At 31.6% G+C, this 72,089-nt stretch overlaps 6 protein-coding genes and 1 pseudogene across 10 annotated transcripts; 3 read left to right on the top strand and 4 right to left on the bottom strand.

Annotated features, from left to right (window-relative positions):
• Nucleotides 1-11,351: 11,351 nt before the first annotated feature.
• On the bottom strand, nucleotides 11,352-13,444 carry LOC123227685 (non-specific lipid-transfer protein C, cotyledon-specific isoform-like). Its single transcript, XM_044652784.1, has 2 exons — nucleotides 11,815-13,444; nucleotides 11,352-11,621 (listed from the first exon to the last, which is right to left on the bottom strand). Exons 1-2 carry the CDS (start codon nucleotides 12,180-12,182, stop codon nucleotides 11,612-11,614), a joined length of 378 nt encoding a protein of 125 aa, XP_044508719.1. The 5' UTR covers nucleotides 12,183-13,444; the 3' UTR covers nucleotides 11,352-11,611.
• Nucleotides 13,445-14,672: 1,228 nt separating this feature from the next.
• On the bottom strand, nucleotides 14,673-18,671 carry LOC123227683 (pentatricopeptide repeat-containing protein At4g20770-like). Of its 2 annotated transcripts, none has more exons than XM_044652782.1 (3): nucleotides 16,129-18,671; nucleotides 15,872-16,040; nucleotides 14,673-15,752 (listed from the first exon to the last, which is right to left on the bottom strand). In XM_044652782.1, exon 1 carries the CDS (start codon nucleotides 18,557-18,559, stop codon nucleotides 16,250-16,252), a length of 2,310 nt encoding a protein of 769 aa, XP_044508717.1. In that variant the 5' UTR covers nucleotides 18,560-18,671; the 3' UTR covers nucleotides 14,673-15,752; nucleotides 15,872-16,040; nucleotides 16,129-16,249. The 2 variants fall into 2 exon arrangements, with proteins under 2 accessions (XP_044508717.1, XP_044508716.1); XM_044652781.1 differs by having other exon boundaries at nucleotides 14,675-15,756.
• Nucleotides 18,672-21,134: 2,463 nt separating this feature from the next.
• Nucleotides 21,135-25,221, top strand: LOC123226782 (annotated as a pseudogene).
• A 1,059-nt stretch (nucleotides 25,222-26,280) lies between these two features.
• LOC123227684 (protein G1-like1) lies at nucleotides 26,281-27,084 on the bottom strand. The gene has a single exon (XM_044652783.1). It carries the CDS (start codon nucleotides 26,927-26,929, stop codon nucleotides 26,339-26,341), a length of 591 nt encoding a protein of 196 aa, XP_044508718.1. The 5' UTR covers nucleotides 26,930-27,084; the 3' UTR covers nucleotides 26,281-26,338.
• A 6,251-nt stretch (nucleotides 27,085-33,335) lies between these two features.
• Nucleotides 33,336-37,649, bottom strand: LOC123227681 (protein CHUP1, chloroplastic-like). Its single transcript, XM_044652780.1, has 8 exons — nucleotides 37,476-37,649; nucleotides 36,401-37,202; nucleotides 35,327-36,283; nucleotides 35,017-35,148; nucleotides 34,552-34,733; nucleotides 34,333-34,444; nucleotides 34,041-34,184; nucleotides 33,336-33,727 (listed from the first exon to the last, which is right to left on the bottom strand). The coding sequence occupies exons 2-8, from the start codon at nucleotides 37,157-37,159 to the stop codon at nucleotides 33,647-33,649; spliced, it is 2,367 nt and encodes a 788-aa protein (XP_044508715.1). The 5' UTR covers nucleotides 37,160-37,202; nucleotides 37,476-37,649; the 3' UTR covers nucleotides 33,336-33,646.
• An 18,650-nt stretch (nucleotides 37,650-56,299) lies between these two features.
• On the top strand, nucleotides 56,300-61,034 carry LOC123226783. Its single transcript, XM_044651303.1, has 4 exons — nucleotides 56,300-56,422; nucleotides 56,593-56,645; nucleotides 58,178-60,611; nucleotides 60,702-61,034. The coding sequence occupies exons 1-4, from the start codon at nucleotides 56,300-56,302 to the stop codon at nucleotides 60,792-60,794; spliced, it is 2,703 nt and encodes a 900-aa protein (XP_044507238.1). The 3' UTR covers nucleotides 60,795-61,034.
• A 2,740-nt stretch (nucleotides 61,035-63,774) lies between these two features.
• Nucleotides 63,775-68,555, top strand: LOC123228446 (probable UDP-arabinose 4-epimerase 3). Of its 4 annotated transcripts, none has more exons than XM_044653883.1 (11): nucleotides 63,775-63,908; nucleotides 64,652-64,781; nucleotides 64,924-65,048; nucleotides 65,153-65,266; nucleotides 65,353-65,460; nucleotides 65,559-65,650; nucleotides 66,242-66,383; nucleotides 66,568-66,662; nucleotides 66,932-67,061; nucleotides 67,859-68,003; nucleotides 68,112-68,555. In XM_044653883.1, exons 2-11 carry the CDS (start codon nucleotides 64,724-64,726, stop codon nucleotides 68,339-68,341), a joined length of 1,239 nt encoding a protein of 412 aa, XP_044509818.1. In that variant the 5' UTR covers nucleotides 63,775-63,908; nucleotides 64,652-64,723; the 3' UTR covers nucleotides 68,342-68,555. The 4 variants fall into 4 exon arrangements, with proteins under 4 accessions (XP_044509818.1, XP_044509820.1, XP_044509817.1 ...); XM_044653885.1 differs by having other exon boundaries at nucleotides 63,796-63,948; nucleotides 64,652-64,782; nucleotides 64,928-65,048; XM_044653882.1 differs by having other exon boundaries at nucleotides 63,796-63,948.
• Nucleotides 68,556-72,089: the final 3,534 nt, after the last annotated feature.

The raw sequence follows: 72,089 nt of genomic DNA on the forward strand, positions 1-72,089 counted from the left end.
AGGGGCTTGAGTCTCTTCAAGGATCATAACCTCTTCTGGAGGAATATTAGAGAGTGTGAATTTTTTATTTATTTTATGATCATCATGATTAATATTTGTTTGATTATTTGCCTTTCTTTTTTGAGGAACAGTATCCTTCGATCCAACTGGTCTATCACACTTCTAATGTAATTAGCAGCTGGAGTATGTGATCTTGTCATTTTTGTCGTATCTATAAATATATCAGGCATTTAGTTGGCAATAATTTGTAAACGCACTATCCTTTGTACTTCAGTTTCACTTTGGGATGTGTGAGGATCTAAATGAGACATGGTAGGTACATACCAAGTAAGTTCATGCCTAACTTCAGGAGGCATTTTATTTTCCCCTAAAGATGGAAAAGTTGTCTTATCAAAGTGACAATCTGTAAATCATGCAGTAAAAAGATCATCTGTTAATGGTTCTAGGTATCTGATAATGGATGGTGAATTATATCTAACATATATTCTCAAACAACGTTAGGGTCCCATTTTTGTGCTTTGAGGTGACGCAATGAGACATATACAACACAACTAAATATTCTCAAATGAGATACATCAGGTTGGTAACCAAGGACCAATTGTAAGGAAGAATATTGATGATAAGAAGAAGGTTGCAAGCGAATTAACACTACAACATATAATATAGCATGTCCCCACATAGAAGTAGGTAATTGACTTTTTAATAATAAAGTGCGTACAATTACCTAGAGTCGTTTAATAAGAGACTCAGTTAATCCATTCTGTGTGTGGACATCCAGGATTAGATGTTCAACCTTAATCCTTATAGATATGTAATAATCATCAAATGTTTTGAATATAAATTCACCAGTATTATCTAGTCATATTTACTTGATCGAATAATCTGCAAAATGTGCTTTTAATTTGATAATTTGTGCTAACAGTTTAGCAAATGCAACATTTCGAATAGGCAATAAACAAACATGAGACCATCGTGCAGAAGCATCAATTAAGACCATAAAATAACGAAATGCCCACTTGGTAGATAAATGAGTCCACATATATCCCCTTGAATCCTTTGCAAGAATGATGGAGATTCACCTTCAATTTTAGAAGGGGATGGTCTTATTACTAATTTGCCTTGAGAACAGGCGATGCAGAATTGTTCACTGGACAATAAAATTTTATAATTCTGTAATATATATCCATGTGAATTTTCAATAATCCTATGCATCATTATAGATCTTGGGTGGCCTAAACGATCATGTCAAAGCATAAATGCTTTTGAATCAACGAATTTCTAATTCGATACTGCATAGGTTTCAATTGTCTTTATGATTGTATAATACAATCCAGATGATAAAGCAGATAACTTTTCTAGTATAAGCCTTCTTCCAGAGGTATTATTAATTATACAGATAAATTTTGCATCATTTTCACTTATGGTTTCGAGATGATAATCATTTTTTCTTATATCTTTAAAACTCAGTAGATTTCTTCTGGATCTAATATAATGCATCATTGATGCTTAATTTAGTCCTACTGTTTAACATAATTATGGCTCTTTCGGAGCCTTCTATCAGATTAATTAATCTTGATATGGTATTTACTTTAGCTTCAATTAATGTTAAAGTTAAGAAAAATTTCTTTTCCTTGAGAATTGTGTGTGTTGTTACACTATCCACCAAACACATGTCTCCCACATCAGCTTTTGAAGTCAATGCTTCAATTTTGGAGTTCATTTCCTTTCATTTAAAAATTACGTCAGTTATAATGTACACAAAATATTGAAAAGAAGAGAATATGATACTGAAAGACAAATTAATATTTATAACTCCAAAATAAATATATATAATGGACTTATAAAAATCTTGAGCATCCTTGTCACTATTCAAGTGACCCATAATGTTATTCTTTGAAAAAAGATTTGAAACATCAAGAATCATTTATCGACAGGATCTAACTTATCAAAAAATTTAATTCTTATGGGTGTTTAATATAGATCCACCCAATGTTTATGTGTACTACAGGTACACCACCAATGACATTTATAACCACACTTATTGTTTTGTGGTTTACTCTGCATTATAATTTACTTCATCTCAGTCTTGGTCCACTTCAAGTGGTGTGACTGAGATTTTCTATTATTTCTCACATACATGATAACTATTTCTGATAGTTGCGTTCACTTTAGGGAATGATATAATATTTATGAGACGAGTTACTCATACTCATGATAACTACTTCTAGTAGTTGCGTTCACTTCAGGGAACGATGTATAACGAGAAAATATTAATTCAAAATTTTCTTTTCCAATATTGCTACTACAGGAGCATAAAATAAAATGTGAGAATATTTTGTCTTTCACATTCAGGAAAAGATTCTGAACATTGCAAAGTTATACTAAATTATAGAGTCATTGGGAATATTACTGAATCTAATGTTCACACCTATTTTTCAAATTTCTCCACAAATTTAATAGATTTATCATTATATCCATATTTCGGCTTGCAACCCTTCAGGGATATAACGCTGAAAAATAATAGCCTTTGTTTGTCCTTCTAGGACATTTTATTTAGTTAGTTTTCAAAGCTCATAAATTCTAGGTAGAGACTCATGCAAAAAACTCATTTAATATTATTCATCCAATTTTAGGAACTTCAGGCTCAATTATTGTCATATTTACAAAACTTCTAGTTTTGTAAACAATATATATGAGTTAATCTTTGAAACTTCAAGTTCAAATATTATCTCATATTTACAAAATAGCTGATTTTGTAGGAGAAATATTGGGATTAATTTTGGAAGCTTCAGGTCCATATATTATCCCATATCTACAAAACTTCTGGTTTTGTAATTAATATTCAGAATATTATAATACGTATTATGATTCTATTTTGGACTTCAAATCCATATTTTTCACACTTTATGCAAACTTCAGGTTGCAAAGGTGATATCATTATTCTAAAATAAAGACTTTGATGAAACTCGGGACTTCCGACCCATATATATGTATTCTTATGATTTTACAAACTTCAAGTTGCAAATCGTAAAACTTGGGACTTCGGGCCCATATATATATTCTCACGATTTTACAAGCTTCAGGTTATAGATCAGATATAAATAAAAATAAAGATTCAAATAAATAAATATTCAAATAAATGGAATACAATAAAAATAAGTATTTAAATAATATCAGGACTTCTAGTCCAGATTCTTGGTTTTTGTAAACTTCAGGTTACAAATGATATTTATGACTTCAGGTTTAAATTTATGATTTCGTAAACTTCGGGTTACGAATGATATTCAAGATTTCAGATCTAGATTCATGATATTCAGGACTGCAGGTCCAGATTCATAATTTTGTAAACTTCTAGTTACAAATAATGTTTAGAATTTCGGATTCAGATTTATGATATTTTAGACTTTCAGTCTAGATTTATAATTTTGTGAACTTTAGGTTACAAATAATATTCAAGACTTTGGGTCCAGATTTATGATATTCCAGACTTCAGGTCTAGATTCAAGAGTTTCAGCACTTCAGGTCTAAAATTTACAATTTTGCAAACTTCGGATTGTAAATAGGATACAATTATAGTGGAAAAATTAAACAGAAACATAATAAAAATTAAAAAATAACTGGGATATCCGTATTTATAATATATAAGCAGCATAACGATATAATGAAAAAATATAATATACCTAAGCTGATCATACTGATAACGTGTTATAATATTAATTTAAATACAAAATATAAAGAAATGAAGGAAGAATTGAAGGAAGTAAGTGAGGCAGAATTGAGAGAGTAATTTTATATAGAATTCGGATGCTTCTCAATTGTGTTTGCAAGTGATAGAAAAAGGGGGTTTATATAGCAGTTTCCCGCCATCTTTTTTACCTAATGTATTGACTAACACCCTTTTATTTTTCTTTTCCTGCGTCAGCCTTTCCAATTTCTTCCTCCATGTGCTTGCCTTAATAAATGCTTCCCCACCCCTTTTTCTTGACTTCATTTGGTGGAAAGCCACCTGGATTGTAACAGTTTCCTATTAAATGGGAGGCTCCCAATCCCCTAAAATTAAATTCTTCTGTTGGACTAGCTTTGAGAAAGCCCAATACAGCAGATGAACCCAGCCTTGAATTTGTCTCTTTCATGGTGTGTTATGTGCAGAAAAGGTTGAAGGGACAGCTGATTGTCGTTTCCTTGAATGCTTCGTTGGTTTTTTATGGTCCCAAGCTTGCAATGAAGCCAATATCCACTATGCCATTTTGAGAAGTTGTTCTTCCCTTCTGCTGAACATTTATATCTGTTTGTTGAAGTAAAGAAGGCCAAGACACTATGTGAAACTGTTTGGGTTATTCGGTGTGAATGCATTAATAGGTTTCCCTAGAATGCGATAGGAGAGGATTCTAGTGCATTGTAGGAAAAAGAATATTTTTTGCCATCACTCTAGGCCTCAGTTTCAGAAGACCTTGAAGATTATTTGTTCTTTATTAATCTCAATTATGATGGGGTTTTTGATCTAGATTTTGGACTGTTTTATATAGAGGAAAAAAAATAATAATAAATAAGGGAAATTATAAAAAATGGCCAAAATACTCTCCCACTAAGCAAAAATGCCCAAAAGCACTATTTTCAAGCAAAAATACCCAAAAGTACTATTTTCAAGCAAAAATACCCAAAATCACTATTCTCAAGTAAAAATGCCCATGACTTTTTCTAAAATACCAAAATTACCTTTCCCCTCATTTATATAAACCCTCCTCACTCATTATGAGGGGTTAAATAAAATTTTATTAAAATTAGGGGGGTATTTTGATATTAAACACCATGACTTTTTTAAAATACCAAAATTACTCTTCCCCTAATTTATATAAACTCTCCTCACTCACTATGGGGGTTAAATGAAACTTTATTAAAATTAGGGGGTATTTTGATATTAAACATTATAAGGGCATTTTGATATTTCTTTATTTCATAACTTTTTCTAAAATGTCAAAATTACCCTCCCCCTCATCTATATAAACTCTCATCACTTACTTTTATTACACACACTTCTCATATCACTCAAACACTCACTCTCACTCTCATTTTTATTCAAGATCAATTAGTAGGGATTCATTCGGACGGAAGAAGTTTGTATTTTTGAATTCGACTCGAAAAAAGACTATTCATCAAAAAAATGTATTTATACCAATCTTAACCTAAAACTTAATTTTATTTGTTAAGTCTAGTTTATATGTCATAATATAGGGGTTAAATGCAATGTTAGACAAATATGGGGGTTACATGTACTTTTAGATAAATATGGGGTTTTTTTTGATATTATACAATATATAAAGGATTTATATAACATTCTAAGAATAGATAGATATTACTTTGATACAAAACAACATATAAGGGTGTTAAATTAAAAAAAAAGATAATTGAGGGTTGAAATGAAATGTTATTAAAATTTGGGGGCATTTTGATATTAAACATTGTAGGAGCATTATAAATGAAATTTTAGGTTTTTTCGAATTTCACCGTTTTAGGATATATCGACTCGTACTTTCTGGATTTCTTAAGAATTTTTCGATTGTTGGCATTCTAGAGTATTTCAATTTTTAGAATCCGAATTTCAGTTCCATTTTTTCAAATTTCACTGTTTTAGGATATATCGACTCGTATTTTCCAGATTTTTGAAGAATTTTTCGATTCTTGCCATTCTAAGATATTTCAACTTTTAGAATTCGAATTTCAGTTTTGTTTTTTCGAATTTCACCGTTTTAGGATATATCGACTCTTATTTTTCAGAATCCGAAGAATTTTTTATTCTTGTCACTCTAGGGTATTTCAACTTTTAGAATAGAAATTTCAGTTCCGTTTTTTCAAATTTCACCGTTTTAGGATATATCGATTCTTATTTTTAAGATTCCGAAGAATTTTTCGATTCTTACCACTCTAGGGTATTTCAACTTTTAGAATAGGAATTTTAGTTCCGTTTTTCTGAATTTCACCATTTTAAGATATATCGACTAGTATTTTCTAGATTTTCGAAGAATTTTTTTATTCTTACCATTCTAGGGTATTTCAACTTTTAGAATTTGAATTTCAGTTCTGTTTTTTTGAATTTCAACGTTTTAGGATATATTGACTCGTATTTTCTAGATTTTCAAAGAATTTTTTTATTCTTGCCATTCTAAGGTATTTCAACTTTTAAAATTCGAATTTCAATTCCATTTTTTCGAATTTCATCGTTTTAGGATATATCGACTCGTATTTTTCAGATTCCGAAGAATTTTTTTATTCTTGCCATTCTAGGGTATTTCAACTTTTAGAATTCGAATTTCGGTTCTATTTTTTTGAATTTCACCATTTTAGGATATATCGACTCGTATTTTTCAGATTTCTGAAGAATTTTTCTATTCTTGCCATTCTAAGGTATTTCAACTTTTAAAATTCGAATTTCAGTTCTGTTTTTTTGAATTTCACCGTTTTATGATATATCAACTCGTATTTTCCAGATTTTTGAAGAATTTTTCGATTCTTGCCATTCTAGGGTATTTCAACTTTTAGAATTCGAATTTCAATTCCGTTTTTTCAAATTTCACCGTTTTAGGATATATCGACTCGTGTTTTCTAGATTTTGATATAAGATAACATACGAGGGTGTTATATAAATTGTTAAATAATTATATAGGGTTAAATAAAATATTAGAAAAATATGAGGAATTTTTTTAATATTAATAATGGTACGACTGTTTTACATAGTTATTACAGATTTTTTTATTATAAATGAATAATTATTTTCAAAAACTTGTCATTGCAGGATTGATAATTAAAATGGATGGTTATGCATCGGTTCGTCACCAGGGAGAATGGATTCAACGTGGCAATAACACAATGAAATATGTTGGAGGAGCCAAACAATTAATTAAAATCTCTTATGGAACAACATTCGAGAGATTTATTGAGCTTTTGAAGGAGTCTTGCAGTATTGACCCAATGAAAAACTACCTTCAACTATCAATGAAGCCAAGAAAAATTCAGCTCGACTACCCCGTACAGATCCAAAATGATGAAGATGTCCAGGGTCTTATTGATATGTCATAGTACTTACAGGAATGTATTCCTGTTTTTGTTACATGTACCCCAATTGAAGGGCAGAAGGAAGAAGATGAAGATGAAGAAGAAAGTAGTGGGGTCAAGAAAGAATACGACTTGGAAAAGTTGATTGATTTCAGTAATGACCCGTTGTACATTGCAAACTCATGGGCCCATGGAGAAAAAGATAGAGTTCCCAACTGGGGTGACTTTGATGGAAATGATATGCCTGATATTCCTTCAAAAGATGTAGACCTGAGTATATGGCATCAGTTATCGAGGGTATGGATAGTTTGCAGCTTGAAGATCCTATTTTAGGTGGTGGGAATTATTCTGGGCCATTTTTTGACAATGTCCCCACTGATCCACTTAGGTGGCTTCTTGATTTTCCTCCACAGCCATCAGCATCATCAGGTGGTTCCAGATCGATCCGAGAGGAGAATGGTGTAAAGGTTGGTGATATTTTCTATAATAAAGTCCAATTGAAAGATGTTGTGAAGCAATTCACCTTACTTAAAGGATTTCAATTTGATGTAAAAAAGTCTGACAATAAGCGGTGGGAAATTAAGTGCAAGGCTGAAAATTGTAACTGGTATATACATGCAACCAAGTCCACAGTCGGTGAAGTCTGGGGGATCAACTCTATGAATCCTACCCACACATGTTCAGTTGATCAAATCATGCCACATTACAGACAAGCTGGGGCCCGAGCCTTAAGTCAATTAATGAGATCAAAGTTTGTGATGATTGATCGAATTTATCGGCCTAAGGAAATAATTGTTGACATCGCCGAACGACATAAAATTGATATTTCATACTCACAGGCTTGGCGGGCAAGAAATTGGGCTATAAATTCATTGAAGGGTTCACCAGAGGAATCATTTATGCTTTTATCAGATTATTGCTACAATCTTTAGCGTACTAATCCGGGCACCGTTACTGCTATTGAAACAGATGATGACCATCGATTTCAAAATTTTTTCATGTCATTAGGATGTTCCATTCGTGCATTCAGCCAATATCTCCGCCCGGTTATTTGCATTGACACTACATTCCTTAAAGGTCGATATCTGAGGCATTTATTCATTGCGGTGGCTCTTGATAGTAATGACCAGATATATCTAATCGGTTTCGATGTCGGTAAAAAGGAAGATCATGACACGTGGTGTTGGTTTCTTCCGAGGATTAAAGAATGTATCCATGACCTATCTGAGTTGGCAATAATCTTATATCGACATCATGCTATATATTCGGCAATGGCTGAAGTCTTTCCAGATGTCCACTATGGATGTTGTTGTCATCATCTTCTGTGTAACATGCGGGCAAAGTATAAACGAGACTCAAAGGTATAGTGTTTTAAACAAGTAATTAACATTGTAACAGTTTATCTTTTTCATACATTTTGATTATACTCAGTTTTTCTTATTTTTTACCAACTTATAGGTTGCAGGTGTATATTGGAAAGCGGCAAAATCATACACAGAATCAGACTTTGGGGTGATGATGCAATCTCTTGACTCGATGAACCCTCAAGCTGGAGCTTATCTACGGGATGTCGGATTTGAGCATTGGTGTAGAGCTTACTTTCCGGGACATCGATACAACACCATGACTACTAATATTGCTGAGTCATTTAATGCCCTTGTCAAACATGCACGGGGCCTACCTATAACAATACTCTTAGAGTTTATTCGTGGTACCATGCAGCGCTAGTTTTACTAGTTTATTCGTGGTACCATGAAATTTGAAAATTACATATGAAAAAACCCTAAAACAGAAAAAACGGATATAAAATTCGAAAACTACGCGATCAGAAACCCTAGATAAGAAAATTCTCAATTTACCCCCTCATGAAAATTCCTTAATTGAAAAGGTCCACTGTTATATGACAAATTTCAGAAAAACCCACTGTGTTCTAACGAATCTCCTTCGGCTCTCCAATATTTTAAAAAAGCCACTTTACCTCCCTAACCCACAGTCAATGTCTGCTGACCGTGGGATAAATCGTTTGACCATGGGAAACACTGTTCCCACGGTCGGACTGTCGATCCTTTCGGCAGCCATTTCGACCAAATTTTGGTTGTTTCGGCCTCCGATTTTCACATAAATCAAATCTACATGTTGTATAACACAAAACCCCTCAATCAATTCAACGAAAACAACCAAGAATCAAAACATTTTAAGCATTGTTCAAACCATAAACCCTAAAATTTCAAACCGAAAAATCTCAATCAAATCTCAATAATATGAGCAATAACTTGATCCAAACAAGATTACGGGAGATATACTAACATTCTTTGCCATTTGCGGTTGCCGGAAAGCAAGAAAATCTGTGAAAATGAGGTTCACCATGGGAGAGTAGGAAGCTTTGGAATTTTCTTTGAATTGCACAATGAAAATTGCAAATATTACTGTGGGAAGAAATGAAATTTTGTTGTGTTTATAGAGAGGGGTAGTTTTGTAATTTTTCCAAACCCACAATCACATGGGAAATTTCAAAAAAACTCGATGTGGGCTAAGGACTCTTCCCGACACCCCAATATTTTAAAAAAGCCACTTTACCCCCCTAACCCACAGTCAATGTCTGCTGACCGTGAGATAAATTGTTTGACCGTGGGAAACACTTTTCCCACAGTCGGACTGCCGATCCTTTCGGCAGCTATTTTCGACCAAATTTTGGTCGTTTCAGCCTCCGATTTCCACATAAATCAAATATACACATTGTATAACACAAAACCCCTCAATCAATTCAACGAAAACAACCAAGAATCAAAACATTTTAAACATTGTTCAAACCGTAAACCCTAAAATTTCAAACCGAAAAATCTCAATCAAATCTCAATAATATGAGCAATAAATTGATCCAAACAAGATTACGGGAGATATACTAACCTTCTTTGCCATTTGCGATTGCCAGAAAGCAAGAAAATCAGCGAAAATGAGGTTCGACCGTGGGATGACCGTGGGAAAGGGGAAAGTCTGAATTTTCTTTGAATTTGCACAATAAAATGACCGTGGGAAGTGATGAAATTTGCTGTGTTTATATATGGGGGCAGTTTCGTCATTTCACAAAACCTGGGCATTTTTGCTTAAACCTGAATTTTTTGGGCAATTTCGCTTAGACCCCCTTAATTTTGCCTATTTTTTATAATTTCCCAATAAATAAAGGCATTTGCATTTTAATATTCCTTTGTTGCTGACATGCAAAGGCGACGGTTATTTCACTATTGAAGAATCTATGTATCTAAATTTCGAACCAAATGAAAATTTTACTTCATTATTCTTATTAATTTGTGTGGCAAAACCCATCAATTGGTATCAGAGCGTCATTCTGGGGGATGACTGAAGGGCACGAGGACTCAAGAACTCCAGCGAGAGATGGTTCAGCTGGTACAGGAAGCTGAGCTGCATCAACAACGATTACTCAAAGAATCCATCGACCTCAAGAGCCTGATCTTCATGTAACAGAAGCTAGTTGATCTGACTAAAGAGGGAGTCACGGTGGGAGTAAACCAGAGGTCTTCCTAGGGTCATTCCACGAAGGTGGAGTGTCCAAAGTATAGTGGAGAGGATCTCGACAATTGGTTTATCCGGGCAGAATACTTCTTTCAAGTCTCCTGTGGCGGCATGGCCCTTGAATGGACCTTCCATGCAACCCCGGTGCCTGAACTTGAAAGCAATAACTGGAGGCCCACTGAAAGCCTGGAAAACCTCTAGAGCAAACCCTCTTGGAAAGTTGCGGTGAAAGCAGTGTAAGATGAAATTGAAGTTTCTTCTTCAGGATCGTACACTCTCCTCTCAACTCCTTTGGTAAAGAAGTCTGGAAATGCGGATTGTATGCTCTACCAAGCTATCCGATTTCTTGCATATTTATTGCTTTCCATCCTGTAGAGTAATTGAATCAGGATCAACACTCAATTATATTATAGCCACTGGCCGAGTTTATTCGGTGTTACCATTCAGGCTAAAAGTATGGTTCTTTGCATGGACTGTTTTAAAATCTTTGATGTCCTTCTTGCATCGAAGGCTGAGTTTTGCAGCGCAGAAGCTTTTAAGCATCATTGACAATGGCAAGTTTCTTTGCCTGGGATGGTCAACAAATTCCCTGGTAGTTATTGCAATTTTTCCTGGAGGAAGTAGGAAGCTCTTAACAAATTGCAATGAACAATTGCCAAATAAAGGTGCATTTTACTATAATGTTCTTGAAATAAGCCTCTCTTGATTTGAGCTTTACACCTGAATCATAGATGTGTCGAGCTACAATGTTTTTAGACTTGGACCGAACATTAACTCAGTGAAAGGCCGATCATAATCAACCAGTGGTCAAATTGGTGTAGTTGGATTGATTACTATATAGATCAACAACAAAAATAATATTTGAAACATTTTTCTCTATTTAATCATTATATATAAAATCTGAATTTTATTTATTTAATTAAAGTCTGCTGGTCGCTGCCTCAACCCCTTAGCATTTTTCTCAAAAATCATCTCTAATATTCTTTATGATGTCTTTCTCAAGAGATCCCTGCCTCAACTCCTTAGCGATTCAGTGAATGCTGCAAAATCAGACAAACCAAGATCAATATAGTTCAAACCAATTTAATATTATATTTCACTGATTAGTCGTCTACATGCATCTAGCTGATCCTTGGATTCGATTTGGGCCAACCTGATTCAATCCACCCCTCAATGCATGCCCTCTTATACATATCAATAAAATTAAAATTGTCAAGGAAAGCAAGTACTCACGTTTCACAGTTGGTTTTTGAGGAGACAGGGAAACCAACATCAATGTGGCAACGGGAAGGAAGCTGGCTCAACAACCAATCGTTTATCGGCACTGGCCCGGCACCTTTCTTTAAGCAGCGGCAAATATCTTTCTTGTCGTCAACGCTTTTCACGGATTGAGCAAGCTGTTGCAGCCCAATGCAGCAGGTAATGCCAGGGTCTTTTGCCTTGCCAGTGACATAGTCCACACATCCAGCTGCTTTATAAACCAGAGAGCTACATTTAACTGTCGCCTCACCGTCATTGGCAAGGAAGAAAAGGACTGAGAGGAGAAGCAGCATGGAGAAATAGAGGTTCTTCATGGCTAAATATGGTAATGTAACAGTCATAATAAGATCACCCTGGTACTATGATGATGAGCTTGTTTTCTTGATGGGAAAATGAAGTGGGGACGAGGGGTTTATATAGTGAAGCTAAGGGTAGCCAAGTCCGGTTTGAAAACTTCTACAAACTAAAAAAATTTTAAATCAAACCAAACCCTAGTGATCATGCTCTGTTGAACAAAAGTGGAAATAATTAAATAATAATTTTATTAATATTGAACAATTTTACGAAACCACACCCAGACACCTACTTCTCACAACACTCACTCAAACGCAAACTCACAGCACTCAATCCACTTAACTGACTCTTTATTTTACAGCAACTCTTAACTCACGGCACACACTCTTTTTCTTTGCAGCTCAGAGCTCACACTTCCTATTTTGCACACACAAATGGCTGGACTTCAGGCCTATTTATGCTTGTTAAAGTCGGTTAAATAGCCGACTTGAATTCGTCTTCATGCTTTCTCAAGTGGCGGCCTGTTGCTAGTTGGTTTCAAGGAAAAATCTAGACATGCAGTGCACATGCTTCTTGATTTTTAGAGAGGCAGCAGCTACTTGCAATGAAACCCCACCCGTATTGGTTGGACAGGTAAACTAGGAGCACAATAATCAGAACCAAATAAGTCAAAGTTAAAAAAACGTGACCTAAATTTTTTCTCGAACCCAAATTTTTTTCTATAAATTCTAATATTTTACTGATTTTGTTAACTCATAGGGTCAGGCAGCAGCAACTTGCAACTATCGGAGGCCATGCTTTCTCTTGTGTGATAAAGAAAATTCTGGAGAGAGAGAGGCGATGCTTATATTTAACAGCTTCCAAAGTCTAAATGATATTTCAAATGAAATAAAACTATATATGAATGGCATCTTTGAATTGTGATCGATTACAAGGAATTAAAAAAAAAACAAAATTAAATGAAACCGGGTAGAATTTGTCCAAACCAGCTGTAGAATTTACTTAAGATTGAAAGACTTGTTCAGCTTCATCTTCTGATTTTGAGTTTCAAACAGATTCTGATATATATACCTAATTAATGTTGTTTGTTTTGCTCTTCAAAGAGACCACTCCTCTCGGGTCACCAAATTCACCCTTGATAACCATAAGTAGAAACTAATCCCATGGTTTTAAAAACCAGCATCGATAACCACAAGTGGGAAATTAATCTCATAGTCTTAAAATTCGGATGGGACTAGTTGGATCGTCATCCAGCAGTAAGAACAGTTTTGATTCACCTAAAAACTATTTTTTTGAGTTAAACCAAATTGAAAATAATAGTTCAACCGGTTAGATTGAATGAAACCCACATTTAACATTATAAAAAATCAAAATTAAAAAAATCAGTATTAGGATTTGGACCTAAAATCTCATTTATCAATTTTAAACAAGTGTATTATCAATCAAATTTTATTTTTGTTTTAAAATAATTCTGAATTAGACCATTTGGACCAAGTAGTTCAACCAATTGAATTGGGTAAAAACCGGGTTTGACCTGGTCAGCGGAACAAACAATATTTTAAAAACAAGATTTTTAAATTATTCAAGAATAAATTATTGTACATGTTTAATATCTCATCTCTTTTAAGTACTCTCTTAAATAAATTAGTATTTGTTCGAATGATTAATTTAGTTCTAATTAAAGATAAAAAAAAATTAGAAAGATGGCATAAAACAAGTATTTTTGTTACATTTGTTTGTTGTAAATAATTTATTGAAAAGAGTTTATATGAAAAGATATTGTATATTAATTTATACTATTGAAAATGAATTTATAAGTATCGTACACACGTTGATTTATCTTTATATGATATAGTAATTTTAAATTAAAAATAAGCTATCAATAAAATACATAATGACACGTCAATTTTTATATTCATATTTATGTAACTATAACAAGGTTAAACTTACAAATATAAAACTTTTATACGATATTGATAGAAAAAATGATGCATCCATTGGAAATGAAAACAATAGCTTCTTTTGGAACAGATTTCATTGGAGAATAGTGACACTAACTAAGTTTAGTCAAATCGATCCATTATCTATGATCCATCTATCTATCAACTGTAATGAAATTTTCATATCTCATTCAATTTATATTCAATTTCTAATCATTTTCAATGAATAAAACCAATATTTTCATAATGACCTAGTGGAGAGGACACTCTTGTTAAACTGACAATCACACTATTTGACTTATGGTTAGATTAATTAACTATCTAAAAATAATATTTAAAATAATTTTATATAATTTATCATTAAATATATAATTTGAGTTATTTTATCATCAAAATAAATTTAGTTTTATGATATATGTGTTCAAAATTGATAAATGAGATCTTAAGTTAAAGTTGGAATAATGATTTTTTAATATTGATTTTCTCATGGTAGTCGGGTCGAACTCGATTTTTTCTCAATCTAACCATTCGAGCTACCCAATTCAATTCAGTGTAATTCCAAAAATGATTTCCAAATAAACTAAAACTATTTTTACTGGCAAGTGAGGGTTTAATCGGTCAGACCAACTAATCCGATCCAATTTTTAAAACCATGAAAAAAACTACAATTACACAATAAAGTTATCTATCTCTTAGATTTGCTATGCTTTGTCTTCATTTTTCTTTTCTTCTTCCATTGACATATGAGTAAGATCAAGACAATAGTAATTGTATTTTGTTTGAAGATCTTCGTGGCATAAACAACATACTATACTTGATGCGGATTCAAGGCCAAAATCATCTACAAATCTTTATTCGACCCAAAAAAGATAAAAGATATTACTGTAAACACTAATTCAACATATATTCTTCAATGCATGCGAGACAAAGCCAATTAACTCTAATTGGGTCTTATCCATCCAACTCAAGTCTTGGGTAACTCCAATAGCCCAAATCCAACTTTGGGTTATATCATGCTCAAACAGGACAAAGTTATGTTATTTGGAAAAAAAACATATGAGGAACTTTCCTAGTCCACTATTTGTTCACTCATTTGATGATAATTTATTTAAATTTAGTTTGAAATCAATTTTGGGGAAAGACAAGGTTGACTTTCCTAATCGACTACTTATTCACTCTCTTCGTAATAAAATATTTGAATTTGAATTGAGATCCATCTTTTGTACTAGTTCTAACGTTTGCTATTTAGATTATGGATTTGTTCTAGTGGTCAAAGATTGTATTATGGATTGCACCACTTTGTATTTGGCCTATATAAATGGTCTTATTATCGCTTCTAATCTTTAAACTTAAAGTTTATTTGGATGGAAATTTCTAGATTGCCCTTGAGAGAGTTTTCTTAAATAATCAATTTCCACAGTTCAGGTCTTGTAGCTTGTATTTGTCAATATCAGGATGGCATATTAAAGTTTACGAGGTATTCAAATATTCCCTAATTGAACATGTATAAAAGCATCTTATCTACCCTAAAACTTTATTTGTACTGCATAATTTAAAGAGAGAAGAAGAAAGAGGGTAACCGAATTGTAACTCAATGAGAGCTCACAGTGATATCCACCCGAGATGAGCAAAACAACTCTCCAGGATTGCATGAATTTTATTTTGCGGCAATCTCTTCTTCCTTATACAGAAGAAAATGAAAAATATTCAGCATAATTGAATTGTCATTCTAATTAGCATTAACCTTGGCACCCATCAACATAATTGAATTGTCATTCTAGTTTCCACAAGTATACCTCATCAACATTACAATCTGCTTTTCCCAAGTCAGCACAAGGGCAGATCACCATCCAATGTGGCTCTGGAATGTACTGAAATTTATAATGCAGTAAAGACAACAAGAAACCAGCTCCAGACGCACACCTAGATTTCATCACATCAATCTCACCATCTCACCTTGAAAATCTGTGTCACAAATAGAGTCCAAGTAAATAACATATATTGAGAAGATATAGAATTTACAAGGTGTTACAGGTCAAAGAGAGAGATTCACCAGATGTAACCAGTAAAAAGTGCAGTGCCAAGTCTTGTTCAGTTAATAATGTGATTTCTGATTTGATCGCCCTTAGTCCTCTGGTCATGACCACAGTAAAGACTTACATCACATTCTTATATTAAATCCAACTATATCCTGGATCCTTAACAACATCATTTTCATTCATTAGCTGTCTCACAGCCCTCAAGTCCTCCCATCTTCCTAGAGAAGAATAGATGTTAACAAGAAGTGAATAAGTAGCAGAATTTTTTGGGTCTAAGCGAAAGAGTTCTTCTGCTGCCCTTTTTGCTAAGCTTATATTAGAGTGCACTCGACAAGAACTTAAAAGAACCTCCCATATAACTGGATCATCTTTATATGGCATCTCATCTATAAGCATTTCTGCTTCATGGAAACGACCAGCCCTACCTAGACAGTCCACCATGCATGTATAGTGATCTAACTTCGGCTCCAGATGATGTTCTTGCTTCATGGAATTGAAGATTTCAACCCCTGCATCAACCAGTCCCGAGTGGCTGCAAGCAGTCAAAACAGCAACAAAGGTTATATCATCAGGTTTCTCACCTGAAGCAATCATGTTCTTGTAGAGACATATAGCCTCATCTCCATATCCATTCTGAGCATATCCATGTATCATCTCATTCCAAGTGACAGAATTTTTGCCATGCATCATATCAAAAAACTTCCTAGCTCCATCTACATCACCACATTTGCAATACATATCAATAAGTGCACTCCCAACAAAGACATCATTAACACATCCATCTTTCTCAATTTGAGCGTGAACCTGTCTGCCCTGAAACGAGTAAGATAACTTTGCACAACAACTCAACACAGTCGCAAAAGAGAATTGAGTAGGAAACATCTCGTTTTTTCGCATTTGCTTAAAGAAAATCAAAGCTTCTCTATCTTGAGAATTGAGCGTATAACCTGCAATCATAGAGTTCCAACAGACGATATCCAGTTCAGGCATTTTAGAGAATATGAGTTCTGCCAATTCTATCTTCTGACACTTTGAATAAACACCTATTAGTCCACTGGCAACAAAATTGTCAATATGAAAGTCATCTTTCTGTGAGACAGCATGGATTTGTTTCCCAGCCTCCAAAAACCCCATTGCTGAACAAGAACTGAGGATAATAGCCAAAGTAGTCCGATCAGGTTGCAACCCTCGAAACTGCATTTCCCTGAACAGCTTTATAGCTTCCTTGTGATTCTCATTTTGGGAATAGCCAGAGATCATAGCGTTCCATGAACTCACACTAGGAATCAACATGCTATCAAACATTTCTCGTCCGGTTTCAATATCCCCAGACTTGACACATGCTGCAAGCATATTAATATAAGTGACTTCGTCAGGTTCAAAGCCACCAACTTGCATTCTTTTCAAACATTCAACAGCTTTCTTGCTTTCATATCTCTGGCCATACCCAGCTATCATAACATTCCAAGAAACAACACTGACTTCAGAGAGATTAGCAAACACCACTTCAGCACTGTCCATGTCCCCATTCTTTGCATACATATCAAGTAACGAATTACTCAAATGAAGATCTCCTTTAAACCCAAGTTTAATTGTAAGACAGTGCACTTGTTTCCCATGCACATTACTGAAAAACCCATCATCATTCTCAACAAAACCATCAGAATCCCCTCTGCTTCCTCCTCTAGCACAAACACCCAAAACACTAGACAGCGACACAGAATCAATACAAACACCTTTCCTACACATCAACCTAAACATCTCCAGAGCCTCACCAACTCTATCTGTCAGCGCTAACCCACCCATCATTGTGGTAAAACTAACTTCATTAGGCTCATCCATCTCCCCAAAAACTCGAACGGCACATTTTGTCCACCCACACTTAGCATACACACACAACAAAGCATTACCCACATAAATATTCTTATCAAGACCAATCTTAACCGCCAGGCCATGACACCTCCTCCCTTGCACAACATCCAACACAGCAGCACACGCACTCAAAACACTCGCCAATGTGAAATTGGTAGGCAAATAACCTTCCTCAGTCATCCGACTATAAATCCTCAATGCCTTTTCTTCAAACCCTTTTCGTACCAGTGCGGTAATCACATTATTCCATGAGACAACATTTCTTTCCGGCATTTCATCGAACAACTTAGACGCGAGTTCTAAATTTTGGGCCCTACATTGGGCGCTCAAGATTGCGTTCCAAGAAAAGATGTCTCTGCGCGGCATTTGATCGAACAGGTGTTGTGCAGATTTTGGGTTGTTGCATTTAGAATAAAATTCAATGAGCCGATTGGAGAGGAAGGTGTCATTGAAAAGGCCATTGCGAAGAACGTAAGCGTGAATAAGCTTGCCTGATAAATGGGCTTTCTTGTCTATGCAAGACTGCAAGAGATTTGCCACGTGCAGGAAGATGGTCGTTTTTTTCGGTTGCATATTTGTTTGCGCGGGTAAATTATTATTTGAATGGTTTAATTTGTAGGATAAAAAAAATAGGTGGGACCGTGGGAACCTTTCATGGTTAATTATAATTTTACCCTTCAAGGATCCTCACCCAGAGCTAGGTGCGGCAATAACCCACTCGTGTGTTATTAGTAAATAACAATTAAATTACATAATAATATGCCAATTTTTACATCTCTATTCACACTTTGATAGGGTAGTCGAAAGATAAATGATCATATTACTTTTAATTATTTTATTTTTTATAATATTACTAAATTACCTCTAATCATGGTCATCAACGATCTAATCAAATCAAGTTGACGAAATTATAATTAAAAAAATGGGTAACTCTGGCTAATCACACTAAGCAACGTGTGATATGCTAAATTTGGCAAGCTCATACTTGGAAAGCTGCTAAGCAATGGTTGGATCGCACTTAAGATATGATTCAATGGGTAAAACTAGATAGGTGCAATTAGGGGGTCAAAATATACACCATGCAGGTGTACACTTATTTGGTGTAATTCCAATCAAATTGCAGGTTTTTCAATTCAATTTGATAATTTATACTAGAATACGTTTTTTCAAAATTTTGAAAAGAAAAATGATTTTTATTCTTTTCTAAAATTAGATTTTTACTAAAGGCTGAAAGACTTATTCCCACCTAAGGTTTAATCTATTCTCAAATACACATTTACAAGGTTTTAAAAACTCACATACTTATTTATTAGTTAATTTCTGTTAGAATTTTTAGTAAGGGTTAAGGATAAAACTGTTATTTTACCAATAACATTAAAAAATATATAATTTTATTCATTCCCCCCCACCCCCCCAAGGTTTTGAAAATGGGCATTTCACCCTAGACCTCAACTTTGAAAAGTGACTTTTTTCCTCTACATCCCTAGGATTTTCTTCTCTCTAGCGACAGGCACCATGTCCTTCCTCCCTTCTCCTGCTACCACTATCAACGACTCCGATGACAAACGAAGAAGCTTTGACCAACGACAGATCATAAACGAATCGAATCGAAGATGAAAAATCAGATTCATCGTGTTTTTATCAAATCGGCTCTAAATCTATCACATTTTCGTCGATTGCAACTGACAAAGCCAAATCGTTGGCTCTTCATTGATTCCAAAAATGATTGTCAATTGCAGCCAACAAAGTTAAGTCAATGACCTTATCAATTTGTCTTTGTCCAAACGAAGACTCGTCTTCACACGAGTCCACAAGAAGGGAGAGAGATTATCGGATAGTGCCAGTTGTCAAAGAGGGTGAAGTTTTGTAGGAAAATTAAAATCCTAGAAAGAAAAGTGAATTTTTTAAAATTTAATTATAAGAAAAAAAATTATTATTATTTTAAATATAAAAAAAAATGAGATAAAATTATATATTTTTTAATATTACTGATAAGATAATAGTTTTATTTTTAGTTTTAATTAAAAATTTGATTAAAAATTAATTTATCAATAAATATTTAAATTTTTAAAACTTTGTAAATGTGTATCGAGAATTATACTACAACTTGGACAGAAATAAGTCATTTGGCGTTTTCTAAAATAGATGTTTTATCTCCTACGACAAGACCTGAACAAACCCACGGGTAGTAACTTTTCGAAATGACCCACCGATACAGATAAGAATTGTTCCAGCTTGTAGCTCGCAAAAGAAGCCTCAAATACAACATGATCACTTCTAAAACCACACAACAGAATTCATTAAATAGCTATTTCGGAGTCACTCCACTCCGTTTGACAATTACATACAATTACTCTTCTACCGTACTGGTGGCACGAAAGCATCTATCAAGCCACCATCTCCTGCATTATCAAAGACAAATGTATATGGAACCCTTAACTTCCACGGCTATAATTTCATACCCGGTTGTTTTCAGAAAGCTAATAAACAACTGCATGCCCAGTTCATTGTTAATAAAATCAACTCCAATGCTTCATTGGGTGCAAAGATTTTGGGTTTTTATGTTCTTTATTGGAATTTTATGGGCGCCAGACTTGCTCTTCTGTAATTATGGCTTGTAGAGCTCTGTAGATGTTAGATTAGGGAAGATGGTTCACGAGACGATTTGTGAACTGGGGTGAGTTTGATGTGTTTGTGGGGAATTCTTTGACTCAGTTTAATGCAGAGAAAGGTTGACTTGCTGATGAGCGCGTTGTTTGTTCGATGAAATGTCTGAGAGAGATTCTGTTTTGTTGAATGTGATGTTTAATGGGCATGTAAAATGTGGGGAAGCAGATAATGCAATAGAGAGATGTTTAAAGAACCGAGAAGAAGTGAGATGAAACCGAATTCTGTGACATTAGCTTGTGTTTTGTTTGTGCTGCTGAAGGAATGATTGAATTTGGTATGCAACTTCTTGGCTTAGCAGTAAGTTCTGGTTTGGAGTTTGACTAGCACTGTTGGCTACGTATTCAAAGCGTGAGCTGTTGTGTGATGCACAGAAATTGTTCGAATTGATGCCTCGGATTGATTTGGTGACATGGAAAGGGATGATTGATGGACAAGTACAAAATGGTTTTTGGAAGAGGCTTTAGATTTGTTTCATAAGATGACATCTTCTTGCGCTAAACCAGACCCAATCACCTTTTCAAGTTTTCTTCCTTCAGCTGCTGTATTAGCATGTCTTAAACAAGGTAAGGAAATTCATGGTTATATGATACGAAATGGTGTGCCTTTGTATGCATTGTTGAAGAGTGCACTTACTGACTTATACTTCGAGTGCAGGGATCTGGAAATGGCATGCAAGACTGTTAACCTGAGCACCACTAGTGATGTTGCAATGTGCACAGCAATGATTTCTGGCTTTGTACTTAAATGGGATGAACGACAATGCTTCAAAGAAATTTAGTTTTTAATTCAAGAGAAAATGAGTCCAAATGCTGTAACCCTAGCAAGTATATTACCAGCAATTGCTGGTTTGGCTGCTCTGGAATTGGGGAAGGAATTATATGGCAACATCCTAGAGAACAGGCTTGATAGGAAATGTGTAGGAAGTTCAATGGTTAAAATGTATGCAAAGTATGGAAGGCTGAATCTTGCTCGTAAAATTTTTTTAGAATGTTTGGAAAAGATGCTATTTGTTGGAATTCAATGATCAGAAGTTGTACCTATAATGGGAGACCACAGGAGGCATTAATCTTTTTCATCAAATGGCGTTGGGAGGATTGAAATATGACCGTGTGAGCATATCAGCTGCTCTTTCTGCTTGTGCAAATTTACCTGTGCTGCATTTTGGGAAAGAGATTGATGGTTTCATGATCAAAGGTACTTGCAGCTTTGATCTTTTTTGCTGAGGGTGCTCTGATAACATGTATGCTAAATGTGGAATATTGTATTTGTGTTTGACATAATGCATGGGAAGAATGAAATGGCGGGGAATAGCATCATTGCTGCTTATGGAAGCCATGGTTACCTTGAGGACTCTCTTACTCTTCAATGAAATGCTGGAAAATAAAATTCAGCCTAATCATGTCACCTTTCCTGTAATAATCTATGCTTGTGCTCACACTGGCCAAGTTGATGATGGAATTCACTACTTCTGTTGTATGACCCAAGAATATGGGATCCCAGCTCATCAGGATCATTTATGCATGAGTGGTAGATCTGTTTGGTCATTTGGATAAATACGGTGCCATTTTCATCTGATGCAGCTGTTTGGGGAACACTGGTTGGAGTGTGCCAAGTCCATGGCAATGTTGAGTAAGCCGAAGTAGCTACAAGTTCTTTTTTTTTTTAAAATGAAAGAAAGAGGAGTTGAAAAGGTTCCTGGGTATAGCTGGATTTTGGTTAACAAAACAACCCATATTTTTGTTGCTGCGGATGAAAGTCACCCAGAGTCTGCTCAGATCTGTACATTGCTGAAGAATCTTCTACGTTAGTTGACCATATCTGCCACTGCATCCACACCACAAACCTTGAAGATGTGATTACCGAAGAATGACCACTTCTTCATCTCCTCACCCTATCATCAAAGGAATGTTCTTCAAACAAAGGTATTGCTCATCCATCTACAAGAACCATATTTTTTTTATGTATAAACTTGCATATTCTACAAGGTAGAATCAATACATGACAGTGACAAACTGACAATAGAAAATGAATTAAAAATTATTAGACTTGTAAAAATGTAGTTTAATAGATTCTACTGTAATTTTATCTAATAGACGGGCTTACCAATAACGAAAAGTTGCCACTGCAGCATCAAAATTCTTAATTTGTTTAGGGAATTATTAGTTTTTCTGTTGAGCTACATATAAGAAAATACATTAGCTTTGATGATTTTTTAGTCTAAAAACATATGTTGAATGACACAAACCAAAAGAACAAAGGAGTTCGGCGAACATGAGGATCTGGTCCTGTTCATAGAAAGTTAACCTCTAGGAGCATGAGAAGAACTACCAAAAATGGTAACAATTTAGATCACATTTAATTGGATTTTTCTAGCTGGGTAAGATAATAGATTAAACAGATTCTACAATCCATAAGACTGTTATGTCTATAAAAGAATTAGATGCTCAAGAAATATTTTCTAGAAGGATACGCTTGACTCAAACAAATCTCAAGGAAATTAAAGAATTAGATGCTCAAGATATATTTTCTAGAAGGATACGCTTGACTCGAACAAATCTCAAGGAAATTAGAAGTGACTTAGAAAACTAAGTTTATTGGTCAATTTCCACTTATTTTGGTAAAGCTGATTAGATTCCTTAAAGGATTAGAGGAAACATTCATGCACCTAACTCTTACATCTTTAACTTAATCTAATGCTATAGGGAATAGAATTTATTGAAGTCAAAAAGAGAAACAATTAATATTGCCAATTGAATTATTAATTACTTTCTTGGCTGCTGGATTAAAATAGAAGAAAGCTAAGTGTCAGTAACACGTTTTGGATCTAATACCTCAGGAATTTTTATTCATATTTCTTGAATTTCATTAGCAGCATAGGAAATAATTGTGGATTGGCATTATTTCTGCATCTTCTTTTTGTTAACAGATCTTGAGCTGTACTTGTTTGTGATTCTATTTGTATGCTTGAGTAATTTGAGGACATAACTGCGTATTCCTAGGCACTGTGCTCAAACTTTTACATATCTCATTTCCATATCAGAAATTCTAAAGATTTGTAGGGAAAGTCTGCTTTTGAATATGGTGTGTAGGGTAGAGATGTTAAATGAGTCAAGCTGACTTACCATGATGTGTCACAATCTAACAAATATTTTCTGGAAGTACAATGACACACGATTCACTAGTCTCAGTTTCACCCCACACCACTTAGGCCATGTTGGCATATAAATCTTGATTTTTCTCAACGTTCTTGCATTATTTCATGTAACACCTTTTGATCTTGTTGTACCGCATCAAGCCTAATTTAGAAAGAAAATCCCCAACAACAGGAAAACGCTTAAAAATCCAAAGTACACCCACGAATCACAGCTTAAACGACACAAACACAAATCTGATTTGAACCTTGGAACAACAAAAACTCTCCAGGATATGTAAAAGGATGAAAATTTTCTTTCACTAGTCCATACAAAAGAAGCAAGTTGTGCGTGAATTGAAGGAAGTTTTGTCCTCATCAAAGCTCAAAGTCTTTCTCTTCAACTACTTTATTGAGAAAAATGTTGAAAATGAAGATGATAATGGCCCATAAGTAGACTTGGTCTTGGTATAATTAAAGCCAAATTGTGGTTGTAAACAGATGTCCCTAAAGCAAGAAACACCTTTTTGGAAAAAATTTGGCTTTATCGCGAAATGGGATTTTCATCATGTAATCAACCATTAAAATGGAAGTAATAATTGATAATTATATCAAAATCCTGTTCTTTGATAAAGATTTTTTTGTTCTAACAAGATATCTAGGATTTTTTGTTTTGTCATGGTTTTGGTGAGTGTTGACACAACTATAATTGCAATTGTTAGGTTAGGCTCTTTGAAATTCATTGATTTGGTGGTTGGACTTGGTCAAATGGGATTCCTTATCACAAAAAAATATATTAAAAAATACTTAGACCAAGGTAACTGATAAGTTATTGATCTAATGCTTGAAAAAAATATTAATTGATTGAAGAGCAATAGTATGTAGACACACTTTTGAGTACATCATTAGGTATATAAATGATATATTATCATATGATTTGATATTATTTAAAATCACCCGGATACATAGTTTTTATTATTGATAAGATCACCAATATCACAATATAAATGAACTTTCACTTTAAAACCATCAAAATTTGAATCCCATTTTAGAATTCATAATGTTTTCACCCAAACCCATATTCACATTCATTATAGGAATCAAAACTGAACCAAGTTTGAGTTGGTTTTGATCGAATCATAAGTTAAATTATTTTCAAATTTCAATTCATCAAACTCGAATTAATTTTTTTATATTTAAATCAATTTCAAATTTAGCATATTGAAACCAAATTGATGTGGCTGAAAAAGTGTCTTTAAAGTAACATCCACTAGAAAAAATGGGCCTTTGCCTGAATTGGATTGTGCATCATTTGACAGTGTATGGAAGCAATAATTGAATTAACAAATTAAAATTTTATTTAATTTTTTTATTGGGATTTCTCTTAACCACTTAGATAGCTTAATATATATATGTATATATTTTTTTAAGATCATGGTTTTGATGGTGACCTCAATGCTTTTGCACTATCAATTTCTTGAAATTTTAAATAGGAGAATTTGATAATTTATTATTTGTTTGGTATCAAGTTCTTCTTTGTTTTTTCAAATAAGCCTCGCAATGCAAATTGCCTACATTTGTTAAAAGAAATATTTTATGAGTTTTTACCTTTGAAATTCGATGAAATAATTAAAAAAAATTAGAGTTTTATAAAGTTGGATTCGATTCAAATCGGGTCTAAATAAGACTAATTTAAAATCAAATCAAGATTGAAAAATTAAAACTTAAATTTGGATTGAAAATAATTAAATATTTTTTTAAATAAAAATTTTTCCAAAAGCTTTTTATTATAATTTTAGCTTTAAATCACATTCAGATCAGAACACAGCTGGGCTTCTTCACTTTTTTGTTTTTCAATTTTCTCCGCTTTTGAGCTTTAGTTTGGTATTGAAAGCGTCTTAAAACCAATCAATCAATGAATTGGCCTGATTGGTTAATATTTAATTGAAATTATATGTATTCAATTTTAAGTATTTACATAATATATTATTATAATAATTTTTAAATTAAAAATAAAATAATATATAATTATATAATTTTAAATATATAAAATTAGCCGGATATATTTTGGTGGATTTTTCAACTGTTTTCAAGTCAGAAATTTCAAAATTTAGGTTGGCAATGGCAACACAACAAAAAATGTATTTGTGTCAATAATATCATATCAGAAAAATTCCCCACAATCATTATAACATATTGAAAAATGGATTATTCATATGCACACATTTAATCTAAATTTGAATTAATTTGCTCAAATTTACAATTAAATTCGAATAAATTAATTTTAAAGTAAAGTTTTAATTTGATAATTTAATATAAAATCGATTTATTTATCTATTTAATAATTTTTTTTATTTTTTTAATAATAATATTCACTTCACCGATGAATTTATTATGCAATAATTTAAGTTGTGTATCATAATTTCAATCGAAACTCAAATTAGTTTTAGATTCATCTCGGTTGGGATCAAATCTACTCTCCACATGCACCATATCCATTTATTATATTTTTTATTTTATTATTATTATAATAATAATAATAATAGCAGTAATTATCCAAAATTAGGTTGTTCAACATTTTGTGCCTTCTTTCTCTTCTTTTTTTCATAAGCAATCCCTCTAGCTTTGCTCTGTTCATCTCTAATTTCCTTAAGGTAAAGCCTCACAGCAGGGACGCCAAAAGGGTTATTCTCCGGCCGGCCTCCGTTCTCCTCAAAGGCTGCCCGGAGTCTCCCTATAATCGCGTCGAGGCTCCCCCACGCCTGGCGGAGTGGGCAGGGACAAGGAGCCGGCGTCTGAGAGAACCCAAAAAAGGGACAATTCTGAGCATGCACCTTGGTTTTGCCAAACTGATCGAGATACTTCAAAAACTCAAGCACATGAGCTCCGCTACAACGCGACAGAGCCAGCGGCGGGCGGTGCTGGCTGAGATACTGCAGAAACGTGTTCCAGTCTCGCCTTTTCTGCGTCTCGTATCGACTGAATAAAGGTAACACCAGCGGCGGAGAAGGAGAAAAGACTGAAAGTGAAGATAAAACTGAATGGTTTTGGTGTTGGCGGTTGCGGTTGTTCTCAGTGCGAGAAGTGTTGGTAGTAGAGGAGTAGCAAGCGGAGGCAGCGGCTGCAGCTATGGCGGCTGACATGGTTGAGTTGAAATTATTGTGGTGGCCCTCTGGGACAACGATGGAATTCCGAAAAGGCTTAAAAGAAATGGAAGAAGAGGAGTTTGAAGGCTATCTGATAGGAAAGATGCAAGATGGAGATGGAGAATCAGTGGTATATATAAAGAAGGAGAGGGCAGCTGGAGCCGAAGAAGCTGGTGACGACAGAATAAGAAATGGAGGAGACAAGAGATGGCCCATGTAGAGAAAAATCCACGTCAAGAAATAGTGTGATTGATTTGGATTATTTATTGCCACTTTTAAACGTCATTTGCCACCCCCAACACAAATATTTTCCATCAAATTTTTGGAATTATTAGATAAATTAGAAAGTGATACCCACTTATTTAAAATTATTTTAATATTTTTTTAATAATAAATTAAGAATAAAATAATACTTATTCGTAAAATACAATATAAGTATTTAAGCACACTATAAAAATTTTCTATTATGAAATTTTTATCATAGACATAAGACAGTTTCATAATATTTTTATAAATCAAGCATACAAATTTTGTACACATTAACGTTTTTTGAAATATTTGTATTACCCTAAGAATGTTGGAGTAGAAGTTCAAACGAATGATTGTTAGTGGTCAAGCTTCATCAAGAAGGTTTTTCGTTTAAAAAAAATCGTATCTATTATAAAGGGATGGTCAAACTCGATCAAAAGAAGATTTTTATCACTTAAAATACACTTAAGAGGTAACGAATGATTGTTATGTTCCACCCCAAATAAATGGTCAAGCTTCATCAAGAAGGTTTTTCGTAAAAAAAAATCATATTTATTATAAAGGGATAGTCAGACTCGATCAAAAGGAGATTCTCATCACTTAAAATGCAATTAAGAGGTAACGAATGATTGTTAAGCTCTACCCCCAAAGAAGTGGTCAAGCTTCATAAAAAAGGTTTTTCGTAGAAAAAAAGTCATATTTATTATAAAGGGATGGTCAGACTTGACCAAAAGGAGATTCTTATCATTGAAAATACACTTAAGAGGTATTTGGTTCGAGTATTTAAAGATTACTCTAATAATTTTTCTTTTATTACTAATATTATTTGTACTTAAAATATAAAAAAATTACCAAACTAATTATGCTTTTATTATAATTTTATTTTTATTTATTAAATTTTTAAAGTAAAATACTTTTATTTTCAATTAATATAAGAAGTAACATAAATAATATTTTTAAATAGTTATAGTCAATGATATTTAAAAAAATAATATTTTTTTATTTTTTTATTACGTATAACCAAATACAATAATAATTAATACCTACAAGTTATTATCAAATATTGTAATAATTTATAACTAATAATCTTCTAAATAATATATTTATATGGAAATATTTTATATTTGATAATAAAAAATTATCCGAACTAAACGTATCATTATTGATTACATCTTATATTACCATATGGTAGTAAAAACTTTTGTAGGTATTTAAAAGGAGATATTGTCGGTCTCTCTAGCTCTTATTGTAGAGATTTTGGTTTACCTTAGTTTGTGTCTTGGGTTGTCCTCTTCATCGAGAAGGATGAGTGTTAATTGTTCTCGTATCCATCTATTAAAAAACTCATTATTTTTATTAATATATACTTTTACTTACCAAAAAAAAAATCTTATTTCATATATCTCATGGGATATATATTATACATGATTCAATAAGAAAGAAGGTCGAGCGAACACCATTTTTCTAAAGGAATTGATACATCGATACGATAAACTATAAATTTTTTTCAACTAAAAGGTGTTTAATCTCAAATTTAAATTTGAATTGAACAAATTAAATTTCAGTCTTAATTTATCGATCTCAAGCAAGAATCAAACTCGTTTTTAGAAATCGAGTTAAGTTTTAACTTGTTCAAATTATATTTAAAATTAAATTATTTTTTAAATCAAATTCAAATTTTAATTCATCAATCTTAAATAAAGCTCGAATCTAACTCTTTTGAATTCAAATAAAGTTTGATTTGACTTTAACTCAAAGCGAATCCTACACTACAAGTCATGAACACTTTAGCATATAATATTTATTTACTTTATAAATAGGATCAATTCTGTCAATAATTAAGGAAAAATTGGAATAATTATAGAAAAAGTACTTGATATAAATATGATGAAACAGATAGCGCAGGAGGAGGAATATTTCTATACCTCCTGCTTCCACCTCCTGAAAATATTAAATAAATAATACAGTGGAAAAATCTCATGCTTAATCATTTTCATTAATGGATACCCAACTTTGTTGATTACAGCTTGATAAGTTGCCTCAACTGGCTTCCAATCAATACACGGTATCGTCTCCTACACGGCTACGCTATGTATTCTCAATAGTAGGAGGATTGCTGGCTCCCCATTGTCCTTGTCCATGCTTGAATTTGTCCATGATCAGCCTCAAAAACTTGTGTGAGATTAGAGAGTATAAATGAAAGTTCATATTTTTCTTTTTTATATGAGATTCAAGGATTATATTTTACGTTCTTTTTAAAATGAGATTCAAGTCTTTAAATTTTTTATATCATTACACTTTTTTTTATGTGTATGATGTTCATTATTAGCTTTTCAATTTCAAAGTGAATTGTCTAGAAAGGTGAAGAGATTTGGTTTGTTTCTTTTGATAGATGATAGTTGAATTACGTTATAATACTATTCACCCACTCAACCTTGGGTTAATTTGATTTAACGACCAAAATAAGTTTTTGTCATACGTTAGATTAGAGTTGACATCGATTTCTAGTTTAATTGTCTATTCTAAGTTTTAAATCAGTATTTTACAAAAAGAATTAGGGAAAGTTTCTAAATTATTGGAAAAACATTTTACAACATAAAAAGAAAATGTAATACTATATATACTCATTTTGAGGGTATAAAAATATAAATACTTATATATATTATCATATGATTAAGTGTTTTTTTTATTATTAATTTAAAATATCTAATCATATGACAATACATATTAAATATGTATTTATTTATATATTTAAATAGGTACGTATAATTTTATTAAAAAGGAAAAAGAAAAAACAAGTCAGTTAGTGAACTTTGTTTTGTAATTTCTGAATCGCAAGACAAATTATCAATTTAAATAACGTGAACAAAAAGAAGTTGATTAATATTTTTAAACCTGGATTGGGTGTTGACGCAATCAAATGATTGGTCTACAGGTTGATCGGTCTAATCATATGACATCAATATGATTATCAAACTAATTTGATTTAACAATTGAACTGTAATTTGATACTATTCACCTAGTTTAATCCCATATCGATCTCATCCAATGCTAAAACGGGTTTCAGCCAAAAACCTTGACTGAATTTGACACTAATTTACAATTGACAAGTTGGGGTTGGGGTTTTGAATATACAACTCCACAATAATTATTAAGTGGATCAAATTGTATATCTTTATTTTTCCAACCAAACATATTACATCATATCACAAATTTTATGGTCACCAATACTTTGTTATAGTGTTAAGTTGACCTATAATTAGTAAAATGACAAAAATAACCACGAGTCGGAATCTATATTTCTAAGTTTATAGTTTAAATTTATTATTTATTTACAAACTCACCAAACAATAAATAATGAAGTAAAAAGTTACAAGAATAACTAAGTTTTTTTTTTGAAACCATCTTTTTGTAATCACGGTGAAAACTTTATCAAAACGCTTTTTTCACAAGTTAGATAACATAATTATAAATATAAATTTTTAAATAATCGATCAAATTATATTTAAAATCTCTTATATTTTATGATTTTCTCTCATTCCTATGTAATAAATCATACATAATTACTAATTTTATTGATCATTGTTATATCTTATCTACTGCAAAACTCGAAAAAAAAAACATCAAATATATATGATTTTTGTTATATAAAATAAAAAACACAAAAATATTTTTTTTATTTAAATACTCTGTCACACAAAAACATATTTATTTATGTGAAAATTTTCGTTAAATATATTCAAATTGAAAACATATTATATAAATGTTAATTTTATTTTTTTTTTATAATCGGGACCGTTTATATTGGTGTATGAATGTTAATCGTTAATTATATAACCTATAAATTATACATAAATTTAAAATTGAAAAGGAAAAAAACAGAAAACAGAAAATAAATGCCAATGGGAACCTTTCATTTTCAATAAATTATACAAACAACTACACAAAAAAAATATGTATTGACAAAGAAAATGAATTTCAGCCACAAGTCTAAGGAGCCATTGAAAAAATTGGCAATACCAAAAGTGAGAAATGACAATATAAAAAGTAAATAAAATAATTAATGATTAGAAAAGTAGTATTATATATACAAATAAAATATATAATTTTATGTATAAATAATAATATGTTAACATATGATTAAATAATTTTAAATGAGAGATCAGCCAACATTCAACATATGATAACACGTCATTATGTATATAGTTTTGTTATTATTAGATAAGATTAGAACAAAAGTATATTTAAGTAAAGTGACTCTGATGTGACCTATCATGTATAGGGGTTGGGTCATATCAAATGTCGTGCAGATCTTTCTCTAAAGCTTCTGACACCGTTCACAATTCTATAATAAAGTGTGCCAAAAATAAGAGGTTTATCCAATCGACCTATCACGTCTAAATCAGGTATAAGATTTTTTAATGATTAAAAATGAAAATGAAAATATTGGTCCACTTTCTTTATTCCTCATCCATGCACTTTCAAGTTAGTGGGAGCATAAAATCGTTTTTTTTTTTTTTTTAAGTGCATTAATAATAGATATAAATACGAAAATAAATATTAATGTATTATTATATAATTAGATATTATTTTATTTTTAATTTAAAATTATCTAATCATAGGATGACATATTAGTATTTATACTTATATTTGTCTCATTATTAGTATATAAAATATTATTTTAAAACTTTTATTAAGCCTATCGAAATTACACTCTTTTGAAATTAAAATTAAAAATTAGAAAATTCCATCCCCATGCATGTACATTTTCATTTTTAATTGGAGTGGATGTTTGGGTTTGATAATACTATATAGAAATAATTAAGTATTAACGAGTATTAATAAATTGATCAGTCATTATATAATTAAATAATTTTATATTTAAAATAACAAAAATAATTAGATCATTCATTAACATAATGATACAATCAATTTATTTGAAATTGTCAATACCAATCATTTATATATGTAATATCATATTGCGTTTACTTTGTATAAGAGTAACAAAATTATTTGGGCAAACCCTATAAGCTTGACATTTTAAAATTAGATTTTTGGGGTAATTAAGGAGTAATTTGTGTGAACTTACCAGGGTTAGAGTAGAGGAACCTCACTCTTTTCAATGAGGTCTCTTATTTTGATTAAGTTTAAATTTAACTGATCAAATTCAAACAAAGTTTAATTTAAAATTGATTCAAATATAAAAGAACTAATTTAAGATCGATAAGCCAAAATTCAATGTTAGTTAAAAAAATAATCTAATATTAATTTTGATTCAAACCAACTTGGACTCATACCCTTATTTTTCATCCCAATAAACTTGTCCATGTGTTTTGCTTTTTATATATATATATTATCCCAATAAACCAGGGAAAAGAGATGCAAACAAGAACCCTAATTAAAAGGGTTTTTTTTTTTTTAATTTGATTTTTTTTATTTGAACAAGTATACACAATTTATGGTCCAAACAGGCCCAAAAAAGGCACCGCTTTTGGGCTTTCAAGACTGCAAAAGAAAAATATGCAAACTTTATTTTTAGGCCCTTTAGTTTGTATTTTTCAAAAAATGCTTTACAAAATCAACATTATTAAGGAAAAATATTTTGAATTACGTGGTATAGGTTATATTAGGGTTAAATTTAATTTGGGTCAAGCCTGAATATGACTAAACTTGAGATCAACTTGAATTTAAAAAAATCAATTCAAAATCGATAAGCTAAAGTCCAAACTCGAATCAACTTTAACTTGGTATTTAAATTGGTATAATTTTAGCACGTTTTAAGAAAGCAAATATAATCTTTAATTCAAACTCAATTTGTTAAATTCAAACACAAATTAAACTCAAATAACTAAGATCGAATTCAACCCTAGTTTGCATAATATATACAATTTTCAAACAAACGATTAACTAAAAACAAGTGTGATTAAATCAAAGGACTAAAGTACTAGTAATTGACATAATTGTCCTTGACGTCTCTCCATTAGGAGACTTCAGGAGTGAAATCAAATAAGAGTTCAAAACATTGTAGCTTTAAAAATATATATATATATATATATATATATATAGAGAGAGAGAGAGTTATTTATTTATTTATTTATATGAAGGACTAAAAGTTAGTAATCAAAACAATTGTCCTTTATGGATACAATCAAAATTGCACGGACAAAAATGTATTTCTTCAATAAGCATACAGGCATAAAGCCCAAATCTTGAACAAAATTCTTCCTCTCCCACACCGAAAGTAACAAAAGTAGATTGCAGTCTTTCAATCCTATTTACAACTCTTGATTACGCTTGAAAATCATTGCATCATAAGAATGTCACACTTAAAACATTTACAAATCAAACTAACCTTTGTATCGATATCAGACACAGCCTTGCATTGCAGCCAAACTGGTATTATAGATGCTAAGCTCACTGAGATCGTTAGCCAAAATATTTTTCATCCTCCATCTCAATCTCTATTTACTTTTTGTTAAAATGGTGAGCGATATTGCGAAGTTCCTCGAATGCATGCATTGTTTCTGCATCAAATCCTCCTGCAAACTGCATCAAACATAAAAAAGATCAGTCATTATTCTTTACGTCTAACTCTCTCCCTTCATATAACCCTCTGAATCAAGTGACTTATAAGTTCGTTCAAGAAAATTACACTACACATGCATTTATATATAAATGAACATATGATTGATAATTTATACTTTGTCAAACCTAAGAGTGTTCGATTCTATAAATTTCTCCTACCTTTTATTATATCCATGCTTTTATCTATAGTTGAAAGTGTCGAGTCTTTAATTTGGTACTTATAATATCTAAGTACAAATAAATAAAACACAAAAAAGTTATTGATGCAGCAAACCTGATGAATTCTGAAAGCAAATCTCACTCCTTGTAGAAGCATATAGTCCATTGCAGGATCCTTTTCCATTCCAGTCTTTGACTGAAGTTCCATAGCAACCCTCTTCATATATTTCTTAGCCAACTTGACTGAGCCAAACTTTATCTGCAACATTAATTGATTTAAAATGTTAGGCTTGTGAATTCAGGAAGTGCTCAATTATAGATGGACGAAATTCTTCTGAATCACAACTAAAAATTATCTCAAGCCTTCACTGGCTGTCCCAAAATTTCATTAAGATTTCAAGTTGTACCTTGCTGGTTATTCCATTGTCAAGCATCCAATCTGTAGGAATTTGGAACTCCTTGCAATTGCGCATAAGGGATTCCCTGGTTCGGAGAAGGTTGTAAACAGTTCGTTCCATCCTGACAGTTGAAAGAAGAAACAATTATGAACAAGCGACACTATATTAATAGAGTAGGAAATTTCTTAAGAGTCTATCCATTTGGGCAGAGAATAATAAGGTTCTTACTTCTCAGACAAGGCAACCATTTTCTTTAGTGCCATATCACAAGGCACTCTGGGATCATCCTTGTAATATGACACCTCAGTCTCCAACTTCTTGAGATCTCTATACCCAAATGCTGCTTCGCGCAATGTATCAGCTTTCTTCTCTGGCCAATCAAAGTGCTTTAGAACTGCCCTTTCATCCACCTGTTGGCAAAATGCAAACATAATTATCAGGGACAGTAAAGATTTGGCTGTGCTATGCAAACATGATTATCAGTGACAGTAAAGATTTGGCTGTGCTATTACTTAAACTTTATGTGTAAACCATTGAACTTTCATTTCATTACACATTTTCAATACATTTCGTGTTAAAGTTGATCCTAATGAGAAGGAAATCTCTACAACATTTTGTTTATACAAATCAAGACAACTTGCTAACAAGTTCTATAAAATGAAGTTATTATAGTTAGTAGTACAATCAACTTACAAGAAAGCAAAGTTCATCATCAAGCCACTTCACAAATGCCACAACATCTTCAATGCTCTGATAAACTGCATTATTCACCTCCTTTATCAATGAATTCACAAATTCTCCTTGTGTAGCAACATCAGCCTTTATCTACACATAACATTGACAATAAAAATATAAATAAGAGGCTTCAGATGTCCAAATATACTTTCCCTTTTTACCTTTTCTGCAATCAGACTACCTATAGACTTAAGAAGATCAAAAACTTTTTGCAAATAAAGTTTTATGATATATTTATGTTGTCATAGTAACAATGAGTAAAACTTACAGCGAGCAAATGAGAGGACCGGTTCTCAATCTCACCAATCATGCTGCTTCGAACATTTGCAACATCTGGGGCCTCAGAGATGGCTCCATTTGAAGAATCTTTTCTAGAATCCCTCTTCATAAGTGAATGGTAAAACTCAACTACTTGTGGGGCTCTCTGCACCAGCCCAGCAGTACTCCTCACTGAGTACTTTGGAGGAGGAGGAGGAGGAGGAGGCAAAAGCAGAGGTGGTGGAGGTAGTGGAATTTGAGCTGAGCCTTCCTCTTTAGGCCCACTGGATACAGAACAAGACGGCCTTGGAGGGGGATTTGGTATGCGCAAAGCTCTTTTTTCAACATCAAAAGTGCCTGTAGTTTTATTAATATTATTCACTTTCAGGCAGTTTTCAGAAATTTGCTTAGATCTTTGAAATATACCAAAATCATAATTTTGAGAAGCCAGTGGCTCTTCTTCCTTTTCCATATCTTTTGTACACATGAATCCATCAGATTGCCTTCTCTTACGTAAAGTCAACTCCTCGACACTGCATTTTAATCCACTTATAGAGTGTCTTCTTCGAGGACTCCTCTCTTCCTCCAATTCAACCCAAGCTTTATCTATAAGATTATCAGGGCATTCTAAGCTTGGTACATCCTCACCAGAATTAGGCCATTTCTTTAACTTTTTAATCAAACTTAGCCTCTTGCCAACAGTAAATTCCAGACATTCATTGTTCTGTGAAGGCTGAAAACCAACAATTTCACACACACTCTCAGCTGAATCAAAGCTTGACTCTTTCTCTGTTGAACCCGAATTTTGCAACTCATCCCTTAAACATGAATTGACCCACCTAAGGTATGCAAGCTCTTCAACCTCATTTAACCTACTAATTTGTAGACCTTCAACCTGTTTACACAAATCTTCATTTGTGTGTCTCAGCAGAGATGCTTCTGCCTTGATCTTTGCAACAATGTCACTCTAAATAAGCAACAGATAACCAAAAACCAAGACAATGAAACAAATATTAATGATTTCAGTAATTAAGATAATACAACAAGAAATTCAACAAACAATTATTTAATCACATTCACATACCTCAGAAGCTTTAGCAAGAGAAGTCAATTGAGACTCCATAGAGGAGAGTTTACAAGCAAGATCCCTCTTCTGCATCTGCAACTCTTTATTCAATCTCCTCAACTCAACCACTTCCATCTCCAAATTCTTTGAACATGATCCCACCATCAAACTCTCACCCTTATTTTTCTCTATAATCAAACTCAATTGCTCGGCCAAACTTGTCTTCTCTTCTTCCAACAACCTAACTCTTCTAAGCAGCTCGTCAGCCTCACTTTTCTTCACTTCAAGCTCTCTCTCAATCTCCAATATCTGTGGACTCCTTTTCAACTCCGACAACTCAGCTTGCAACTTAAACTCCCTCTCTTTAGACTCTTGAAGCAAGCTCCTCAAACTATCCAACTCAAGAAACAAATCCCGCGACCCTGAAGATTGCCTCCTGTGAGTTTGATATGAATGCGGGTGAATTTGAGCTGGGTTCACAGAGCAAGATAAGTCCCCAATTAAGGATCTTTTTACCCGCGAATGTGAAGAGACAATCGAGCCGTTTTGGCTGGCAACATCTGAGTTTGATAAAGGAAGCTTCTTGCTCATAACAACAGTGTTTTGCAATTTGTTTCTTTTATCAGCTGTGAAGCCTTTGACAATGTTTGACCCCCATGAAGACCGAGGTTTTGAATTATTAACACCTCCATTTTTTCCACTCTGAGGCTTGTTTGGAGCTTGATTTTGATCAGCAAACTTCACTGCTTTGGTTTGATCTTGATTTTCCTCTCTCATTGTGAAGAAAGCTCAAAAATTTCAAACCCGAAATTGCCTAAAACTGCAAGAACAATGCAAAAAAATAACTCGCCTGAAACAAAAAACCTAGAAACAAAAACGGAGTTTCAGTCTAAAGCAGAGACTCAAACTATAGAAGCTTGAAGTTAAGTGCCGAAATCACATAGATTTCAAAACTTAAAACTATCTATAAACTGCAAGAACAATCAATACAAACTCGATTGAAACAAAAAAAAAAAAAACCCAGAAACGAGAAAGGGATTTTTCAACAATCTAAAACAGAAACACAAGCTATAAAAGCTCGAGACTGGAGTACCTTGATTGAACCCGTAAAATTAAAAACATAGGCTCCGAAACAGTAACTCAAAGTGTAAGAAGTTGCCTTCGTATGGAGAAAAGGGAGAGAACCCATCAAGCAATTTGCATTTGAAATTTGAAGTAGAATGTGTACAACGTGGCGTGGAGTAATGAGAGCTCAAATTTTGAGAAGAGGAGAGAGTGAGGGATTTGCCAAAAAAAGTGAGAAGCAGCTTTTTCTTTATAACTTTTTCTTTTGGTAGATTTTGAATTTTTGAATTTGAACGGGGAGCCAGAGGCCAATGCAACGGTCGGGCTCTCCATTACTTTGGTAAGATAAAATTGCATTGGGTTCGGTAATTCTCTCATGGCCGAAGGAGTTATTTCCACTCAAAGTGCTCTATTCTCAAGTTATCACCTATAATTTTGAAAAAAAATAATAATAATAAAATTATTATTTTATTTATAATATTGAAAATAAATTAAAATTTTATCTTTTTTCTCTAAATCTTTAAAAAAGCAATTTTCCTTATGTCAAAGTTTAAAAAACAATATTTTCCCCTAAAGTTTATTTTTCAATTTTCAGCCGCTCCTCTGATGTCATTTCTGATGGCCTCTCTCTTCGAACGTGTTTTCTCCTTAAGATAAGATGATAAAATATTTCCATTTCAATTACGAAGGTTAATATGACTACTAATATAGAGTAATTTGATTCTCACATTCATTCATATATATTATAAGATTATTAAAGTAATTTTAATTTTGTTTCAAATCATCATTATGAGTTACACATTATCTTTAATACCCAAATTGATATTATTAATCTGATTACCGCAATATCACTTTTATATTAGGCATTAAAAAGAATACCGATGAATCTTAATTATGTTACACTCATATGGTAATGCATTTTCATTTATATTCAAATTGATCTAATTATAAGTGTATATAATATCACTCAATTTTGGCCAAAGGACTAATTCCCATCCAAAGTTTACTGATTTTCCAAGTTTTCACCTTTTAACTATGAAAATCTCATTTATCCACATATAGATTATTAAAGTTAACGAAACTCTAACTCCTTGAAATTTTATCTCATTTCACCACTTATACCCTAAAAAATAATCATTTTTCTCTAAATCAAATTTTTAAAAAACAATATTTTTCCCTGTAGGATTTAGTTTTCAATTTTTGATGACATCTCTGTTGTCATTGTCGATACCAAATCACTCTAGAAAACTTAATCTCATAACAATAGGCATAAGTTTTCGAATAATACATCGAATGACTTTAAAAATCTCATTTTGTTAATTACTCTTTTTGTGTATAATTATATCTCTTAATCAATGTATTTTTCGTTAGTGAAATTTTTACCATCATCATTGACTATTTGGGATGTCAGCAAAGTCACCAATTTTATGTCAATCTAGTTTTATTCATTTATATTAAGATTATATTCAGTAGTTTACTATTGAAATATTATAATCTATAGTTTAAAATATTGATCTATACTTTGCATCATTATAATAATAAAATTATATGTATAATTTTATATAAAAATAATTATGTTGCTTTGTAATTAGATATTAATTTATTTTTAATTTTTAATTGTTTAATTACATAATAACACATTATTATTTATATACATATTATTACTTTTATTTTTCGTAAATCGATGGAAATCGTTTCGCCCATGGAACGACTGTGGAATGACCGTGGGACCAGTGAAAATTTTCGATTTTGTACAGTGAAACTATGGGAAAATTATGTAGAAAATAAGTAAAATCCTTTGTTTATATATAAGGGTAGTTTAGTCATTTCGTAACTTAGGGCATTTTTGCTTAAACTTGATTATTTTGGATCATTTTCTTAGACCCTTTAATTTTGGTCATTGAATATAATTTCCCTTTCTACTAATATATGAGTTTGATTAGTTAATAATACAATCAAATTGTTATTGCATATGATTTTCCTTTTTTGTAAGTTATTGCATAGGGAAATTATTAAAAATAGGCAAAATTAAAGGGGTCTAAGCGAAATTGCCCAAAAAATTCAGGTTTAAGCAAAAATGCCCAGGTTTTGTGAAATAACGAAACTACCCCCATATATAAACATAGCAAATTTTCACTGTGCAATTCAAAGAAAACCCCACCTCCCACGGCAATCCCACGGCGAACATCATTTCGGCCGATTTTCTTGCTTTCCGGTAACCGAAAATGGAAAAGAAGGTTAGTATATCTCCTGTGATCTTGTTTGGATCAAGTTATTGCTCATATTATTGAGATTTGATTGAGATTTTTGGGTTTGAAATTTTAGGGTTTATGATTTGAATAATACTTAAAATGTTTTGATTCTTGGTTGTTTTCGTTGAATTGATTGAGGGTTTTTGTGTTATACAACGTGTAGATTTGATTTTCGTAAAAATCAGAGGCCGAAACGACCAAAATGTGGCCGAAAATGGCTGCCGAAGAGATCGGTAGTCCGACGTGGGAACAGTGTTTCCCACGTCAAGCAGGTGCATCCCACGTTCAGAAGACTTTGACCTTTTTTTGGGGGGTAAATTAGTTTTTTTAAAATATTGGGGCGTCATGGGAGATCCTTATCCCACGTCGGGTTTTTTTGCAATTTATCACGTCAACGTGAGTTTGGCGAAATAACAAAAATGCCCCTTATATAAACTGACTTATTTCCCACGGTACATTTCGCGATTTTACTGTGCATTTCAAAGAAAAATCAAAGCTTTTCACGGCGCCACGTTCATCTCACGGCCGAACAGATTTTCGTCGATTTTCTTGCTTTCCGGCATCCGAAAATGACAAATAAGGTTAGTATATCTCTCGTAATCTTATTTGAATCAAGTTATTGTTTATATTATTGAGATTTGATTGAAATTTTGCGCCTTGAAATTTTAGGGTTTCGATGTTGAACAATGCTTAAAATGTTTCGATTCTTGGTTGTTTTGGTTGAATTGATTAAGGGGTTTTATGTTATACAACGTGTAGATTTGTTTTATGTGAAAATAGGAGGCAAAAACAACCAAATTTTGGCCGAAAATGGCTGCCGAAGAGTGCGGCAGTCCGACGTGGGAACAGTATTTCCCACGTCAAGTGCGTTCATCCCACGTTCAGCAATGATTGGCCTTTTTTTAGGGGTGTAAATTGGCTTTTTTAAAATATTGGGACGTCGTGAGATTCCTGAAAACAAAGCGGGTTTTTCTGATATTTGTCATATAACAGTGGATCTGTTTAGAATAGGAGTTTTCATGAGGGGGTAAATTGAGAATTTTCTTATCTAGGGTTTCTAATCATGTAGTTTTTAAATTTTATATCCGTTTTTTCTGTTTTAGGGTTTTTCAAGTTTTAGAATTCAAATTTCAGTTCCGTCTTTTCGAATTTCACCGTTTTACGAGATTTTGACTCATATTTTTCAAATTTCCGAAGGATTTTTCGATTGTTCCCATTCTAGGGTTTTTCAACTTTTAGAATTCGATTTTCAGTTTTCTTTTTCAAATTTTATCGTTTTACGAGATTTCGATTCGTATTTTTTAGATTTTCGAAGGAATTTTCGATTATTGTCATTCTAGGGTTTTTCAACTTTTAGAATTCGATTTTCAGTTTCCTTTTCGAATTTTACGGTTTTACGATATTTCGACTCGTATTTTTTAAATTTTCGAAGGATTTTTCGATTATTGTCATTCTAGGGTTTTTCAACTTTTAGAATTCGAATTTCATTTCCGTTTTTTCGAATTTTATCGTTTTACGAGATTTCGACTCATATATTATAGCTTTTCGAAGGATTTTTCGATTGTTACCGTTCTAGGATTTTTCAATTTTTAGAATTCGAATTTCAGTTCCGTTTTTTCGAATTTCACCGTTTTACGAGATTTTGACTAGTATTTTTCAAATTTTTGAAGTATTTTTCAATTGTTGTCATTCTAGAGTTTTTCAACTTTTAGAATTTGATTTTCAGTTTCTTTTTTCGAATTTTACCGTTTTACGAGATTTCGACTCGTATTTTTTAGATTTTTGAAGGAATTTTTGATTGTTGCTATTCTAGGGTTTTTCAAATTTTAGAATTCGAATTTCAGTTTCGTTTTTTCGAATTTCACTATTTTATGAGATTTCGACTCGTATTTTTCAGATTTTTGAAGGATTTTTTTATTGTTGTTATTTTAGGGTTTTTCAACTTTTAGAATTCGAATTCCATTTTCATTTTTTCGAATTTCACCGTTTTACGAGATTTTGACTCGTATTTTTCAGATTTTCGAAGGATTTTTCGATTGTTCCCATTCTAGGGTTTTTCAACTTTTAGAATTCGAATTTCAATTCTATTTTTTCAAATTTCATCGTTTTACGAGATATGAACTCATATTTTTCAGATTTTCGAATAATTTTTCGATTATTGTCATTCTAGGGTATTTCAATTTTTAGAATTCGAATTTCATTTCCATTTTTTTGAATTTAACCATTTTATGAGATATGGACTCGTATTTCTCAGATTTCTGAAAGATTTTTCGATTGTTGCCATTCTAGAGTTTCTCAACTTTTAGAATTTGAATTTCAATTCCGTTTTTTCAAATTTAACCGTTTTACGAGAATGGACTCGTATTTCTCAGATTTCTGAAGAATTTTTTGATTGTTGTCATTCTAGGGTTTTTCAACTTTTCAAATTCGAATTTCAGTTTCGTTTTTTCAGATTTCACCGTTTTTAGATATATTGACTCGTATTTTCACATTTTTGAAGGATTTTTCGATTGTTCCCATTCTAGGGTTTTTCATCTTTTTATGTTTTTTTCACGTTTACATTTGTTTACATATTTGTTTTTACTCATGTCTAACAAATTTTTTACATTGTCTCAGGATATTTCTTGCAAAAGAAGACGGGTTGACAGCGAGCTGCGAATCCTCGACGAGACCAGACACTTTCGGGCAGAGACGATATGTCGTGCACAGCGTGCCGCATTATCTCGAATTACTGCTACATTGACCCCAGATCAGCTACGACTATTTGGGAGGACATGTTTCAGGTATCTCCTTCGTTTACCCGAAACCAAATTCTCTGGGATGTTGGTTCATGCGTTTCTACTCCGACAGTTACATCAACCCTCTGCCAGAAATGAGTTTTGATTCAGGGTTAGTGGGGTTGATATGAGATTTAGTCCGTTCGAGTTTACACTAGTGGCAGGTCTATCATTTAGTCGACAGATTGATGTCTCTTCATATATGCCTCGCTCTTCCGGACATAGGATCAAAGATACTTACTTTTGAGGATTTTCGACGGTGCAGTATCACGACTAAGAGCGTATTTTCTTGTCGAGGTCATGGGGGGATGACGATATTGACGCTGTCAAGATGGCCTTGTTGTATATTCTTCACATTGTTTTGTTGGGGAATGATCGACGAAAGAATTTATTTATCCCCCTATAATTATTTGACAATTTATATAACAATTTATATAACACTTTTGTATGTTATTTTACCCCTCAAAATGCATCTATCTGTTTGTAACGTTCCATTTAAAACGTTTTTATAATATCTATACTTTGAAATAGATATTCAAATTCTATACTTTGAAATGCTTTAATATGTCAATAATAAAAAATTTCTTCAGAAATCTAGAAAATACTAGTGGATATATCTTAAAACGATAAAATTCAAAAAAACAAAACTGAAATTCAAATTCTAAAAGTTGAAATACCCTAGAATGGTAATAATCAAACAATTCTTCGAAAATCTGAAAAATACAAGTTGATATATCCTAAAACAGTGAAATTCAAAAAAACAGAATTTAAATTTGAATTCTAAAAGTTGAAATACCTTAGAATAACATCAATCAAAAAATTCTTCAGAAATCTTAAAAATACGAATCGATATCTCCTAAAGAGATGAAATTCGAAAAAACGGAACTGAAATTCGGAATCTAAAAGTTGAAATACCCTAGTATGGCAACAATCGAAAAATTCTGTAAAAATCTAGAAAATGTGAATTGATATATCCTAAAGGAGTGAAACTCGAAAAAACCTATAATTTCAATTATAATGCGTCTACCATGTTTAATATGAAAGTGCGCCCTAATTTTAATACCATTTCATTTGACATTTTAGAAAAAGTAATTAAATAAATAAATATCAAAATGCCTTTATAATATCAAATATCTAAACCCCCCCCCATATTTATCTTAAATTACATTTAACCCCTATACTTGTGAAACATTGCATTTAAACCCCATATTATGGCATAAAAACTAAATTTAACAAATGAAATTAAGTTTTAGACTAAGATTAACATAAATACATTTTTTTGATGAATAGTATTTTTCGAGTTGAATACAGAAATACGAACTTTTTTCGTCCGAACGAATCCCTACTAATTGATGTTGAAAAAAAATGAAAGTGAGAGTGAGTGTTTAAGTGATATGAGAAGTGTGTGTAAATAAAGAGAGTGAGGAGGGTTTATATAGATGAGAGGAAGGGTAATTTTGACATTTTAGAAAAAGTAATTAAATAAATAAATATTAAAATGACTTTATAATGTAAAATATCTTAAAACCCCCCATATTTATCCTAAATTACATTTAACCCCCTATACTTGTGAAACATTACATTTAAACCCCATATTATGGCATAAAAACTAAATTTAACAAATGAAATTAAGTTTTAGACTAAGATTGACATAAATACCTTTTTTGATGAATAGTATTTTTTCGAGTTGAATACAGAAATACGAACTTCTTCTGTCCGAACGAATCCCCACTAATTGATGTTGAAAAAAAATGAAAGTGAGAGTGAGTGTTTGAGTGATATGAGAAGTGGGAGTGAGGAGGGTTTATATAGATGAGAGGAAGGGTAATTTTGATATTTTAGAAAAAGTAATTAAATAAATAAATATTAAAATGACTTTATAATGTAAAATATCTAAAAAAAACCCCATATTCATCCTAAATTACATTTAACCCCCTATACTTGTGAAGCATTTCATTTAACCCTCATATTATGACATAAAAACTAAACTTAACAAATGAAATTAAGTTTTAAACTAAGATTGACATAAATACTTTTTTTTGATGAATAGTGTTTTTTTGAGTCGAATACAGAAATACAAACTTCTTCCGTCCGAACGAATCCCTACTAATTAATGTTGAAAAAAAATGAAAGTGAGAGTGAGTGTTTGAGTGATATGAGAAGTGTGTGTAAATAAAATAAGTGATGAGAGTTTATATAGATGAGGGGAAGGGTAATTTTGATATTTTAGAAAAAGTTTGAAATAAATAAATAAATATGAAAATGCCTTTACAATGTAAAATATCTAAAAACCCCTCATATTTATCTAAAATTATTTTAACCCCCATAATGAGTGAGGGGAGTTATATAAATGAAGGGAAGGGTAATTTTAATATTTTAGAAAAAGTTTGAAATAAATAAATAAATATCAAAATGCCTTTATAATATAAAATATCCAAAAACCCCTCATAGTTATCTAAAATTACATTAAAAACCCCATAGTAAGTGGGAGAGTTATATAAATATGAGGGGAAGGGTAGTTTTGGTATTAAAAAAAGTCATAAGCATTTTTTTTGGAACAGTGATTTTGGGTATTTTGGCTTGAAAATAGTGATTTTGGGTATTTTTACTTAATGAGAGGGCATTTTGGCCATTTTTTAAAATTTCCCTATTGCATATGATATCTTGATTTAGAATCGCATCAAAACATACAATTTGAACATGCCCTGAATTATGAACATGTTGACACAATATGACTTTAAATGCCTTGATCAAGAAATGAGTCATGTCGTGTCAAAATATAACTTGTTCTATTCATTTGATTTGCTAACCTATTTTGATTCAAAACAACACATTTTACGTACATGTGGACACGAAACAAGTTGAGCTCAAACACCCTTTTGCTCAAATTTAGCTTGAATAAAAAATAATTTAATTTAAGTTTGTCGAACCAACATTAAGAGTAGTGTAAGTTCGATTCGAATAAAAATGATTTGATTTGAATTTATAATTTAAATCTATAACTCAAACATGTGACTTAGATTTATGGTTTGAATTCATGATTTAATAACAAAACGACATTATTTAACAAACACTTAACATAATTCGAATTGAGCTATTTACCCAAATTGTAAGTCAAACTCTCTTTAACTTAAGTTCAATTCGATTTTTAAAACAAGTTAAACCTTCTAACTCAAACTTAATTCAAATTCGAACTAAACAAAGTTAAATTAAGTCCAGATAACTTTCGAACCCAAATAAACTTAGTTCAGATCTAACCTTAATTTTGCATGTTTTCCACTTATACATATATTGAATTGACCTTATTTGACTAATTTTGAGTTTTTTGACAAAACATGACATAACCCAAATACAACAATTATACATGGGTCGTGTGTTGGTTATGGAGAGTCAACATAAACACAACTTGATTTGCAAACAAATTGTCTCAAATACAACCCAAATAGTGTTCTATATAATTAACGAAGAAAGAACTCAAACGAAAATAGTATAATAATAAGTTTCTCGCAATCAAATAGTGTTTGTTTGGTTGGTGAGAAAAAAAAAAAAAGCGTTAGAAAGGACAGCCAAAATTCTCATTTAATTCCAAATTTTATTGGGAAGCAAGTAGCCGAATTTTTCCGGTTTGGATTGAATGATATCATTATGAAGGTAATTACATTTTTCTATAAATAAATGTCATTAATTATATAAATAACGTGAACAATTGGATTTAAATTAATATTTCCAAAATTATATAATAATAAATTTAGATGATGTTAATAGAAATGAAATGACAGCAGCTGTGTCGGATTGAATTTGACACGGCCTATAGTATCAAAATCCACCATTTGACGGACTTTGACTAATCATGGGCCTTGTCGTGTTTGTGAGTTGGCTCGTTTGCCTTTACAGTCGACTCACTATTTTTTATTTTTTATTTTAAAGGGTAAGGATTTTTTTTTAAGTTTTAAATCAATTTTAAAAATATATCCATAATAATTTAAAATTTTAAATATATATTTTAATGTGTATTATACAGTTTTTTTATTTTATCAAATTTAAGATTTTCGATTTTTATGATTTTGATTTTGTTTGTGATAGACTATATTTTTTATATATAGTTTTCAAATTTGATATTCATCTCTTTAGTTTTGTACTATTTTAGATACGTTTTACGATGTAATTATAAAATTTCAAATCGATTTTTCGGTTTTCTCATTCCTAAGCTATTTGAACATGTAATTTTCAAAATTCAAATTTATTTTTTTATATTTTCAAGTGATTTTTTATTGTTAACATTTTAGGGTATTTCAATATATCTATTTATTCTTAACATATTATTTAAATCTTTTATATATTGTGTAATATCAAAATACCTACATATTTTTAACATTTATTTAACCCCTAAATTATTATCAAATATCTAAATACCCATTTACATTATATACAAACTAGATTTAATAAATAAAATTAAGTTTTGAGTTAAAATTCATATAAATACTTTTTTTCACAAATTGATTTTTTTCGATTTAAATTCATAAATACGAACTTTTTTCTTTTAAATAAACTTGTAATAATTGATATTAAATAAAAATAAGAGTGAGAGTAAGTGTTTAAATGATATAAGAAATATATATAATGAGAGTGAGATGGTTTATATAGATGTGGTGAAGGGTAATTTTGATATTTTAAAAAAACTATGATTTTTTTACTTAAGAATAAAAAAATAAATATTTTTATTTAAAAATAAGAGAAATAGGTATTTTTAAAATAGGTATTTAATATAATATCCCTTAAAACAAAAGAGAAAGAGAGACTTGAGCCGAGCTGAGGTGTCTAGAGGTGGGCATTATGCCGACGGGTTGTATTTATATAAATAAATAAAATCCTGGTTGGTGTTTTATAATTAATACAATATTAAATTCCTAGGATTTAATTCTGTAATATTATATGCCAAGTGGCAGTCAATTATTGGAAAGGTCAAAAGCCGTTTTCCTTTTAATATTATTAGATAATAAATTCAAATGCAAATTGAATTTAATGCAAGGCCGAAAGTCTATTTTCCACTCAAAGTTTGCTGCAAGGACAATTTCTCGCTTTAAGTTTCAAAAAATTATAGTTTCATCCATCATTTACTTTTACTAGTTAATTTCATTCAATGAAAAGATAAACAAATTATTTTACATAGGTTTTTTATTTTTTCCTCTCTATTTTCTCTTTATTTTTTATTTTTCTTTTCTTCCTTTTATTTAGTTATTTTTTTGATTTCCTTTTACAACATTTTAGGGCGAACCCACAAATTTTAAAATTTATGAGGTATTAATGAAATTTTTAAGTTTTTTGAAAATTCAGAAAAAATTTAGAGGTATTTTCGAAAATTTTAAAATTTCAATATATTACTTAAACAAAATATAATATTTTAAAGTTAATTAAAACTTTAACATTTTTTAAAAGTCTAAATGAAGATTTTTTAAGTTGGTTAGAATATTTTAGTAATTTAACATTTATACTAAGTATTAATGACAGTTTTGTAATAGTCATTTTAGGAAAACTTAACAAATTTACTACCAGAAATTGATGATGTGTGACGATTTAACTTTTTGAAACTTAAAGGGTGGGAATTGTCATTTCATAAAACCTTGGATGAGACATAGTCATTTGGCATGATTATACAACCTAAATTACAAGTAATATTATACGTATTTATTTTTAATACATAAATAAATACATATTTATGTATATCATCATGTGATTGGATATTATATTATCTTTAATTTAAAATTATCTAATCACATGATAACACATATTAAGTATATATCTATTTATGTATACAAAGTGGGTACACATAATTTTATTGATAAATTATTTAGTGTATTTTTATCAATTTCAAATTTATAATTAGAAAATCTTGAAATTATATATATATGGTTTATTAATGGAGTAATACTACATATACAAATAGATAAGTATTTGAATATTAATATCTTATGTATCATCATATGATTGAATAATCTTATTATTTATTTTATTTTTAATTTAAAATTATTTAATAATATAATGACATATCTATCATTAGTACTCATTATACACATTTATCAATACATAAAAAATTTCCCTCATTGCCATGTAGGGGCTCTACACGTTGTAAGCATGTCGATAGGTTGAGCTATTGAACACCGATGCACATATGCGAGTCTTCTCCTAATTATCACCTTAAAGACAATCTATTTCTTAGTACAAAAAAAAAGTCATAAATTTTGAATTTTATGGGAAATCATTATTGAAAATCTTCTGTTTAAAATGTTTTTAATAAAGTTATATAAATTAAATCTTGAAATGTACAATACAATTATAGGGAGTAGGGTTGGATACTCAAACTCAATCCAAGCGACTTAAACTCAAATTCAAATTGGATTAAATGAGTTACATTCAAGCCGTCATATATTGAATCCAAAGTAATAATATTTTTAAGCTGAGTTTGAGTTTTTACATATCAATTTTGAACTGATTTTTTTGAACTAAAATTGATCTTAAACTGAATTTCATCTATACTCAATCTAAAATAAATTCGAACCGAAAAAGCAGAAATAAAAAAGTAGTTAAACTTTGTGTGAGTATTACTCTAATATTACAAAAATAAATTGATATCTTCGAAACTTTGGTAATTTATTTATTTATTATTTTTATTAAAGATCAAGTGTTAAGTGTAAAAGCTAAGAAAAGTGTTTCTCACCCAAGGACCAAGGCATGTTGAAACAACAAAACTTCTAAGCTTTCAAAAGTCGTATTCTTATTTGCCATCAATTTTTGTAAGTGAATTTCATTGAGTGAAATATAATTTTTGAAAATATATGAAAATTCAAGGGGTTCAAAAAATTTGAAAAAAAGCTTGAGGGTGTTTTGAAATTTGTTTTAATTTTATACACCTTTGATAATTAAAAAAATGACAATTACATTTTAAAATCTAAATAAAATAAAATATTTTAAAATTTATTATAATTTTAATAATATTTAAAGATTTGAGTGATAAATTTTTTAATTAGTAAGAAAATATTAATAATTTTATATTTATAATAAGTGCTAATAACAATTTTATAATTTCACTAAAAAGGTAAAACAACCATTTTCCCAAAACTAAATAAAATGTGCTAAGGAAAGTAAATAAGAAACCTAAGGTATAGTGAAATCTCGAATTTTCACCTTTCAACTTTTGAAAACTCAAACATCTATCCATAATTTTTTTTCATGTTTAAAAATTTTATAATTTTTTTCCAACCCAAAATTTGAAAAGTAAAAAAACCCCTCTAAGATTTGTTCTCTTTCCTCCCGCGCCAATTTCTCCTTCTCTGGTTGTGCTCCCTTATTTCTACCTATGGTCTCTCTCTCTTGCCTTTCCCGTTATTTTTGACCGAAGATTAAGAGGAACGATCTTTCTATGGGAATTTGACTGAATGAAAGTAAATTAGAGAGTGAGAATTTGACTTATTGACATTTGATGACTGACCTGGGTTGGTAAATGGACAATTGGCCTAAGTGTAAATGAAGGGAGGTGAGATAGACAGTGAGGCTGCGCTGGGAAGTCAACACCAAATTAGGTGGACCAAATATGCAAATTGAAGAAGTGACTTAGCAAATCAATCATCTATGAATTATTTGATTTATTCCATCAGCCCTTATCATCAATTCAATGTTACACCTTACCTTATAATTATTTACAAATTATTTATTATTATTACAAAATCATGTTAGAGCAGGTAGCCAATAACATCACAACTCACTGAACCCAACAACCCCACCCCCCCACCCAAAAAAAAAAAAATTAAATATTTAATTTTATTTGGTTATTATTTGATAACGAAATGAACCCTATTTAGTCCAAATTAGGCTTAAATGTTGAATTTCTGTGTATTATATTATATTTTTTTATTATTATATTAAGTGGATTATATTTTCTCTTGATAATTATTGGATTAAGGTGATTTAATATTTCAAATAATTTTTGTACATTTTCAATATATGCCATTGCTATTTTATCATAACCAATATTTTAGTTTTAGATTGGGACAGAACATTGATCCGGTCAAGGTGTCAGTCCAATTGATATTTAAACTAATGATTAATTAAATAAATATTAGGATAACATTAAATAAGTTAGAATTGCAAATTTAATAGTATGTGATGCCTATTTCTTATTTAATAAATTTTGTTCGAGTCTCAATAATTAAAAAATTTTCACATTTGGATAGATCCGATTTAATGACTAATTAAAATTTAAACACCAACTAATTTTGGATTGATCATACTATACAATTATATATAATAACTTTATTATTAACTACTTAATTTATTAAATAATTTTTATAATTAATATATATATATATATATTTAATAATACTATATGTACCATTTTTGTATATAATTTTATGTATAAATAACGATATGTTATATATAATTGAGTGTTATTTTATTTTTAATTTTTAACTATCTAATCATATGATAACACATTATTATTTATACATAAAATTACGTACAAAAATTCTATATATCACACTACTCATATATATTTATATAATAAGGGGATAAATTTGTAATTATATTTCTTGTATATTGGCAAAACAATATATATTAAATATAATCTATTATACATACATAAATACATATATATATATATATATATATATATATATATATATATATATAAAATAATGAAAATTATATATTTAAAATCACTTTAATTTTAATTATAAAATAAGCTTATATAAAAATATAAAAATAATATAATATGTATATACAGTTTTTTATATATTATTAAATATTTAAATAATCTATAATCACTTTATTCGAAAAATTTAAATATGATAATATATTATTTATGTATTAATTATATATTTACTATATATAATTTTATTAATTATATAGTACAAAATTAATGTTTAGGAAAAGAAGAATTTGATTCAAATTTAAGGTAAGGATTAATTAATAATAATAGCCCTAAAGATTATTTTCACCGAAAAGTTAATTTTTGTTAAAAATCGTAGTTAAGGTTAGCAATAAAAACTATCATTTAATAAAAAATTTAAATTTTATTATATTCTCTCCCTAAGTTAAAAAACTCATAATTTTCTCTCAATCTAAAGTTTAAAAAATGACAAATACCCCATAGAATTTGTTCCTCTCCTTTCTGACGCCTTGAAAACCATTTGTCTTCGGTTGAATACTATGAGAGAGTAAGAGAGAGACCGAAGGGATAGATAAAACGAGAGGAAGGATGACTGATGGCTGGAGACCATCAATCGACACTGAAGATGAGAAGAACAAATTTTAAAAGAGTATTTATCACTTTTCAAACTTTGGATTGAGAGAATATATAAGATTTTTAAATCTAGAGAGAAAAATATAATAAATGTAAAATTTTTATTAAATGATAGTTTTATCTATAATTTTAACTAAAATTTTTAATAAAAATTTATTTATAAATAAATATTTGAAATTTTAAAAGTTAAAAGATATAAATTAAGAAAAATTTCATGGTACCTTGGGTGGACCTGTTGTTTGGCCATAACAATAATACAAATAATAAATACAAGTTTGAGGCAGGCAGCCTAGTGACATGCCAACCCACTAAAAACCAAAATAAATCAAATAAAATAAATAAAATTTAAGAATTAAATATTGAATTTTCATTTGTTTATTATTTGATAATGAATTAAGACCCCATTTATGTTGGAATTTTTATAACATTTCAACCAACTCGATCCAAATCAGACTTGAAGGTTGAATTTTACATATTTTATTATTTTTAACAATTTTTTGTTTTGAATATTCATTTTTCAAAATAATTTTAAGATTTTAAATAAAATAATCAAATTATGTTATACAAAATTAGTGTTTTAGTTCGGATAAATTCAATTGAAACTTCTTAAGTTTGAATCAAATATGTTAACTTCAAATTAATAATTAAATTAATTTTATAAATAAATTAATTTAAATATTTAAATTTAAATTAAATATAATTAAATATAAAATTGAATTATTTTTTGTCACATCCAATCCGAGTCCTATTTGATCGAACCTTTTATGTTTTGGGTATTATTTTTAAAATATGAATTTTCATATTTTAAAAGCTTAAAAATAAGAAAACACATGTTTATCAAGTTCTTTGCAAAATTTGTGCTTAGAAAATGGCAATTTTTTTCCCTATTTTTTTGTGATTAAAAAAAAAAAGGCGTTTTAATTATTTTCTGTAAGAATTATACGATATAAAGTCAGAGAAAAAAATAATTCATCTAAATTGATGTGACATTAATTGCCACGTCATATATTTCAACCCATGATTCATTTTTCAATAAATTAAAATATTTTCATCATTTTATTTCTAATAAAATTATATGTACAATTTATACATAAATAATAATATATCACTGTATAATTATGTATTATTTTATCTTTAATTTTTAATTATCAAATCACATTATAACACGTCGATGTTTATGTATAAAGTTGTGCATATAGCACTAGTCTTTTACTTTTTTTTCAAATATAATCAAACTAAGTGTATATATTTTTAATACATAAATATGTCATTATATTATTATATGATTTTGAATTAATAATAAAACAATAAAACTATACGTACATACTTTTGGTATATAATTTATGTACACAGATGATGTGTAATGATTTTGAATAAATGATAAAATAAAACCTAATTATATGGTGACATATTATCTGTGTGTTTAAACTGTGTATCAAGAGTATATAAACTTATCATTGCTTATAATAAAATAATACTCAGTTATATAATAATACATCGATATGTATACATATTTATATATTAAAATATATACACATAATATTACTATTTTAAATATTAGTTCTATTATTTGGTTTTATGGTGTTTGTGTAGTTGTTTGACATTAATCCTAGTATTCTCAAATTTTCATCGTTGCTATTGTAACACGTGAATATTAATTAATAAGAGAAATTGCATCAACACATTATTTTCATTTTAAGAATATTACTTGAAAATTTTGTTTTCTCCTTTTGTAGCTGATAATTTGCAATATGATCCGTTAATATAACACAAAAAACGGTTACTACTGAATTTTTTCTACACAAAATTTAGTTCAAATTAACCTAACAAAACTTAAAATTAAACTGGGTCGTGATTAGCTTGATACGAAAATTTTTCAAACTAACTCAAATGTTTCAAAAAATATTACCCTAGTATAATTTGTTAATGACATATTGAAAAAAATGTTTAAGGACAAGTATTAATAGTAGTAGAAAATTATTGTAAATAGTTGTACTTTTGTATATGTGTAATTATTTTGATTATTCTTGATTTTTATTTAAAAATTTTATTTTATTTTTTGATAGTGAGAAATATATTTGGTTACTATGATCATTCCTGTGTTTCAAAAAGTCTTAATCTATAATTTTTTAGATTATTTATAAATAAGACAAAATATTATATTGTGTTTTTTTGTTAGTAGTAAGTTAAAGTAATTATGGAAAGAAATTAAAATACTAAAAACACCTAAGAGAGAAAAAATAATAAACAATCTAGATCAATTGTGTTAGTTTTGACTGGTTTTGGATTAAGAAATTTAAGTATGATTCTAACTCAAATTTGATTTAAGTTGAAAGTTTCTAATAAGAAACCTGAAATAATATGATAAGAATATGATCTGATAACATGAACTGATATGTCTATTTTTTGGGACATTATTGTGTAACGTTGGTCTGAATCATTGTTTTAAAGGCCAAAAGACTACTTCCTAACCAAGGTTTAGTGAAAAGACAAATTTTCATCTGTTAACTTTTAAAAACTCAAATATTTATCTATTTATTAAAATTCACTTATAAAGTTAAGGGTAAAATTGTTATTTAACTAAAAATATTAAAAAACTAAAAAATTATCATATTTCACCCGTTTGGTTTAAAAATCTAACAATTATTCCCTACTTAAGGTTTAAAAATTCATCATTCCCCCCTAAGGTTCGAAATTTTTTTTCTGGTTTCTTCTAACAAGCAGAGCCAACCTTCCCCATTCATCTTCCATTGGCGCCCAAAGAAGAAGGCTGACGGAGCTCAACCACAAGTCTAAGTGTCTCCTCTGTATCGTCGTCATGTGATTCATCTCCTCGGTGTCTTTTTCATCGCACGATTTGTCTCCTCAACATCATCATTAGGCAATTCATCTCCCTAGCATCTCTTTTGTTGCCTATTTGGTCTCTCCAATGTTGTCTGTCATTGATTGTCACAGAGTTGAAACTCACTCATGGGTTGTTAATGGTCAACGGTGGAAATTGGCAAGGTTTGGAAGGAGAGGGAGCACCGGTGAGAAAGAGAGTGCTAGGAGGAAGAGATTGATGGAGACAAAGACGACAACGGAGAAACTCACTAGAAGAAACTAGAAAAAAATTCTAAACCTTGGGAGAATGACAAATTTTCAAACCTTTGATGAGGAAAAAATTTTAGATTTTTAAACCTAGGGAGTGAAATGTGATCATTTTTTAGTTTTTTAGCTAAATAACAATTTAGCCCTTACCCTAAGGGTGAATCTTAATAAATGAGTGAGTATTTAAGTTTTTAAAAATTAATAAATAAGAAATCCTTTCACTAAACTTTGGGTGGGACATAGTCCTTTGGCCTTTTTGAAATTTTTTTTTTTTTGAGAAAATCAATATGTATTTTCTATTTTTCTTATTAAATTATTTGTGCTCGATCTCCTCGGCGAAAAGTCTTGAACACATGCAATGTATTTCATGTGCGCGGGCGTAGCAATTCCATGGATTTTTGGCATGGCACTGGCGTCCATTTCGTACATGTCTGCGTAGATTCATTCATGTCTCTAAGTTGTTGTACCTTTTCGGACGTGGACCCCGGGACCTACTCAACTTTCAATATTAAAACAAGGCCAAACGACTATTTCCCACCCAAGGTTTGACGTTTTCTCAAATACCCACCCGTTAACTATGAAAACACCAAAAGCCCACCCATCAGTGGTTAACTTTGACAGTTTCCGTCAGAAAAAAGGGTAATATGGTAAATCTGGCTCTCCATTTTAAAATCAATATAAGCGTTTTTAAAAAAAAAAATTCCTGCAACATTTAATGCTGCACGGGACGCGTGCACACGCAACGCACGGATAGCTGACGCGTGGCGTTGTCATCTGAAAAGCAGAACGATTTTTCGACGATTTTTGGCGATTCAGGGTTTGCAAATCTTTGGTGGTTGACGTGGCAGTACGAAAAGAAGACACCTGGCAAAAAAGCAAATAATCGGGCGCACAAAATTTGAATCAGCCGCCGAATACTGTGCGCTCGAAGGACGTGCCGCAGTCTGTATTAAATGCAGAATGATTATATTGAAATCAACGGTGGCAATTTTTGGGGCACAAATCGACGACTAGGGATTAGTCTAGGGAAAGTGAGCGAATGAACATGCGACACGTGAGGGGTCTTTGTGTCATTTCACACCAATTTGAAAAATGATTTTTCTCTTTCACCAATGAACGAGCGACACTTGTCCAGCCGACGTCAGATTTCAAATTTGAACAAAACCTTTGGCCTTCATTCTTTCGTTCAACATTCCATTCGCGTTAAGTCTTTCGTTTACCTTGTTTCATTGTGCTCCAGTGTGATCAACGATGAACCTTTAACGGCGACGACAAAGACGACCACGACAAGACATCGTTCGACGTTACCAAGGGTGGACGAAGTAGTTTAGTACCAAAGAAGACGAGAAAGTACAACCTGTTTGCTGTTTTCGGCTACTGTGATCACCAACAGTTCCGACGACAAGTGTAGTGGCTTTTCGTGGTGAGTTAAACTGCAATGACGACGAAGTCTGCTCCAACTGAGGCCTTCAGAAAATATTTCCTGCCATCCAGGTTTATTCTTTCGGATACCTTGTTTATCCTTATTGTCGAGTACTGTAATAGTCTGTGTAATGTTAGGGTTAGCCTTATATGTATATTTTGGGTACTATTATAGTCTGTGTTATATTAGGGTTAGCATTATATGTATATTTTAGGGCAAGGCAAAAAAAAAAAATTAACGTGGGGATTTTGCATGTCCACTGTTGACGTAAGTTTCTGTGTATGACTTCTATTTTCGTGAGTTTTCAGTTCTATGTGAGTATTAGGAAGTTGAAGTTTGAAACAGGTTTTGGTTTTTCAGGGTATTGGGGTGCTGTAATGGTCTTTGTAATGTTAGGGTTATGCATTATACGTATATTTGAGTGGAAAAAAAAATTAACGTAGGGGTTTTGCATGTGTACTGTTAACATATTATTTAGGGTTGGGTTATATTTTGGTGAGCATTCAGTTATGTGTATGAGTATTAACTGCTTTTGTTGGGCTTGTGTATGAGCACTTTCGGTGGCGTTGAGTTCTGTGTATGGGTTATATGTTCAGTTTCTGTGTGTGAGTTAGGGGATGATCAGTTTCTATGAGGGAGTTAGGGCATGATCAGTTTCTGTTTTAAGTATTATGTATCAGTTTCTGTTTCATAATGATTAAACAATAAGGTAGGATACTTTCTGTCAAGTGCACACCCATTTGCATGCTGTTTTGAGTGATTCTGCATGAGTGATAGTCTTCTGTTTCTTTGCATACATGCTGATCAACAACAATGTTGCATACTGCCTTGTTTCTGTGCATGAGGAGTGTTGTTGTTGTGTCATTGGGTAAGTTGCATCATTGTTACATACGCTGGGAAACCCGAGAGTGCAGTGCTACTGGCGCGAAAGAGAAGGTTGCAAAAAACCTTAATTCTCTCTGGTCTAACAAGGCTGTGTAACAGTGTTGCAAGTTGCAACAATGATTAAACAATAAGGTAGGAAACTTTCTGTCAAGTGCACACCCATTTGCATGCTGTTTTGAGTGATTCTGCATGAGTCATAGTCTTCTGTTTCTTTGCATACATGCTGATCAACAACAATGTTGCATACTGCCTTGTTTCTGTGCATGAGGAGTGTTGTTGTTGTGTCATTGGGTAAGTTGCATCATTGTTACATACGCTGGGAAACCCGAGAGTGCAGTGCTACTGGCGCGAAAGAGAAGGTTGCAAAAAACCTTAATTCTCTCTGGTCTAACAAGGCTGTGTAACAGTGTTGCAAGTTGCAACAATGATTAAACAATAAGGTAGGATACTTTCTGTCAAGTGCACACCCATTTGCATGTTGTTTTGAGTGATTCTGCATGAGTCATAGTCTTCTGTTTCTTTGCATACATGCTGATCAACAACAATGTTGCATACTGCCTTGTTTCTGTGCATGAGGAGTGTTGTTGTTGTGTCATTGGGTAAGTTGCATCATTGTTACATACGCTGGGAAACCCGAGAGTGCAGTGCTACTGGCGCGAAAGAGAAGGTTGCAAAAAACCTTAATTCTCTCTGGTCTAACAAGGCTGTGTAACAGTGTTGCAAGTTGCAACAATGATTAAACAATAAGGTAGGATACTTTCTGTCAAGTGCACACCCATTTGCATGCTGTTTTGAGTGATTCTGCATGAGTCATAGTCTTCTGTTTCTTTGCATACATGCTGACCAACAACAATGTTGCATACTGCCTTGTTTCTGTGCATGAGGAGTGTTGTTGTTGTGTCATTGGGTAAGTTGCATCATTGTTACATACGCTGGGATACTGTGTTTTTCTGTGCCTTCAGTCTCAAATTAATTGTTATTCTTTTAACTAATTCTGTGTTTTGTTAGGATGAGTTCTACAAAGTTATTCACTATTAAATTTGAAGCTTGTGGCATACCATCTGAAATAAGAAATATTGATCCAGAAGAGTATAGCTTAATTGTGTTCATCAAGGATGTTAAGCAATGTATTGCAAATGAAAATGAGGAGGTGCAACTTTATCCAGGTGAGCAGATAAAAGTTGAAGCAAGATCAGCTAATGGAGAGGGTAATTACATCATTGCCAGTGATGAGGACATGATGTTTGTCTTTGAAGAGTATAGAAAAGTAGGTCAGCAAATTATTCAGATGTATGTTGAATTTATTCCAGTACAGAGCAGATCTCCTCGGCCTCTACTACCTTCACACAGTCAACCCAACACCGAACCAACAGAACGTAACTCACCCAACACCCAACCAACAGAGCCTAACTCACCCAACACCCAACCAATAGAAAGTTCTGATGAGGGAGAAGAATTTACCCAGCATGATGATGACTTTCATTGGAGTGATGCATCACATGAAGATGAGACTATTAGTCATGCCGAAGTTGAAATCAGGTCTGAATCTGTTGAGGATGATGATGAGACACGAGGACTTAATTATAAATCTGACAATAGTGATGGGGAAAGTGATGAGGGAGAAGATGATGGTGCTACCAGATTAGCTAGACATATGAAGGGAAAGGCTTTTAAGAAAGGTGCAGATGGGAAGATTTATTTTGAGGTTGGACATGTTTTTGACAGTGTTGAACATTTCAGGGGTGTGCTGAAAGATTACACGGTTGATCGTGGGTTTGCTACAAAAAAGATATACAATGAGAAGAGAAGAATAAAGGTTGTGTGTAGATCAGAAGGCTGCCCATTCCATCTCTATGCAGCTCTGATGGTAGATGGTCAATCCTACCAAATACGTCAGTACGAGCATATGCACACATGCCTCAGGGTTAATGATAACCCAGCTGCGAGTGCATTATGGGTAGCTGAGAAATTTGGCAGGTTTATAAGGTCACAAGAAGGCAGTAGCATTAAGCCTCTAGCTTCTCAGTTGGAGCAGGAGCATTTTTTAAAGATAAATCATAGAAAATTGTATAGGGCTAAGAAAATTGCCACTGGTTTGACAGCAAAGGAGCATGCAGAGTCGTATAACTGGCTGTTTAAATATTGTCATATTGTGTTGATGACCAATACAGGATCAAAAGCTGCCCTAAAGGTAATTAGGGATGAAATTCCCTCGACACCGCGTTTTCATCGCTTTTTTCTAAGTTTTGCTGCACAGAAGAAAGGCTTTTTAGAGGGTTGTCGTCGTTTTATAGGGGTTGATGGATGCCATCTGAAGGGGCATTTTGGGGGAGTCCTGCTGTCTGCTGTAGCGATTGATGCGAACAGTGGGATATTCCCATTGGCAATCTGTGTTTGTGAAGTAGAAAACAATGATAGTTGGGGTTACTTTCTGGGGATGTTGAAAGAATTCATGGGTGATGTCTTGCCTATCACTTTCATGAGTGATAGGCAAAAGGGAATAATACATGCCTTGCAAACTCAGTGGCCTAATGCAAAGAGTAGATTTTGTGCAAGACATGTATATGCGAATTTCAGGAAAACTTTCCCTGGGGTACATCTTCGAAATCTGTTTTGGGCTATTTCTAGAGCATCAAATAAAGTGGATTTTCATGAGGCATTAAATAAAATGAAGGCAGTGGATGAAACTGCTTACAAGTGGGTAATTGACAATGAGCCAGATCAATGGTCTAGATTTGGCTTTGACACTGAAGCCAAATCTGACCATATCACAAATAATATGTCTGAAACATTTAATAGTTGGCTTGGAGAAGGTCGGGAGCTGCCTATTCTCAGTTTGTTGGAGTTGTATCGAAGAAGAATAATGAAGAGACTTTATAGTAGGCTGAAGGCAGGGACTGAATGGGTCACTCCATTGCCCCCACTTGTTGTTAAAAAATTGAACAAAAGTATTGAGACAGCTCGAAATGTCTCTATTTCATATGCTGGACTGCAAGAGTTCGAGGTGATTGATATGAATGGTATTCCAAGCAGAACATACACCTTGAATTTGGACAAAAGAATCTGTGATTGTGGGATGTGGCAGCTGTCTGGGATTCCCTGCCAACATGCAATCTGCTCAATATTGCACATGAACTTCCCTACCATTGATAAGTTTGTAGATGACAGGTTGCAAATTTCAGCATATATGAGAACATATGCTGAAATTATTCATCCTATTCCAGACAAGAGAACCTGGCCAGAGGAATGTGAAGATAAGCTGCAGCCACCTGTTAGGCATGGCAAAGCTGGCAGGCCCAGAAAGGCTAGGAGGAAAGACCCCACTGAAGAGAGAAAGAGAAAACCTGTGTCTACACTTAGGTGTAGTCACTGCCATGAATTGGGGCACAACAAAAGGTCCTGCCAATACAATCCAAACAATGCAGGAAGACCCAAAAAAAAGGTATTGCTTCTGTTTATATGTTAGCATTCTGTTTGCTACTGTTTTTTCTGTTTTATTAAACCTACTCATTTTTTTTTCCCCTTATATCAGAGAAGAACAATCCCAACCATGGAAAGCCAGTCAGCTAAAAGTCAGTTTGGTTCATCTTCTTCCTCACAGCATCCAGAGTCACAGATACAATGAAACTGGGGATTTCCCTTATGTAAATTTTTTGGATAATTGCTCAATTGCTCAGTTATAAATTTTTTGGATAATTTTTTGGTTCATCTTCTTCCTCACAGCATGTAAATTTTTTCTATAGCTCAGTGAAATGTTCTCTGCATGTAAATTCTTTGGATAGCTCAGTGAAATGTTCACTGTAAGTATTCTGTGTATTCTGTGTTAATTTATAAATTAGTGCATATGAGGAGTATTCTGTGTGTGTGTTGACAGTGTTGAGAGTGTTAATTTATGAATTAGTGCTTATGAGGAGTGTTCTGTGTGTTGACAGTGTTGATATGAGGAGTGTGTTTACAGTGTTGATATGAGGAGTGTGTTTACAGTGTTGATATGAGGAGTATTCTGGGTTGACAGTGTTGATTTATGAATCAAAATGGTCTGTTATTGCATGCATTCCAGTACACAGCTATTTGCATTTCTAGGTTTCCAAGCAGGCCAGTATTAAGCAATGTATTACACAACTCTTTGAAGTATATTTATGAATCAAAATGGTTTGCATTTTCAGGTTTCCAAGCAGGCCAGTATTAAGCAATGTATTACACAACTCTTTGCATTTCATCACTTTCATAATCAAAGGCAGTTCCAACCGAAAATCTGTAATTCAAACTGAAATGATGCATTGTTTTCAGGCCATGGAAGTTGCTGGTTAAATTATGGAATATGAAAAATTGGTTAATTAATTGAGAGGGCATTTTGGTCTTTTTATTTAAGGGTTTTTAGGTCATTTTAGTGAAAAGGGTAATTACGTCATTTGGCATGCAGGACATTTTTGTCATTTCAATTGAAAAGGGTAAAACAGTCATTTACCCTTTTTTCTGACGGAAACTGTCAAAGTTAACCACTGATGGGTGGGCTTTTGGTGTTTTCATAGTTAACTGGTGGGTATTTGAGAAAACGTCAAACCTTGGGTGGGAAATAGTTGTTTGGCCTTAAAACAAGGCCAAACGACTTACTTTCACCCAAGGTTAGATTCTTTTTCTAAGCTTTTATTATTTTTATTTTTAAAATCTAAATACTTATTATTATTATTATGTTAAATTTTATTATTATTATTAAAGATAAAATTGTTATTTTAATATTTTATTTAAAAAAATAATTTATCTTAATTTCTCATCTTATTTTTTAAAATTAATAATTTTTTCATAACTTAATTTAAAAAAAATATTTTTTCACTTCTATCATTTAGGATCATGAGAATTTTAATATTTTAGTGTTTACAGCTCACCTGCACATATTTTTGCCCCTCACAATTGCCATCCCATATTTTTGCAACCATCCATAGTTACCTCTTCTCCATAGACTGTCATCCTCCGTCTTCGGCCAGCATTTTAGTTCTCTTCTTCAATAGTCAAGCTTGTGTTTGGTGAAGTCGTGCACCTTAGCAATTCTTCTTCTTTGATTTTACAAACACTCTTCTTCTTCAATTTAAACAAATGAAGCTCTTCGTTGGACACGAATGAACAAAGGTCATCATTCAAATTAAAGAGATTTGGATCAAACATGAACAAATGGAGGTTATTAGCACTTGTTCTTCTTTCTTCTATTTGAACAAAAGAAGCCCTTGGCCAAATATGAACAAACAAAGAAGAACAAATGATGATGCATGCGACTTTGCTAGAGAAGAAAACTAGGATGTTGGCTATTGAAAAGAGATCAACAGTCTATGGAGAAGAGGCTGATGCTAGCCACCGAAAAGAGATCGACAGTCTATGGAGAAGAGGCAACTATGGAAGGTTGCAAAAATTTGTGTGGCTGCTAGGAGGGGAAAAAATATGTGAGGGTGAGTTGTGTTTAAGATTTTAAAAAATAATAGGTAAAAACTTGAGAAATGAGTAAACCGTAAATGACAATAAGTTCTTTGGCTACAAAATAAATTAAAATTTAACAAAATACTAGAACATTACATTTGATCCAAATTAAGTTGGAGTACGGTTTCATAAGAAATTAATTTAATCTAAAAAAAAGGTTAAAAATAAGTTTGAGATCGACAAATTGAAGATTAATTTCAATTAAAAATAACTTAACTTTAATCAATCACTAAGATATAATTATTGATTTTTTCTATATAATATATAGAGAAAAACAATATAATTTTTTTTATTAACCCTTTTAAATTTTATTATTTTTTGTATTTTTAATGTTATTTTTTTATTTAATATTACCTATCAATATTATTTCTAAATCCGAGCTTATTTAAGCTTACTCTCTGAAATTTTCACTGCCCTTTTTCATTGTTTTTACTGGGGTTCATGATTGGCCCAGCAGGACCAATCATATTAATTTCATTAATTTATTTTTTTAAGTAAATATGACCTGAATTTAATCAAGAATTTTAATTATTATTTTTTCCATAAAAAGTAAATAAGAATTTAAGAAAAATTATTAAATAAGGTATTATATTAAAACCAAAATAAATATTTAAAATTTTTAAATAGTATTATTATTAATTCTCATTGTATTATTAATTTATTTTCCTTTTTTAACCCCCACTCTCCTATTTTTGGCATTTCACTTGAGATCTTTGTATCTCATTAAAATTAATTTTATAACTGTTAATAAAATTTTAGATATATTTAATAAATTTACATATATATATTTGAAAAAACAAAAATATTAAATTTCTTTCCTTTTTAGGCAAATACTAATCCAAAAAAAAAAAATTATAATATACTTTCAAAAAATTATCAAAATAAAATATTATTTTACAATTTCTATTTTTTAAATAATTTTACATACAAATCATTAAATCCTTTTCTAAAAAATTTTGAGAAATATAAATAATACAAACTTTATAATATATCGTTTTTTACTTATACTATATTATAAATTTTTTTTCGATTTTTTAATAAATTTAAATAAATATTTTAGAGGGTAATAATAGTTATTTAAATGATTAATAAATAGAAAAAAATAATTTTATAAAAATTTTGTTTGAATTTTCCACAGTTCCTGTCTTCTCCTTGACAACGTTGGCAACAAAAACAAAAAGCAAACACAAATTTCAATTTTCCACAGGTCCTGTCTTCTCCTTCTTTCTATCGCTCTATATTTCAATTCATTCGGACGTACGCACACATGGTCTCGCCTCCCCTCTCTCTCTCTTCTTGTTTTTTCCTCTGTACGTTTTCTCTTTCTTTCTCCTTCTTACGTTTTTTGAAACTTTTTTTTGAAAATAATTTTCCTCAGAAATTTACTGGGTTCTTCTTTATATTTGGTTCTGTTTCCTCTGTTTTTGTCTCAGATCTTCTGTTTTCTCATCTGGGTGTCTTCCCGTTTTGTTGTTTTGCATTTGACAGCCTTCGATCGTTTGAAGCTCTGATTTTTATTTCTTATTAAGGTTGTGCTTTGAATTGCCGCCCAATTTTATTAATAGATCAACGAAGGCATTTTTTTTTTTGTATTATTTGAGATGGGAATTTCCTTTTCAATCTTCGGATTCTGATCATTGTCCATTTGGGTTTGATCTTCTTCTTGTTTTTCTAAATTTTGCTGTTTTTTTAAAAATAATTTTAATTGTTTTGTTAAAATTTATTTTCTGCAGCCGACATGCTCTGACTTTATTAAATTGTGTATTTTTATTTGAAAAAAAATTAATAAATTTCGAGTATATTTTTTTATGTGTTTTCTGTAAATTGGTTTTGCTGGATCTTCATAGTTTTTAAAATTTCAGGGCTTTTATTGCCTGTGTAAATACTTTTTAGAACTTTTTGCTGTCTCTCCACTTTTCAAATTTCCATAATTTATGTTTTCACCTTCTTTTTTTTTTTTTAAATTTATGATTCAAAACTGATTCGATACTTTGATTTCTTATCATTTTGCAGCACATTGAAGGCGGTTTATTTCGTGATTATCATTGAGTCCGGCAATTTTTTCCCATAAAAGGGTTCTTCCAGATGCTAAATTTTGGCAGGAATAGAAATCAGTCAAGGTCTACTAGACCTGTCTCTTTTGGTAAGCATTATAATTGTTAAGTTTTTTAATGCTTTTGATATATTTTATATTTGTCGGTTGATTTGTTATTGATCTGGTGTTGTGATTAGTGTTAAATGTTTTGCTCAAACTGTGTATGATTATGAATCTTTTATGCCTGCAGGTTTAGATTATGCGGACCCCAAAAGGAAAGGCAATTTTGTAGGGAAAATTCTTTTAGCTGCTTCCTTAACTGCATTATGCATTATCATGCTCAAACAGTCCCCAAGCTTCAGTGTCCCCAGTAAGGTAACCCTGGTTCATTTTCGGAAAATTTTAGGTGATCATTTGAGGTTATATTGTTTTTTATTTTTTAAATCTAACATTGTATTGCATGATTTTCTTTCTTCCAGTTCTCCCGGCATGAAGAAGGGGTAGTTCATGTGTTGGTGACAGGCGGTGCTGGTTATATCGGTTCACATGCTGCGTTTCGATTATTGAAGGATTCTTACCGTGTAACAATAGTTGTATGTATTTTCATTGTTTATTTTTTTGCAGCTTAAAAATCTCACTTTTGTGTAGATCTTGAGTGAAGTGATTTTTTTTTTAACAGGATAATCTTTCAAGGGGAAATTTAGGTGCTGTGAAGATACTACAAGAGTTATTTCCAGAACCTGGGAGGCTTCAGTTTATTTACGCTGACTTGGGAGATGTGAAAGCAGTATCCTTATCACGGCATTAATATGATGTATTTTAGCTTTAGGTTTACTACTTTATAGATGGTAATGTTGCAATGTTTTTACTTAACTTGAATGTCAGGTTAACAAAATATTTTCAGAAAATGCATTTGATGCTGTCATTCATTTTGCTGCTGTTGCATATGTTGGGGAAAGCACCCTTGATCCTCTTAAGTAAGTATTTTTATGATCTTTTATCAGTCAAACGGTATGTTTTTTTCTTGCTATTGAGAGCTGGCTTTCATACATTGCTATCAGCTGCAATGGTGGTGAAATTATTTAGTTCCACTAGAGATTTTTGTTTCTGATTGAAATGGTTGCCTTTGTCATGTTTTTTTCTGTTTTTTTAATTCATCTAAATTTTGAAAGGAGGTGATTGTGTTTTAGTGTTCATATCTGAATTTGGTGTCCTTGAATACTAAATTTTAGTATTAAGAAGCAGTAAATTTCTTATTGACACTACAACCCCATTCCTAAACCTATATGTTCTTTTGTTTGCATAAAGTACCTTTCAACCTTGATTTTATTTTGTCATGTCAGACTTTGCTAGGAATTTTAAGCTAGATTTGATATTAGATAGATTTTAGAAACTTATGTTGTCCAAGGTTCAAAGGAATTTGTGTATCATTTGTATTCATCAATATTTACATGATAAATGGATACAAATTACTGGTTATTTCCATCTTTGCTCTTTAGTCATTTGATGTTGAAGTACCATATCATATATATGTCCTTATTTATAATATATTTGACCTTGCTGTGCAGGTATTATCACAACATTACTGCAAACACATTGGTAGTATTAGAGTCAATGGCTGCTCATGGTGTTAGGACTTTGATATATTCTAGTACGTGTGCCACATATGGAGAGCCGGAAAAGATGCCCATCACTGAAGATACTCCACAGGTGAGGGTGAAATTGTTGGTTAACTGTTTGCCATTAGCATTTTTTGGCTATTTCTACCATTTTTATTTCTCAAGTTCTTATTGAGGGCTACAATGTATGTTACCGATGTGCTACAATTTGATTTAATTTTTTTGTATGTGGTGTTATATTAATTGACAATTGACAGTTTTTTTAATGAACTCAGGTACCGATTAATCCATATGGAAAAGCTAAGAAGATGGCTGAAGATATCATCCTTGATTTTTCTAAAAACTCAGACATGGCAGTAATGATTCTGAGGTTGGTTATTTCATTTATAATTTCTCTTAAGAGTTTTATTTGGACTCATTGCTTCCATTCTGAATTATGTCTGTTCTTTTTACCGTTTCTTGTTTATAATTTGCTGCGGAAAGTTTTGTAACCAATTTATTAGTCATTCTCTTATTCATATTCTATCCATCTCGAAATTTTGGATGGTTCATACCTTGTGATCTTTGTTCTCTTTCAATGTTTACATTATAAATCTGGTGTAATTAACGATGCATACCTTTTTGTTGAGTAATCTGCAGGTACTTCAATGTCATTGGATCTGATCCAGAGGGGAGACTAGGTGAAGCTCCCAGACCTGAATTGCGTGATCATGGACGAATTTCAGGTGCTTGTTTTGATGCTGCTCGTGGTATCATTCCTGGTCTAAAGGTATGCCTTTATGCTATGCTTTTAATGTTTGTTCCCAAAGCACTTTTTCTAGTGCCAAATAAATTATTTACAAGGAGTTCAAAATGTACTCTTTGAAGTAAATAAAGGGATTAGTAAATAGACAAACATAAAGGAAATAAATAAAATAACATTTTGACAGGGATTACTGAAATTAAGGGTTTGTTCAGATTGTGATTCTAAAAAAAAAAAATTAAAAAATTTGAGCTTTTATCCAAAATAAAAAGTTTGATACTTAAAATTATTGAAAATATTGAATATTACTTTTTTTTTTTAATTTCTAATTCTATAATATACTTTTTTGGATACACTTTTAAAAAGCTTTTGTAGAAGCACTAAATGTGATTCCATAAAATTCCTTGTTACCTTTATTTTCGGAAATAAAAAATTATTCTTAAATTTTAAATCAATTCTATCTTTTTATAAAAATTAACTTAATGGATTTGGAGGGATGCATCTGCCTGCTTTGATGTGGAGGGAAAGATCCGTTTGTCAAACCTTTCGAGAAAGTCAGAAGCTTATCCATGATATGTAGTTGGATTTTGGATTTTCAAAGTCTTTTCTGTTGGCTGTTCGCAATACCTTCATCCTTTTATAGTTTGTATATTGACTCTTCAAGGTGCTGATTTTGTGTTGCAATTTACTTTTGACTCGCAGCAGCTTCTTTTTTTTTAAACTGAATTACTGCAATTCATAATGAATCAGCGTACTTCTCATTGTTGCATTATGCATGAAGTACTTGGAACTTAAACTAAAATGGCGATTTTGAACACTTGAAGGTTAAAGGAACAGACTACAATACTCCTGATGGCACGTGTGTTAGGGATTACATTGATGTCAATGATCTTGTTGATGCTCATGTAAAAGCTCTTGAGAGGGCACAACCTAACAAAGTTGGAATCTATAATGTTGGCACTGGAAAAGGTGAACAATTATACTGCATTTATTGCTGAATTTTTCTACTGTCTCTTTGATAGTTGTGAAAAAAGTTGGAATTTCCTTTAAACCTTATATTCATATCACTATCATCAGGGAGATCTGTAAAGGAGTTTGTCGAGGCATGTAAAAAGGCAACGGGAGCCAACATTAAAGTTCAGTTTGAACCCCGACGCCCAGGTGACTATGCTGAAGTGTATAGTGACCCAACAAAGATCAGGCATGAATTGAACTGGACAGCGAGGTACACCGACCTCCAAGAAAGTTTAGAAATTGCATGGAGATGGCAGAAAGATCACCATAATGGGTATTTATCATCCGCCTAGGAAACATTCACAGCCATTATTATATAAATGAAGAGAAGGCTAACACAGACCCGGGCATACCAAGTTAGAGAAGGGGATTCATATCGAGAGTAGATTCTTTCCCATTTATCTTTATATTTCGTGTAGTTTTTACAGGGGTCTCATTTATCAGATGTACTTGAACGATAATAGCTCAATAATACGATGATATGCATAGGTGCAGGTATACCGTTTATTTGTTTCCATGATTTATTCTTTCCTCCCTTGTTATCAAGCCGATGATGATAGGGATTTTGTCGATTTATCAAATATAGACTTATAGTTCATTGTAAATGAAGTTAATTATATATCTCATAAGGTGTACCTGGGCTTGCTAGTATTTCTTGTGCATAGAGATCCATATTTCTGATTCATTCATAATCCTACCACTGCATCTCATAATTTGAGGAGTTATTTTTGGGAGCTAATTATAAGGATTAATTGTTGAAGACATAGAAGTGAAAAGTTAATGATTTAGGGTTATTATCTACTCACACCTCAAAGGTATACAAATTGGCCTTGACTTGTTGGGGTCAATTACGTAGAGTTGACTCAATCTTGAATCTATGTTCGGCTCTAGTTTGATTTGTTTGCCCTCAGGTGACATTGTTCGCCTATCGGCATTATCGTGTACTTGTTTGACAATATTATTTATCCTTTTGGTGATACTTTACCTATTGGTAGCTTTTTAATGACATTTTTTATTCCACCAATTGTCCTTTGGTAACATTGTTCACAAGTTTGAAAGAGTTGAGTTCAAACTGAGTATTAGGGATTTGAGTTGAGCTTGAATTAACTTTTGTTCGAGTTTAGTTAAGCTTGAATCTATTCACATTTGATACATTATCTAATATCTTCTTTGACAGTTGTTTGCTAATGGTAAAAATGTGTTTGGGTTTGTCGGTTATGATAATATTTTATTATCAAAATTAAAAAATAACATAAAAGTAAATTATCTTGAAGATTGATGGGTATAAATTAATATTGAAATTGGGTAGATTGACATGTATAATGTTGTTATATTCTTTTACTTAAACATGTTAAATTAAATCAAAGATGTAGAGACAATGATGACACTGTAACAAATCAAAGATGGGGTTGTAAAAGAAATGACACGGGTGACACTCTCCGTCAATGGAAAACTGCAAAACAAATTGCCCATTGTCATTCCAAAACTATGGAAAACTACATAGTGTCTATAGAAAATCAAGGGAAAACTGCCCGGATCACAGATGACAACACGAAAGCAATGTTGTGGGGGGTTGATCAACCTGAAGATCCAACCCCAGCCTCAGCCTCTTTGCATGGCAGCGAGCTCCATCCTTCTTCACCTTTTCTTGCATGACAAAGATATCTAGCCCTCTTTTCCTTCTTCGCACGACAATGGTTGGTCGTGATCGACAAGTGGTGGTTAGTCATAACCAGTGATGGTGTTGTAATTTTAATTGCATATGAAATTTTTTTTTTCTTAATATATGTTTGAATAAGGGAAAATAAAAAGACATAATAGGATTTAGGGTTATAGGTTATTTTAATTTAATGTAAGGGTGTTTTTGTCCTAAAATTTAATAAGAATAAAATTATATAAAAATTTAGATACACTAAATAATCTTTTAATATTTTCAAGGATGTGATAACATATTAATTGCTATATTAATTATCACTTAGTGTGAAAGTAAAATGTTATCGAAATTTCTTATTATTATTAATAATAAAAAATAGCTTGTTGAACAAATCTTTTATTCCCCTATCTAAAAGCACCCTAACGGTGAGTTTGAAGTTGGTCATGATACGTTAGCTCTCCGGGCAAAGTTCCATTATTGTTTGGCTTGTAGGGCGCAATCTTTAGTTCGATACCACCTTAGGCAATGAAAGTAGCACGAATCAATCGTTCATAAAGTGAAGACTTCGAAGTCGATCTTGCAGGGCATTCTTGTTAGAAATATTAGTGAAGTTTCCTTGCATTTCAGCTTCTTAGGTTGTACATCAAGTCGTATGGTTGTGAGTAGGGTTGGCTCAAACTCTGTTACCAATTCCATTGAGCTTGAAACGAGAAGGCATAACTCAATGTCAAGCTTGAGCTATGGGTGTAAGAAAATATTGAGCTGGCTTGAGCTCAAGCCATGGAAGGTTCGACTTGAGTTTGACTAATTTTTTTTTGTTAATTTGTAAAAAATTATTAATTGAAGTTATTTTAAAAATTTTTGTTTGCTGATAAAAGAAAATATCGGTGAAAAGTTAAACTATATTAAAAAATGAAATAAGTAAATTTATTTATAATGGGTGAGGTATTTATTAAAGTTTCTCTATTGAGATTTCGTATCTCTGTAAACTCAGTTTTAGATTAACTTAAATTAGAAAGAATCAGTTCAAACAACTTAAGATTAATGAGTTAGGATTTGAACTTGATTTGAAAACTTTACATTAGACTCGAACTTTATTAATATTAACCCATATCAGAAAATTTCTAAAAGCTAACCTTGAAATAGATAGATAATGAGACAGCCTAAAAGAATGAAACTTACATTCATACACTGATTTGATGATGACCTCAAAGCCAATCTGAGCTGGGGCAGAAACAAAAGCTAATTTTTTTAACACCAGAAACAGAAAATGAATAAGAATCAACAAAGATTCCAGCAGATAAAGGCAGTCCAGTCACCATAGTTTTCATTCCAAGCAAAAACTTCCTCTTCAACAATTGCTGCTTCAATTCAATTTGAAGCATGTTTAGGTCATTATCATCACTACTCCCAGGAGAAATAGACCTGAGAATTGATTTTGTCATTTTAATAAGGTCAAAGAACTATTTTCCACCCAAGTATTACTTTAATTTCAAAAATATATCTATAACAGATAAAAAATTTAAATCCCCACCTATAGGCTAACTGTCATTATAATTTTCAGTTATAAATAAGGGTAAAATCGTTATTTCATAATTAAACCCTAAATTTTTAGAAGTTAAATCATTTTCCTTTAGGTTTTAAAAACTAATATTTCACCTAATTCTTAAAGTTTGAAAAGTTTAGATTTCATCGCTAAGGTTTGTTTAGCTTCTTTGGTCACTACCATTCTAACCATTGGCTAGTGTTTTCCACTGATCTTCCAGACCCTGTGACAAAAGACACCCACCTAACCACCATGAAAGACGATGATCATCATCGTTGTGTCTGGAAGACGCGAAGAAAGACGATGATTTGTTGTCCTCTGTCATGTCTAGATGATGCGACGACGAAACATTGTGCTTTGTTGTCATGTTTGAATGACACGATGAAGCATCGTCTTTCGTGGTGGTTGGGTGGCTATCTTTTGTCTTCAAATCTGAAAGATAGGTGGAAAGTACTGGTTGATGGCTGGAATGGTGGTGGTTGGAGAAGCTAAACACACCCTAAAAGTGAAATATGGACTTTTCAAACTTATAAAATGAGATGAAATATTAGTTTTTAAAACCTGAGAGGGAAAATGATATTAACTTTTAAACATTTAGGGTTTAGCATAAAATAACGATTTTACTCTTATTTATAACTAATATTTAATCTCATTCAAACTTATAGAATAAGATTAAAATTATTTCTTTCTTTCGGTTATGCCCGGTAAATTCCTGATCTTCCTGTCTTCGATCACCTAACCTTTGAGAACGATGTGCAGTTTATCGATCAACAACAACCGGTTTCACTTCCTTTCCAGATGAGCTAAACCCTGAGGGAAAAAATGGTATTAACTTTTAAAA

This window comes from Mangifera indica, chromosome 10 (genome assembly GCF_011075055.1).
Source record: "Mangifera indica cultivar Alphonso chromosome 10, CATAS_Mindica_2.1, whole genome shotgun sequence".
Taxonomy (NCBI): domain Eukaryota; kingdom Viridiplantae; phylum Streptophyta; class Magnoliopsida; order Sapindales; family Anacardiaceae; genus Mangifera; species Mangifera indica.

Coding starts and splice junctions, on each gene's coding strand:
- LOC123227685 (XM_044652784.1), bottom strand. CDS start 12,182: ATGACTGTTACATTACCATATTTAGCCATGAAGAACCTCTATTTCTCC.
- LOC123227683 (XM_044652782.1), bottom strand. CDS start 18,559: ATGCAACCGAAAAAAACGACCATCTTCCTGCACGTGGCAAATCTCTTG.
- LOC123228446 (XM_044653883.1), top strand. CDS start 64,724: ATGCTAAATTTTGGCAGGAATAGAAATCAGTCAAGGTCTACTAGACCT. Junction 65,651..66,241: donor AGCACCCTTGATCCTCTTAA/GTAAGTATTTTT, acceptor CTTGCTGTGCAG/GTATTATCACAACATTACTG. Junction 66,384..66,567: donor TCACTGAAGATACTCCACAG/GTGAGGGTGAAA, acceptor TAATGAACTCAG/GTACCGATTAATCCATATGG.
- LOC123227681 (XM_044652780.1), bottom strand. CDS start 37,159: ATGAGAGAGGAAAATCAAGATCAAACCAAAGCAGTGAAGTTTGCTGAT. Junction 34,185..34,332: donor ACAATGGAATAACCAGCAAG/GTACAACTTGAA, acceptor TTAATGTTGCAG/ATAAAGTTTGGCTCAGTCAA. Junction 33,728..34,040: donor TTGCTTTCAGAATTCATCAG/GTTTGCTGCATC, acceptor TGTTTGATGCAG/TTTGCAGGAGGATTTGATGC.
- LOC123227684 (XM_044652783.1), bottom strand. CDS start 26,929: ATGTCAGCCGCCATAGCTGCAGCCGCTGCCTCCGCTTGCTACTCCTCT.
- LOC123226783 (XM_044651303.1), top strand. CDS start 56,300: ATGACGACGAAGTCTGCTCCAACTGAGGCCTTCAGAAAATATTTCCTG. Junction 56,423..56,592: donor ATAGTCTGTGTAATGTTAGG/GTTAGCCTTATA, acceptor GTGAGTTTTCAG/TTCTATGTGAGTATTAGGAA. Junction 56,646..58,177: donor ACAGGTTTTGGTTTTTCAGG/GTATTGGGGTGC, acceptor GTGTTTTGTTAG/GATGAGTTCTACAAAGTTAT.